Below are 72089 nucleotides of genomic sequence, written 5' to 3'. Positions count from 1 at the left end.
AGGTCTCTATGACTCTATATCCTTCTGAGGACACCCACAATAAATTTGGTCTTTCTGCATTTTCCACATCCCAAGAATGTTTTTAAAAATTAAATCAACAATTTACACCATATATCAGGGACTGTTGTCAATAGTGGTGAATATAGGAACCAGTTTACAAGCAATGAGGTTGCACATCTGAAATAATTACTGTTTTAAAGCTAATGTTGAATAGGGGAGAAATGGCATGTAGGAGAACTGACTGTTACTCTTTGAATAGCATGATTGGATCTTCTATGCCCAATGACACAAACAGATTGGGTCTTGTTACAGCATTTCACCTGTCAGGTGACATTTGTGACAATGAAACACTCCCTCAGCACTGCATCAAAATGCCAAACTGGTTAATATTCAGCATTGGAATTGCAACCATTGGTCAATGTAGCTCTTAAAATGTCATTACTTAAAATGAAAGGATCAGTTTTATTTGGCAAGATATGGAGTGATATCCACCATGTATCATGGTTTCAACTGATGGTGAATCGTCACAGATTAGTGCTTACAGGTGATGATGCAGTGCAATTGAAGATGTTAATGCTGAAAATGAGACCATATCAGTACAAACTGCAAATGGGTGTGACTATGGGAGGGGTTTTGTTGGCACTGCAAACTCTGATAAGGTGATATCGATGGTGGAGTCAGGTTAACACTGTAGATGATAACAGTTTGATATTGTGATATAGGTTGAGTTGACACCTAAGGTTTCATTGGATTACTGTCACTCAATTTCAGATGTACACAGCTATGTTATAAATGCTTCTGGTATAAAAACATGGGGATAGGAATAAATATGTCACAAGTTGTATTCTGACTCCTTGCTGTGAAAGGCTCTCACTTATTTGCCATGAGTGGCAGTGTGCTGGTTCGTTTAATGGAAGGAAGGCCAAAAATATGGTTTCCATTAGAAAGGTTTATCAACTAAGAGACAATGGCCCACATAACGTAATCACTCACTTTCACCATTCATAAAGCTCCTTTTGATGTGAAATGTATCCCACTGTGGAAAAGGCCTCATTGTTAGGATAAGGGTCCCAAAAACTCACCATTTACTGTCAATGGGCATGAAAACATATGGGGACATTTATTTCATATCTTTTTAAGTAACTACATTTAACTGACCAGTTGATAATTGATTATTTGATTCACATTTGCTGTTGTAGGTAAAGAGCCAAAAATATACAAAAAATGAGCCAAAGGTAGGAAAGTGAGCCTTCTTAAAGACCCCATGAAACACTTTATTCATGTGGAATACAACATGAGTAATCTCAAACCTTCAGATGTCAAAGTCAATCACTGAAACAAAAACAAAAACAACAAACTGGAGAAACTCAGTAGGTCTGGCAGCATCTGTGGAGGAAAAGCAGAATTAACTTTTCTAGTCCAGTGACCCTTGCTTAGAACTCGTAGTAGCTAGGAAAAGGTGGTATTTTTGCTGATGACAAGGGTGGGGTTGGGAAAGGACTGAATGGACAGGTGGAGATGAAGCCCTTAGTGAGAGAACGAATGTTGGGTGGACAAAGTGATGGCTGATAATAAGCCAAGTAAGGAGAAAAGCTGATAATGGAGACAATGATTAGATGAAAATAGTTTGTCTGTGTTGAAAGCAGCCCATAACATGACAAAGCTTGGGGTGGAGGGGTGGGCGAAGGACATAGAATGAAGAGTTTAGATGCTAAAATTACTGAACATGATATTGAGTCCTGAAGGCTGCAGGGTCCCCAAATGGAATATTAGATGATGTTCTTCCAGCTTGTGCTGAGTCTCACTAGAGCTCTGTAGTAAGCCTGAGACAGCGATGTTGGCCAGGGAATGCTGCGGTGTTCTGAAGTGGCAGGCACATCATCAACTATTGGTCAGTGGCCTTTATCAACAAAAAACAGGATATTGAAGATTCGCACTGAGATGGCAACTAAAAGTTAATTGACAGTCTGGCATCATCGAAGAGTAAAATGCTGTGGATGTTGGAGATCTAAAATAAAAACAGGAAGTGCTGGAGAGGCCTAGCAGGTCTGGCAGCATCTGTGATGAGAGCAGCAAAATTAGTGATGATTGAACTCAGAACATTAACCTTCTTTCTCTCTCTACAGAACCTGACAGAACTGCTGAGTTTCTCCAGCATTTTCCCTTTTCATTTCTGGCACCATTACTAAGCATAATTAAGGTTTTGATAACTTCCTAAATTTTCAGGTGATCAAGGGGGAATGGGGAATGGAAAGGAAAGTGAAGTTGAGTACGAAGATCTGCCCCAGTTGCATTGAATTATGAAACATGCTTGAGGGGACTTATGATCTACACCTGCTCCTATTTCTTATATTTATCTCAGGCTATAGTCATTTACTAGATGAAGCAGGTACTGGTGTTGGTTCACAAGGGCCTCCTTTGGACTGCAAGAGATTATGGGCTATAATCTTCGAGGAGAAAGTGAGGTCTGCAGATGCTGGAGATCAAAGTTGAAACTTTATTGCTGGAACAGCACAGCAGGTCAGGCAGCATCCAGATAAAACAGGAGATTCGACGTTTCGGGCACAGGCCCTTCTTCAGGAATGACTGAAGAAGGGCCTGAAGAAGGGCCTGTGCCCGAAACGTCGAATCTCCTGTTCCCTGGATGCTGCCTGACCTGCTGTGCTGTTCCAGCAATAAAGTTTCAATTATGGGCTATACTCAAGTTGCTTTTTACAAAGTGTGTTGCAGCAATATTGCCATTTATGGATGAGAAAATCTTGTGTTCAGATTTTGACCGGTGGTTTACATTCCCTAATTTCTCCTGCTATCGTGCTGTGGTCTATTCATGGCAGTGATGTCTGGAACTGTGGATCAATGTGTCTGCATGTCAAATGGCACACAGGGATCTCTGTATGGCTGCATAGCTTAGAGTGAACATTGTCACGATTAGCTATTCCCGTGAAGCAGACAGCATGTGTGTGTGTGTATTTGCGTGTCTCACTCATGATGGTTGAAGCAGAATTAGCTGAAATACCAGTACAAGCAAATGATTAATAGACTCACACTCAAACAATAACCAATTGCCAAGAAGAGCTAATATTTTCAGCAGTTCATATGAGATGGGGGCAAAATATTTGAATTAGTATTGTATCATCTGACAGAAGTAGCTAACCTCCTGATGGAGTTAATCTCATTTCTTTGATGTAAATGGGCCTCTCAGCTAATAACATTTACTCATTCTGCTGGCTGCCTTCCATCATTCTATTGGTTATTTTGTTAGTCAGTAGAATGTACTCAGTGATTCAATGTTCTCGGAATTCTTTGCTAACATTGTTCAAGATGCACGTTCCAAAATTTTGATGACTGTCCACTGAAATGAAAAAAGTTCACGACCTTTCTTATTTTGCCTTAGTGGTGATGAGTTATTGTTTCACCCAAATTATGTACCAGTGCAACACCCTTCCTCTTGATTTCCTGATTTCCTCTATGACTAGCTGACAATCTTAATTGAGTTGTGTTGAAAACATCAATTGTCAATTTACAGCACTGATCTCATGGTTAAAACTATTATTTCCTTTTGAATATTTTTCCTGGATTCATCCATTCTGATCTTGGAACCTCTGGTTCATCATCGCAGTGGTCATTCACCATGCAGGAATTTAGTTAGGGGAGCGCTGGCAGTAAGTGATAGTGTTCTGTGTTCAGCTTTACTGACAAGCTCATTCCTGATTCAACACACTTTCTAACAGGGACAGGAGCACATGCTTTATTACATCCGATTGGATCTGATGCTGCAAGGTGTTTTGGTTATTCTACTGAAATTAGTAATCGGGGAAACATTAGTTCAAATTCCCACATTAAATGTGATTGCAATTTAAAATCTGGAAATTAAAAGCTGGCATCAATTGATTTTTGTTTTGGGAAAGCTGTCAAGAGTCTTTGTCTTGTCTAGGCTAAAGGTGACTCCACACTGTGACTCTCTTAATGTCACTCTGAATTAGGCTTAGGTCTTTGGTGAGTCGCTGCAGACTCAATTGGGCCAAATGGTCTGCTTCCACACTGTAGGGATTTTATTGTTAAAGAAAAAAGAAGTGTTTCCCAATTTATTGGTAAGCACTTCTCCTTCAATCAACACTGCCTAAAACCTAATTAAGTAGTCTTTGCTTTTTCACACATTTTTGATGCATACATAATTGAAGCCACATTTTTCAAAATAGCAATCACCACTGAATTCAAAGCATTTCATTGTATTGCTAGGAGGTGTTTCATTTACTCTTTGAAGTACAGAGGATACCCAGCCCTCGGTTTTACCACAGGGTGCATTTACTTTACATCAGACATCAGACTGGGGAATGCAGAGATCATACAGGCTTGAAGGTCTGCTGTATGATTACAGCGTATAAGGAACTCTCTGTGGGCTCAAGTATGGAGGTCAGTCGGTAATGATGAGACAAACTAAACACATGGTTCTCCAGCCTGATCTGCTGAGATTTTTCAGCAATTTCAGTTTTTGTTTCTGGTTTACAGCATCCTCAGTTCTTTCAATTGCAATTTAACTAATCCTGATGAGCAAACTCTCTGAGATAAACAGAAACTGCCTGGTCAAACCAGCATCCATGGAGAGAGAATCAGAGTTCTTCATCTAGGTCTGTAACTTTCGGTCAAAACCTAAATCTCTACAGAGAGATGAGGGTAACTTCTTTAAGGTGATGATTTGGAGTTGCCGGTGTTGGACTGGGGTGTACAAAGTTAAAAATCACACAACACCAGGTTATAGTCCAACAGGTTTAATTGGAAGCACACTAGCTTTCGGAGCGACGCTCCTTCATCAGGTGATAGTGGACGGCTCGATCATAACACAGAATTTACAGCAATAATTTACAGTGTGACGTAACTGAAATTATGCATTGAAAAATTGATTGTCTGTTAAGCCTTTCATCTGTTAGAATACAGTGATAGTTTCACTTCTTTCATGTGTAAATCACAAAACCCTTTTTTTAAAAGTTGCATTCTCCGGGTAACTGTTAACAATGGTGATAGCTAGACAATATGTTGAAGGTGTTGGCCCCCTGTGTTCTCTGTCTATGCCATGATGTTTAGATTGATTCTAATCTAAAAAGTGAGATAACAGAGTTTTACATAAATTCATGCAGTTTTTGAGCAAAGTACAATGTAACCCTGCAAGTACAAATTCACCCCACAAAGTGTATGTGTGTGTGTGTAGTGAGTGCAGAGTGTCTTAAGTCTGTGAGTGGGTGCATGTGTGAGTGTGGGAGTGTGTGTGTCTATAAGGGTGTGTGTGGGTGTCTGTGTGCACGTCTGTGTGAACCTGTGTCCATGTGTATGTGAGAGTGTGTGTGTGTAGGAATATCTGTGTGTGTGTAGTGCAATGATGATCACCTGTAATGTGACGTGAACCCAAGGTCCCGGTTGAGGCCCTCCCTATGGGCACTGAACTTAGCTATCAACCTCTGCTCGGCCACTTTTCTCTGCTGCCTGTCCCGAAGTCCGCCTTGGAGGATGGTCACCCGAAGATCCAAGGCTGAATGTCCTGGACCACTGAAGTGTTCCCCAACTGGGAGGGAACCCTCCTGTCTGTTGATTGTTGTGCAGTGCCCATTCATCCGTTGTCGTAGCCTTTGCTCGGTTTCCCCAATGTACCATGCCTCCGGGCATCCTTGCCTGCAACATATAAGATAGATAATGGATGACACCTGGAAGTACTCAAGGATGCCCTCACAAGAACGGGGTACGATGCTCAACTCATCGACCACCAGTTCCGACGTGCCACAGCAAGGAACCGTAATGACTTCCTCAGGAGACAGACACATGCTGCAAATGACAGGGTACCCTTCGTTGTTCAGTACTTCCCAGGAGCTGAAAAATTATGCCATGTTCTTCGTGACCTGCAACACATAATCAATGAGGATGAGCACCTTACCAAGACCTTCCCCACACCTCCACTATTTGCCTTTAAACAACCGCCAAACCGCAAACAGATCATTGTTCGTAGCAAACTGCCCGGCTCTCAGGACAACTCCATACAACCCTGTCACGGTGGACGCTGCAAGATGTGTCAGATTGTGGACATAGATACCACTATTACGCGTGGGAACACCTCCCACCTTGTACATGGCAGGTACTCATGTGACTCAGCCAACGTTGTCTGTCTTATACGTTGCAGGCAAGGATGCCCGGAGGCATGGTACATTGGGGAAACCGAGCAAAGGCTACGACAACGGATGAATGGGTACCGCACAACAATCAACAGACAAGAGCGTTCTCTCCCAGTTGGGGAACACTTCAGTGGTCCAGGACATTCAGCCTCGGACCTTCAGGTGACCATCCTCCAAGGCGGACTTCGGGACAGGCAGCAGAGAAAAGTGGCTGAGCAGAGGCTGATAGCTACGTTCGGTACCCATAGGGAGGGCCTCAACCAGGACCTTGGGTTCATGTCACATTACAGGTGATCACCATTGCACTACACACACACACAGATACTCCTACACACACACACTCTCACATACACATGGACACAGGTACACACAGACATGCACACAGACATGCACACAGACACCCACACACACCCTTACAGACACACACACTCCCACACTCACACATGCACCCCCTCACAGACTTAAGACACTCTGCACTCACTACACACACACACTTTCTCACACTCACAACCCCCACCCGAGACAGACAGACAGACACACACACACACACAGATAGACAAAAACCCACATGCACACATATATTTTGTGTGGTGAATTTGTACTTGCAGAGTTACATTGTACTTTGCTCAAAAACTGCATGCATTCATGTAGAACTCTGAGCTCAAAAACTGCATGAATTTATGTAAAACTCTGTTATCTCACTTTTTAGATTAGAATCAATCAAAATATCATGGCATAGACAGAGAGCACAGGGGGCCAACATCTTCAACATATTGTCTAGCTATCACATTGTTAACAGCTAACCCGAGAATGCAACTTTTAGAAAAATGTTTTGTGATATACACATGGAAGAAGTGAAACTATCACTGTATTCTAACAGATGAAAGGCTTAACAGACAATCAATTTTTCAATGCATAATTTCAGTTACGTCACACTGTAAATTTTTGCTATAAATTCTGTGTTATGATCGAGCCTTCCACTATCACCTGATAAATGAGCGTCGCTCCGAAAGCTAGTGTGCTTCCAATTAAACCTGTTGGACTATAACCTGGTGTTGTGTGATTTTTAACTTCTTTAAGGTGGGCATTCATGGAAGAGAGGTGATTGTAAATTAAACATTAAATACAAAAGTAAAATGCTGCCAATACTGATAATCTGAAGTACGCCTGCTTGAATTCCCAGTTTATTCTGAAGCAGCTGGTAACAGATGGGTTGATTACCATTCAGAGCTTCAAGATGTAAGAAAGGTAAAAAAAAATGCCACTATCTAAGCTGCTCATCATAAGACAGACACCAGCAAGCAAAAACATGTTCATAGATTTCAAATGAGAATATGATCAAACTTAGCTGTGATGCTTTTGTTTGAATAGTTTGCCAACAACACAGGTGAAACAAGGCTCCTTGGGTGTTTGAGTGCAACCACGCCTCAACATGAGTCAGATCCTTAACAGCAGGAGAGAAGTCAGAAGCGAAATAGATAAGAAGTACATTCTCATTAACAGGGCTTGTTGGGTCATATTGTTGTAGGGAGGCATGTGATCCCACTAACTCCTCAATTTAAAATCCAGAAGTAATGAGTCCATTTCAACAAATTCACAAGGTAGTTTTCGATGAGGAAGGCCGTTTAACTTAGTTAAATACATCCCTTCAATTAAATTTTGAGCTTCCTGTCTTACAATATTCAATGGTTTCCTAAACATGACCAAGAGCTTTTACCTTATAAAAAAAAAACCGAAAGAACTTCGGATGCTGTAAATCAGAAACAAAATCAGAAATTGCTGGAAAAGCTCAGCAGATCTGGCATCATCTGTGGAGAGAAACCAGAGTTAACATTTTGGGTCAAGTGACCCTTCCTCAGAACTTGGGTACTCAGAAGGATCACCCGACCTGAAATGTTGACTCTGATTTCTCTCCACAGATGCTGCTGAGCTTTTCCAGGGATTTAATCCTCAACTACTCTGCTTGGGAATCCATTTTACATGTTAGTTAAAAGCTCAGTTTTATATTCTCTGTTTATTCATTTGGATCATGGTTCTCTTTTATCCTTTTGCAATGTCATTGTTTGCTAAATTCCTTGTTCTGGTCATCTGTCTTAATAGTCAGACATTTTAGCATCATGGATGATCAGCCCTATGACTCCTCTGTATTACCTGCAGAACATGACCTCAACACTTGTGACAAGAACTAGACATAGCACTCAAGTTATAGTTGGGTTATAGTACTGTTCAAATTATTTGAGAATTCCTTTGAATTATTTGAATATATGCCAAAGTCTACTTTCTGTAAAAGCATAAATCTGAGTTGTATATCTCTTTTAGGAAGATATTAATTTTTATTAGTGGCCAATTATGCCCAAGTATAATTGCTCAATTAGGGACTGATTGTGTTACAGGTCCACAAATGTTAAATCTCTTCACTGGCACAACTTTATCCAGTCTATATTTAGTTTTGAATTCCATTCCTATAACCTAACAGTATAGCGTTCTGCTGCATCAAGCACTCTCTGTAATTGGCTGGAAGAATGTAAAGGTTAAAGGCTACAAGGGGTATCTGTTTTTGGGAGCTCAGGTTTAAGTCTCAATTTGTATGGTTTCATTCGAACATCTATGATCTTAGTATAAACTGCTGATGAACAAGCCAAGAATAAATGGTGATAAGCATCAGACTGCACTGTCAATGCTGTAAATTATTTTTCATCTTTATCAGCTCAGGCAATAAGACACTTGTCAAATCTAATGTTTGAGCTATCCATTAAGACTCTAAGGCAATGATATTTAAACAGTCTCAGCCAGATTCAGTGCCAGTTGATTTTACCTGAACATAACTTCTAAAATTGACATTAGTGACTTGAAGTCATAAAGGAAATCATCAGCCACAATGATTGTTACCTTGCTTTTAGTTATGGTTCTCGTGTATGCTAATTTATTAACCATCCCCATTTGGCTTTGTGAACGCGGCTGTGGGCCTTCTGCAAGGACTGTAGTTGTCTTTAACTGTAATCCCAGAGTGCTGCTAAGGAGGTGAAAAGTGGAGATGAGTTTCAGATTGGTTATACTGCATCACCAGCAAAGTGATTTCTGGACACGACTCCTCCATGTGAAACTTGAAAGGGTTCAGAAAAAATTTACAAGGATGTTGCCGGGGTTGAAGGATTTGAGCTAGAGGAAGAGACTGAATAAACTAGGGCTGTTTTCTCTGGAGCGTCAGAAGCTGAGGGGTGACCTTATAGAGGTTTATAAAATCATGAGGGGCATGGATAGGATAAATAGACAAGGCCTTTTCCCTGGGGTGGGAGAGTCCAGAGCTAGAGGGCATAGGTTCAGGGTGAGAGGGAAAAGATTTAAAAGGGATCGAAGGGGTAATTGCTTCACAGAAAGGGTGTTGCATGTACAGAATGAGCTGCCAGAGGAAGTGGTGGGGGCAGGTACAATTACAGCATGTATAGAGTCATAGAGTCATAGAAATGTACAGCATGGAAACAGACCCTTCAGTCCAACCCATCCATGCCGACCAGATATCACAACACAATCTAGTCCCAACTGCAGCATCCGGCCCATATCCCTCCAAACCCTTCCTATTCATATACCCATCCAAATGCCTCTTAAATGTTGCAATTGTACTAGCCTCCACCACTTCCTCTGGCAGCTCATTCCATACACGTATCACCCTCTGTGTGAAAAAGTTGCCCCTTAGGTCTCTTTTATATCTTTCCCCTCTCACCCTAAACCTATGCCCTGTAGTTCTGGACTCCCCGACCCCAGGGAAAAGACTTTGTCTATTTATCCTATCCATGCCCCTCATAATTTTGTAAACCTCTATAAGGTCACCCCTCAGCCTCTGACTCTCCAGGGAAAACAGCTCCAGCCTATTCAGCCTCTCCCTATAGCTCAGATCCTCCAACCCTAGCAACATCCTTGTAAATCTTTTCTGAACCCTTTCAAGTTTCACAAAATCTTTCCGATAGGAAGGAGACCAGAATTGCATGCAATATTCCAACAGTGGCCTAACCAATGCCCTGTACAGCCGCAACATGACCTCCCAACTCCTGGAATCAATACTCTGACCAATAAAGGAAAGCATACCAAACGCCTTCTTCACTATCCTATCTACCTTTGACTCCACTTTCAAGAAGCTATGAACCTGCACTCCAAGATTAATTTGTTCAGCAACACTCCCTAGGACCTTACCATTAAGTGTATAAGTCCTGCTAAGATTTGCTTTCCCAAAATGCAGCACTTGGCATTTATCTGAATTAAACTCGATCTGTCACATCTCAGCCCATTGGCCCATCTGGTCCAGATCCTGTTGTAATCTGAGGTAACCCTCTTCGCTGTCCACTACACCTCCAATTTTGGTGTCATCTGCAAACTTACTAACTGCACCTTTTATGCTCACATCCAAATCATTTATGTAAATGACAAAACGTAGAGGGCCCAGGACCGATTCTGTGGCACTCCACTGGTCACAGGCCTGTGGTCTGAAAATCAACCATCCACCACCACCCTCTGTCTTCCACCTTTGAGCCAGTTCTGTATCCAAATGGCTAGTTCTCCCTATATTCTATGAGATCTAACCTTGCTAATCAGTCTCCCATGGGGAACTTTGTCGAACGCCTTTCTGAAGTCCATATAGATCACATCTACCGCTTTGCCCTCATCAATCTTCTTTGTTACTTCTTCAAAAACTCAATCAAGTTTGTAAGACATGATTTCCCACGCACAAAGCCATGTTGACTATCCCGAATCAGTCCTTGCCTTTCCAAATACATGCACGTCCTGTCCCTCAGGATTCCCTCCAACAACTTGCCCACCACCGAGGTCAGTCTCACCAGTCTGTAGTTCCCTGGCTTGTCTTTACCGCCCTTCTTACACAGTGGCACCACGTTAGCCAACCTCCAGTCTTCCGGCACCTCACCTGTGACTATTGATGATACAAATGTCTCAATTAATAGGCATCGGGATGGATTTTTGATTAGGAAGGGTTTAGAGGGATATGGGCCAAATGCTGGCAAATGGGACTAGGTTAGGTTAGGATATCTGGTCAGCATGGATGAGTTGCACCAAATGGTCTACTTCCATGCTGTACATCTCTATGATTCTATGACTCCAAGCAGAATAATTTTTTTTTGGATAAACAACTGTCATGCTACTGACATCCAATCAATTTTGTTGTCTCACCTATGTGTCAAGAAGTAATGGGTTCACATCTGGAGTGTTTGGAATGAGGTTCACCAGGTGGATCTTGTTGAGCATGAGGTGCCTGATTGGGCTTATTAATCTGGGCCCATCGGGGACTTTGGGCTGACAGCTACAAACAAGCATCTCAGAGATTCTACTCACTCTCGGGACTGGCTCTGAGCTGGGTGATCAGAGTCCATGTACAGGTAGTTCTGCTATAATGCGATAGTTGCTTTCCCGTGTGACACCATGTTATAGAAAATTGCGCAATATAAATTATGGTGTCTATGGGAAAAACATGATTTTGGGCAAACCATCAAAAATATCAGTAAAAACCGAAACAAAAATAATAATTAGTCTAACACAGTCAATAGCACAGTCTAAATATATCTTTAAATCATGTATTTTAAATGAAATAATACAGTAAATGTAGCACTTTAACACTAAAATCACTGTACCTTTTAGAAAGCTCTTCATCAGAAAGTATACAAGCCGACTGACCATGTGATGCCAACACAGAGTCCAGTCGACTCTCCCCCAGTTTGAAATAAAGATCCCCCTCAACGTAGACTATATTCCCAGTTGCAAGCTAAGTTTCAAGGCTTGCAAAGCTGATTGCAATTCTGTTTTAGCTGAACCCACTGAATTTTCATTTTGTAGACAAAGGATCCTGAGGCTGGGTTTTGCTGTTCAGGTAAGTGCAGGAGATGGAATCGCGTAACAGTGGACAAGGGTTCGCTTCATAAAAAAAGGTTCACAATTCACAAATCGCGTTATAATCCAATCACATTTCCTAAACACATGTTATAGGAGACCTACCTGTACGGTGCAGGTGTAAATAAAGGATGACTTGGTGATGAGATACTGGCCTTTGTGGAGTTATTTCAAAATCCCAAAACAAGAGGCATGTGCACGAAGACTTAGTTTTCGCTTCAGTCAAGGCTGAGGGAGTGCTGTTCTGGTACAGTCACTGATGTTTGAATGAGATGTCACTGGTGTGATCTTGTATTGCTATACAAAAATATTGTATAGCACTCTTTTGAGGAAGAACAGTGTACTGGCAACAACTTATCACTCAATCAACATCACTACAAGCAAACTATTTGTCATTATCCCATAACTGTTTGTAGGTGTTTGCTGTGTGCAAATTGTAATTTTGTTTTTTACTTTACAACAATGTCAGCACTTCATTGGCAGGAAAGCATTTGGGATTTTCTGAGGTTGTGAAAGGCACTATGAAGGGCTTTTGCCCGAAACGTCGATTTTGCCTGTCCTCAAATGCTGCCTGAATTGCTGTGCTCTTCCAGCACCACTGATCCAGAATCTGGTTTCCAGCATCTGCAGTCATTGTTTTTACCACTATACAAATGCCAGCCCATCCCTGCACTGCAGCCTGTTGTCACTTTTGCAACATAAGGATCCATTGTATTTTTTCATGATCTTCCCCTCAATTTTTTTCATGGGATGTGGGCATTGCTGCTCAAGCCAGCATTTTCTGCCCATCCCTAATTGTCTTTGAACTGATGCCAGAGGGCAGGTAGGAGTCAACCAAATTACTTGGATCTGGAGGCACATGTCGGCCATATTTTGTAGGTAAGGATGGGAGATTTCCTTCCTTAAAGGACTTTTGTGAGCTCGATAGTTTTTCACTATAATCAATGATAGTGTCATGGTTATCATTGCTATCTCTGGGTTTATGTTCCAAATTTTATTAATTGAATCTAAGTTCCCACCCAGCTACTGTGGTAGGATTTGAGCACATATTTCTGGGCATTAGCCTGGGCCTCTGGACAACTTAGTTCAATAATGTTAAGACAGTGTTATTATCTCTCCTCCCAGGTTTTGGCTGTAAGATAATCAGTCGGTTTACAGCAATTTGTAGAGTCGATCTGCTACTTTTAAAGGATAATGGGATAGGTTTCTATTGTGTGTATGGATAAAAAAACAATAAACCCTTTTCTAAAGAACAATTTTGAGATCATTTTATACATACCACATACTGGAGATTCCCCCACCCCCTGAGATTTTGATTCACAGGTCTTGTTAGATTAGCCAGGAAGTATTGAATTAATGTAAATTTCTGTGAGATACCCGTAAAAAACTATAATCCTTGCACTGAGTGCTGACACACTGATAAAAGCCTATCTAGAAGCATCATTGTTTGTGACTGTTCCAGTAACCCCCTGTTATTGCACAATCAGATTCAAGCTGAATTCAATGGAAACCGTTTTACTTCCTCTAAACCTCTAATGCAAACATTTGGTTAAGAATGGTTTAGTAATTTATTGTTCTTGACCACTTCCATATCCCTGTCAGTCAGGATTCAGATGTGCCTTTGATATGCTACTGTCTGTTAGACCAACATTTCTGCTATTTATGTTGCACACTGACTGACAGAGAAACTGAGAGCCCTGCTAAAAAATATAGTCCTTAAGAAAATGAATTCTGCTGTACGGTCCTTTTCATTAACTAGGACTTGCCCTATTATCAAGATCCATGTGAAAACTTGCTTTTCTCACTTTATCTCTCTTCTCTGTTCCTCTTCTTCTGAAAGCTTTGACCTCTTGCTGGGCTGTGGTTCCACAGGTAATAGGCCCCCTCCAACATCTTATACCAGTAACTATTCATCACGCGAGTGCCTTCGTAATGAGTGTCAAGCTGACAATTTCACCTCAGGGCCCATTGCAACTGATCTTATCCCCTTTTGACGTCACATTTTCAGAAGTGTGAGAATCTGGCCTAGTTTTCATTCTGTTAAAGTTAAGGCACACTAGCCTGATGTCTCTGTGGTCCATTCCAGATAATATACTGCACAGATTGGAGGTATAAACTCAGAGGTTCCTCATATAACAATATATCTGATAGGATTCATGCAGCAGAAGTGAATAATTGCTGGTCAGATGTAAGGAAAAAGCTACCCAGCTATGCTTTTCTGTGATATAAAAGCAAAACATTTTGAATGTAAATCTGAAATTAAAACTAGAATGCGCTGGAAATATTGTGCAGGTACAGATAACATCTGTGGATAGACAATAGAGTTAACATTTCGAATTGAACATGACTTCTCCCTTTTTGGGCCATGCTTTGGAGATGCTGGTGTTGGACTGGGATGTACAAAGTTAAAATTCATACAACACCAGGTTATAGTCCAACAGGTTTATTTGGAAGTACTAGCCTTCGGAGCGTCGCTTCTTCATCAGGTGGTTGTCAACCACCTGATGAAGGAGGGACGCTCCGAAAGCTAGTGTGCTTCCAATTAAACCTGTTGGACTATAACCTGGTGTTGTATGAATTTTAACTTTTTGGACCAGTCTGCATTAAGGGACCTTATCAAAAGCCAGACTGAGATCTACCTGGATCATATCAAGTGCATTCTCCTCATTCCTGGTTATGTCCTCAAAACATTCGATCAAATTTGCCAAGCATGACGTTCCTTTCATAAATCCACATTAACTATCTCTGATTAACCTGTGTTTCTCCAAGTATACATCTATTCAGTCCCTCAGAAAGGATGACTTCTTTTTAGAATTGGCTGATTAATAGCCAAGAGAGTGGGTTGTTATCCAGTTAAGGGCATTGAGTAAGCTTCCAAACTTTCAGGTCCACTCTGAGGTGAGTTAGACATAGGTGTCCCAGAATGAACACTCTATCTCGCAATTTCATAAGATCTAAAATTAAAAATAAAGCCCTTACTGGGGATGGTGCAGGGTGAAGGTCAGGCATGAATTCTGAAAATGGTGACCTGCAGCTAAGCTGAAGCCAGGCAGACACCGGTGGTCCCTCAGCCTGCCTGGAGTTGTGTTGCCTCGTCCTGCCATCTGCAGGCAGCTCACCTGTTCTCTGATGCCACCAGGGACCCAGAGGCAGACTGGAGGAAATTTCTCGCTGGCCTTCGTCAATGGGCCTCAAAAGACTATGAATGAACTAAATTGTCTACCCTGCTCACATTTTTGTTTTATTTTCATTCATGGTACATGGGCATCGCTGGCTGGTATTTATTGTCCATCCCTAGTTGACCTTGAGAAGGTGGTGGTGAGCTGCCTTCTTGAACTGCAGCAGTCCACCTGCTGTGGGTTGACCCTCAATGCCCTCAGGGACGGAATTCCCAGAGTTTGACCCAGCAGCAGTGAAAGAACTGCGATATGTTTCCAAGTCACGATGGTGAGTAGCTTGAAGAGGAATATTTAGCTGGCATTGTACCTGTGTATCTGCTGTCCTTATGCTTCCATGTGGAAGTGGTTGTACATTTGGAAGATACTTTCTAAGGAACTTTAGTGAAGTGATGAGTCGTGGTAGTGGGGTGATTTCCGGAAACTAGCATACTGACCAACGACGTGAATCTAGTCACCCACTGGCCTCCATTGGACCTAAGAATGCAACCTGGGTTTCTGAATACTTGCTCTGCTTGTACTGTAGCCTGGTAGATTTCACTAAAGATAAAGGATCATATCGAATATATTTATCTAAATTTCAGGTTCAGATACTGAATATCAGAATTTGTTGGTTATTTCTACTGCACTCAAATTTGGAGCCTAGATCTAGGTATTGGAATACATAAATTGCCCACCACCAAACATTAACCAACAATGAAACATTAATGTTGCAGCATTTCTCATTTTTAACAACCAACTACAAACAACAGAAATAGTGCAAGGCTTGTACAAATTCCTTTTGTTGCAGACAACAGGCCATGTGTATTGTTATAACCAGACCCTACGTAATGGACCCCAGCTCATTAGGATTCCAGATGGGATAACTTCAAATGATTATGCCTGTCCTGAATTTGTCCACCTTAATCAGGTTCCCTCCCAACCTTAAACAAAAAATACTGTGGATGTTGGAAATCAGAGACAAATTGCTGGGAAAACTCAGCAAGTCTGGCAGTATCTGCAGAGAGAAAGCAGAGTTAATGTTTTGGGTCCAGTGACCCAAAACACCTCTCAACCTTCTCTGCTCTAAGGAGAACAATCCCAGCCTACCTAGTCTCTCTGTTCATAGCTGACAGCGTCCAGCCCAGGCAACATGTCAAAACTCCTTTGGGCTAGTAAGAGTAAATGAGAAAAATTATGAACTTAATAAATTATTGCTAGCTCTCATTGTCAAGGCTCACACTTCAAAATTACAGGGGGCATGGTGGCACAGTGGTTAGCACTGCTGCCTCACAGCGCCAGAGACCCGGGTTCAATTCCCGCCTCAGGCAACTGTCTGTGTGGAATGTGCACATTCTCCCTGTGTCTGTGTGGGTTTCATCCGGGTGCTCCAGTTTTCTCCCACAGTCCAAAAATGTGCAGGTTAGGTGAATTGGCCATGCTAAATTGCCCGTAGTGTTAGGTGAAGGGATAAATGTAGGGGAATAGGTCTGGGTGGGTTGCTCTTGGAGGGTCAGTGTGGACTTGTTGGGCCGAAGGGTCTGTTTCCACACTGTAAGTAATCTAAATCTAAAAACTGATTACAACAGAAAAAGAAGCTTGTATGCCCTATAATGCATAGACTAAAGGGATGAAGAGAGAGGATTCCTCCATTGTACCCCAATAGTGTGTCATCCCAACTGCTGAGCCTCTAAAATCCACCAGACTGTTTTTGTTTCCCTAATTCTGATCTTCCCTGTGATTGCTAACTGAGGTTAGTAGTTAACAAAATACTATTAGGCATAGAACAGAATTAGGTAATTTGGCCCATTGGGTCTGCTCAATCATGGCGAATATGTTTTTCAATCCCATTCTCCTGTCTCCTCCCATAACCTTTGACCCTCCGACAAAAAAAAGCTATTTTTCTCCGTCGGCCCACTGATCATGCCTTTGCCTTCAGATTCCATAAGTTACAACCTGGAAATAAATTAGAGGGAACACTGATCATTGTGCAATGTATTACTTTGTCTGACTTCCAATGCCAATTATCTATCTATTTCATATATTTACTGTTGCATAAGGCAATGGTTTCGAAAGTTAATTAGACAAGTGACCAAAACTGTCGCAGTATTCTAGATGTGGTTAACTTGTGTCTTATATTATAAGTGTAAACTAATGAGTATCTTGTATTCTTTTTGCTTTTTGGGGTTTAGTTAGATGGACCCCTGGTTATAACATGGACTGACACCAATAGCGCAAGTTCAATTCACCATGAACATCCCACATTCTTGACCTTGACCCTTACCTGAGGCATGTGATGCTCAGGATAAACCACCAACAGTCATTTCTCTCTAATGAGACAGTGATCCTCTGGACCTATGTGACTTTATTTACATATTCTTTTAGCAAGCCTTCCTGGTTTTTGAAATAAAGGCTAACATTCTATCTTCCTTCCCAATATCTTGTATGTTAGCTTCTTGTCATTCATTCTTGAAGACACACAAATCCCTCTGTATTGCTTTTTCTTTTGCAGTTCTTCTTCATTTAAATAAGTGCCACTAACCTTCTTATCAAACTGCAAGATCTTGCATTCTCCGCATTATACTCTTTTTGCCAAGTTTTTCCAATGCATTTCACTTGATTGCATCCCTGCAGACTCTTTGTGTTCATCCTTGCCACTTGTCTTCCTATCTATTTTTGCAGGAGAAAGTGAGGTCTGCAGATGCTGGAGATCAAAGTTGAAACTTTATTGCTGGAACAGCATAGCAGGTCAGGCAGCATCCAGGGAACAGGAGATTCGACGTTTCGGGCACAGGCCCTTCTTCAGAATGAGCAGAGAGTGTTCAGCAGGAGAAGATAAAAGGTAGGGAGGAGGGACTTGGAGGAGGGGAGTTGGAAATGTGATAGGTGGAAAGAGGTCAAGGTGAGGGTGATAGGTCGGAGTAGGATGGAGGCGGAGAGGTCAAGAAGAAGACTGCAGGTCAGGAAGGCGGTGCCTGAAGAAGGGCCTGTGCCCGAAACGTCGAATCTCCTGTTCCCTGGATGCTGCCTGACCTGCTGTGCTGTTCCAGCAATAAAGTTTCAATCTTGTAGACAAGCCCAGGGGTTCTTATTAAGTATCTTACATGCAGTACCTTTTTTTATATTCAGTCACAGGATGAGTGTGTCCCTGGCTAGACCAGAATTTATTACCCATTCCTAATTGCTCAGAGGGCATATAAGAGTCAACCATATTGCTGCAGGTCTGGAGTCACATGTAGGCCAGATCAGGTAAGGATGCCAGGAGAAGGTGAGGACTGCAGATGCTGGAGATCAGAGTCAAGAGTGTGGTGCTGGAAAAGCACAGCAGGTCAGGCAGCATCTGAGGAGCAGGAGAATCGATGTTTTGGCCCTTCATCAGGAAGGATGCCAGTCTATTTCCCTAAAGAGCATTAGTGAACCAAATGGATTTTTCCAACAATTGGCAACAGATTTATGATCATCATTTGACTCGATTCCAGATTTTTTTTCATTGAATTCAAATTCCACCATCTGTTGTGGCAGGATTCGAACTGGGTCCTCAGAGCATTACCTGGGTTTGTGGAAGAACAGTCCACCAATAATACCATTAGGCCATCACCTATTAAATGTCTTTTGGAAATTCTAATATATAACATCCACTGGTTCCCCTTTATCTATTCTGGTTGTTACCTCCTCAAAGACTTCTAATAAATTTGTTCGGCAAGATTTTCTCTTCACAAAGCCATGCTGCAGTACCATGGTCTAAATGGCCTCTTTCTGTGTTATAAATTTTATGGGTGAGTTACATTTTGGAGGCACAATTTCACTTCAATAGGGTGGTACATTGACAGAAAATTGAACTAATAATTGCCTGGTAATAATTCATATTGTGTTGAAAATGAAGATCTTTTACACACACAAGCAAGCAGATGGACTTTGTGTTAACATCTCAGCTGAAATGCACCTATAGTCCTGCAATGTCAACCTTGATTTCTGTGGTCAAACTCTGAGGAAGCATTTGAAATGACCACCTTGTGACTCAGAGGCTGATAGTCACGTATCGAATTCTCTCAGTCACAGGATCATAGAGTCATACACCACTGAAACAGGCCCTTTGGCCCAACACTTCCATACTGGCTAGGTTTTCTAAATTGAATTAGTCCCACTTGCCTGTGTAAATCTTTTTTGCACCCTTTCCACTTTAATAACATCCTTCTTATAGCAGTCCAACCAGCATTGTATGCAGTATTCCAAACGGGGCCTGACCAATGTCTTGTACAGCTGTAACATGACGTCTCAAGTCCTGTACTCAATGCTCTGACCAGTGAAGGGAAGCGTGCTAAACAGCTTTTTCACCACCCTGTCTATCTGTCACGCCACTATGTACCTGCACCCCTAGGTCTCTCTGTTCAACAACACTCCCCATGGTCCTGCCATTAAGTGTGTAAGTCCTGCCCTTGTTTATCTTACCAAAATGCAACACCTTGCATTTATCTGCAATAAACCAGACCTGCCATTCGTTGGCCAGAGACAAAAAAAAAACTGCAGATGCTAGAATCCAAAGGAGACAGGCAGGAGGCTGGAAAAACACAGCAAGCCAGGCAGCATCAGATGGTGGAGGAGTCAACATCTTAGGTATACCCAGTTGATCAAGATCCCATTGTACTCTTAAATTAGATTCCCTTCTTTTTCAATTAGCATCCCTACAATATGGAAACAGGCCATTCAGCCCAACAAGTCCACACTGACCCTCTGAAGTGCAACCCACCCAGACCCACTCCCCTACATTTACCCCTGACTAATGTACTTCACACTTTGGGCAATTTAGCATGACCAATTCACCTGACCTGCATATTTTTGGGTTGTGGGAGAAAGTTGGAGCACCCAGAGGAAACCCACTCAGACACGGGGAGAATGTGCAAATTCCACACGGACAGTTGCCCAAGGCAGGAATCAAACCTGGGTTCCTGGCGCTGTGAGGCAGCAATGCAAACCACTGAGCCACCGTGCCGCCCAACTTCTTCACTGTTCACTACCAATTTTGGTGTCACCTGCAAATTTACTAACCATGCTTCCACTATTTTCATCCAAATCATTTATATAAATTACGAACAACAGTGGACCCAGCACCGAACCTTGCGACACTCTGTTGGTGGTGAGAAGACAGCCTTAAATTCATGGAAATCTTCAAATGTTTTGTAATCAGTTATAATTAGTCAGGGGTAAATGTAGGGGAGTGGGTCTGGGTGGGTTGCACTTCAGAGGGTCAAGAAACACAACAACTTGGCTTACTCCAGCTGCCTACACCAATAGAGCTAATAGAAATTCTCCTAGTTTTCATAAAAGCCTGATTTTTCAGAGAGTGCCAGGATTGCTTTTTATCAAATGTCTCGGAGCGCAAAGCTAATAAGAATGAAAACTTGGCAGAAAATATTGAAAATGAGACTAATGGGGATAAAATTCACTTTTTATATAAATCATCATAACTGGATAAATATATGAACAATTCAACTCTATCTAAAATTATCTTGAAAGCATGAGGCTTATACAATGCAATCTGCTGCTCACTTGCAACTACAGTCAGAAAAAGAATGGCTAGAATTGTTACAACTAAGGAAGGGATGAGGATTGGCTTTGTATTTTGTAATTTTGTGCTAAATTGTTACACAAGCTATGTGTTTTTTTGCTTTGTCTTTTCTTTTGTAGTGACTGTAAGAGCAGTGATTTCAAGAAACTCTGTACCATTACTCATATTTAGAATGAGGTTCTTCATAGATGCCCTCCTCTTTGACATTACAGTCTCTGGATTAGTGGTGCTGGAAGAGCACAGCAGTTCAGGCAGCATCCAAGATGCTGCCTGAACTGCTGTGCTCTTCCAGCACCACTAATCCAGAATCTGGTTTCCAGCATCTGCAGTCATTGTTTTTACCTCGTTGACATTACAGTCTCTGCCAGTCAATGCCTTTGACCACCCTTGAAGAGTGATGATGTATTGAAGGATATCAAACACCTGTTGGACTGTAATACAAAATGAGTAAGAGACAATCTGGCTTCTGAAGACCAAAGAGGCATGACCCCTTTTAAACTTTGATTTCTTCTTTGGTGTTTCTTCTATTTCCTGTGTAAATTTTGCAAGGTTTGGAAAGGGATGTTTTTGCAGCTTTGGTCTCATTGATAGGAAGTCATGAATGAGACACCAAACCAGATAATATCAAGAACAGGCTACTGTAAAACAATGGCACCATGGCTTCATCATTTCTACGTGGTCACAGAGGATTAATCATTGACACCAATGCAGTTGACAAAGAGTGGGACTACACTGCAGTAAGGGATTAATCTGGGTTATTTACATGCTAATGTATTTAGCAGCTCCTGATAAATGGACACCTCCACCCCGGAAGAGCTGTGAAAAGGGTGAGGCACATTTGCATTTTCAGTTCAGGTCTTTGTGGTTTTTCATGGGGTCGGTATCTAGAAAGTGTTATCAGATTGAATAGTTCCACTATGACATGAACAGGGAACATTACACTGAAATGAGTATCAACGATTTTGCATCCCGTCGAGAACACCAAATTGGAAATGCTCTGTATAACATAACTGTATAGAAACCTGTCAACCCAATAAATAGAAAGGTGGCCACTTGCCTTCATTTTCCCATTAAACATAAAGCAACATCAAATGTGAACACTGACCATGGCAGTCTGTAAACAAAACTTAAAGGCTGTTTTTCTTCTAAACTAGATTCCAAAAGCACTCCATCTGGCAATGGGATCCCAGAATTCATACTTGTGTTTGTTCAATATATCATTTCAGTTGCATGACACTGCAATCTTTTGCTATAAATTCTGTGTCATATATGGTCTTATTCTCCACAACCACCTGATGAAGGAACAGTGCTTCCAAGTAAACCAGTTGGACTATAATCTGGTGTTGTGTGATTTTTAACTTTATCCACCCCAGTCCAACACTGGCTCCTCCACTTCATGGTTTGCCTTTCTAGACTAACTCAGCAAGTGACAAGGCAACAGCGGTACAGCACAGGAAAAGGCCATTCAGCCCAGCAAGCCTACATCAAAACATGATGACTTTTCTACACTAAAAACTTTTTACCTCCATACAGTCTGTATCCCTCTATTCTCTGACTATTCATATATCTGTCAAGATGCCTCTTAAACATTGCTATTGTGTCTGTTTCTACTAAGTCCTCTGGCAGCACTTACCACTCTCTCTGTAAAAAACCTACCTCTTCCAACTCCTTTAAACTTTTCACCTTTTACCTTGAACCTATGTCCCCGAGTAATTGACATTTCTACATTTGAAAAAAGACTCTGATTTTCCATATAATCCATGCCTCATGATTTTGTAAACCTCTATCGGATCCCCTCTCATCCTCCGACATTGAGGTGAAAACTAACTGAGTTTGTCCAATCTCTCCTCATAACTAATACTCTCTAAACCAGGCAGCATCCCGGTAAACTGTTTCTGCATCTTCTCCAAAGCCTCAACATCCTTCTCACTGTGTGGTGACTAGAACTGTGCACAGTATTCCAAATGTGACCTAAAGTTCTACATAGTTGCAACATGACTTGTTCATTTTCATACTCTATGCCTAACTAATGAAAGCAAGCATGCCATATGCCTTCTTGACCAACTTATCCATTTGTGTTGTCATTTTCAAGGAACTGTGGAGCTGTACAACTGGATCCCTCTATATGTTAATGTTTCTAAGGGTTCTGTCATTTACTGTACACTTCCCTCCTGCATTTGACCTTCCAATTTGCATTACCTCACATTGTTTTATTATTCATTCATGGGATGTGGGCGTTGTTGACTAGGCCAGCATTTATTGCCCATTCCTAATTGCCCAGAGGGCAGTTAAGAGTCAACCATTTTGCTGTGGTTTGGAATTACATGTAGGACAGGTCAGGTAAGGATGGCAGTTTGCTTCCTTAAATGGCATTAGTGAACCAGATGGGTTCTTCCAGCAATTGACAATAGATAGACGGTCATTATTAGATTCTTAACTCCAGATTTTTTTATGACATTCAAATTCCACCGTCTGCCTTAGTGGGATTCAAACACACATCCCCAGAACGTTACCTGGGTCTCTGGATTAACAGTCCAGCAACAATACTATTAGGCCATTAAATTGAATTGAATTGAATTTACTGTCATGTGTACTGAGGCACAATTGCCTTCCCATTCAAGATTAAAATCCATCTACCATTTCTCCGTTCATATCTCCTTTCTATCTACATCTTGCTTTATCCTCGGGCTATCTTCCTCATTATCTGTAACTCCCCCAACCTTTACGTTGTTGATAAACCTATTGATCAGATCAAGTAGATTATCTTCCAAATCATTTCTATATACTCCAAACAACACAGGGTCCCAGCACTGATCTTTGAGGAACATTGCTGCTTACAGACCTCCAATCAGAAAAATACCCTTCCCCTGCTCATCTCTGTCTTTCATAAACAAGTCAACTCTATATCCTTCTTACCAGCTCACCACGGATCCCATGTGACTTCACCTTCTATATCAGCCGGCCTTGTCCAGGGCCTTGCTAAAATCCATGTCAACATTAGCCACTGCTCTCCCTCATCAATCATTTTTGTCACTTCCTGAAAGTACTCAATCAGGTTTGTGAGACACGATGAAGCCAATGTCTTTTTCCCAAGGTAAGGGAGTCCAAAACTGAGGACATAGGTTTAGGGTGAGAGGGGAAAGATTTAAAAAGGACCTGAGGGGCAATTTTTTCACGCAAAAGGTGGTGAGTGTATAGAACAAGCTGCCAGAGAAGGTGGTGGAGGTGGGTACAATAACAAGATTTAAAATTGTTTCTGGATGAGTAAATGAACAGGGAGGGTTTAGAGAGATATGGGCCAAATACTGGCAAATGGGATGAGTTCATTTTAGAATATCTGGTCAGCAGCAATGAGTTGGACCAAAAGGATTTTTCCTGTGCTGTATAACTCTATGAACCTATGATCTACCCCACATAAAGCTGTACTGCTTGTTGCTAATAGGTCTATTTTTTCAAAGGTGCCTTTCCAACCGATTCTTTCAAATGTAGAAATGTCAACCAATCAATGCAGTCTGACAGGATCCACAATTAGATACACTTCTGGCAGAAGTAGTCATCAGAGACACTTAAACTGTCTCTCATTTCTCACATATTGCAGGAGAAGCAAACTACCCTGCAGACTGCCATTTTCACCCTCCAGCAACCAACTGACGAGATTTACCATCTCCTTTTGCCTCGGGCATGGTTTCCTGGGTTCTGTGGGGGCCATTTCCTCTTTGAACCTCTCTTCCCCCACTACATGAGATTTCATCCTGAGAAAGGTGCTACCCAAATGCGGGTTGTTTTTGAGATTCAGAGCAATTTGGAGTTGTGTAATTTCAAATCATGAGACATTTTATTCAACTGCTTTGTGAAGCGCACCCAACACAACTGAAGAAAGGGCTGAGGTTGGGGTGTGGGTTGGAGTGGGATGGTGATATAGGAACATTGGATGGTGTTTCTGCTGGTGATTCACAGATTTGTCATTTCTCTACCAAAAGCGTGCCACTGGACTGGGTACCACAAGATGCATTTGTTTTTGTTCATGGAGGTGGGGTCTTGTGCATTGACTCCAGTGACTAATTAACTTATTTCCATTTACATAGTATTGTGAACTTGCTTGAACTTTGATAAGACAAGTGTTCTTCTCAGGAATTTAGGAATCTGACCATTGCTTAAACTAGGAGATACAGATTCACAGGCCAGTGTGCAGTTGCTGAATAACTCTTTCAAACTTGAGGCCCAGGCATGTGTAGCATTTTGTTTAATCAGCTGAGGAATCCATGGTGAATGAGAGGGTGTTGCATCTCTCAACCATCTGCCTTCCTTATACTATGTTTTAATGGTTTGTGTTGAGTTTACTTGTCTGACCATCACAAGATTTGGACAATTGTACAAGAGAGCATGAGTCTGACTGGGAGCAATGGGAAAATTCTGGATCAGTGGTGCTGGAAGAGCACAGCAATTCAGGCAGCATCCGAGGACAGGCAAAATCGACGTTTCGGGCAAAAGCCCTTCATCAGGAATAAAGGCAGAGAGCCTGAAGCGTGGAGAGATAAGATAGGCACCTCGCAATGGGAAAATTGTCATGCGTTAAGAGAACGGCAGTAAGGGACCAACGCAGGAAAGCACACCTATTTGAAGGCCATTAGATTCATCAGATCCAATGCTCCCAAATCCTAACTGGATTTTACAATGGCTCAGGGTTTACATAAAACTCTCACTGTCTCCCATGTCTCCCAAAAAGCTGGTCAGTAACCCAGCAGTGTGTTTTTTGTTTAACAGGCACCCAGTGCCTTGATGAAGGAACCCAGCATCAGGAAGGCGGAGAGACCCACTGAAAGCCATTCCATTACTCTTGTATCTGATCCCCAACTTTGTTCTCAAGAGTTACACTCTCACCAAGACCCCTATTTTGCCTCATCTTCCCTCCTCTGAGGATCCAGCAATGGTCCCTGATGATAGTTCATGTGTGTTTGTGGTTACAGCCATCACTCCCCAGTGGTGCAGCCAGTAGTAGGGAGCTGCTGGCCTCTGATGAATTGACAGCTTTCAAGGGTGGGATTTCCACTCTGCTGGGGGGCTTCAGCTGACAGGAAGCCATTGCATTGTACTTTCGGTTGCAAGCAACTCAGGGTTCCAACTAGTGGGCAGGGTCACAACTAAGTTCCATCTTTGGCTGCTGTTTCTTTGTTTTAAAAAGTGGACAATTGGCCAGGATTCATACTTCTGATCATTACCCAACCCAAAAAGCTGATATATTGTAATAACAGACAGAAGAACTCAAGACAGGGAGAAGGGGAGATATCTTTCATTGAGTGAGTTCCTTCCTGGAACATACAGCCCGAAATGGTGGCGGAAGTGGATTCAACAATGACTTGTAAAAGAAAATTGAGTACATGCCTGATAAGGAAAGACAACTTGCAGAGCAATTTGAGAAGGGCAGGGGAGTGGGACTACTTGATGTGTTTTTCATCTGCAGTGTGGGCTGAATGACCTCCTTTGCTACTATTCTGTGAAAGTCATATTCAGTATCATGAAGTCATTCAATTTAAATTCAGATCAAGCATTGGAGATTGAATGAATGATGATAAATTTTATAAACTGGCATCTCAAAGAAACTTTGACACCATGCAGCTGTCTTGTTGGAGGAATCAGGAGTCCATCACAATTCACCTCACAGTTGTAGTTTTCAATCAGGTCGGTTTGAAAGAATTTCACTGCATTCGCCTGTCAAGCATACAGAAGTTACAGAGACTATAAAGGCTTTGAAAAGCCACCTCTTTCTTCCTTATGCACTGAATATTTCAAGACACTGATGTGGTTAGCCTGCCAACCCAAGAAAATTATTTTGAAATCAGCTTCTCTTCATATTCGAGAAGGGAAGCACACATTCTGGTCTGTTAGCTTGATGTCAATCGGTTGCTTATCTGACAAATTTTTTGTGTTTCGATTCCTTAAGGCTAGGCTGAAGATACTAAGTGATTAATGTGGCTTTTTCTGCATGCACAATAAACTCATTTAGAAGTTAATTTAAATTTGCAACTATGGTCTCGATGCAGCATACATACATTGGTCAGTGTTAAAACCTTGACCCAGAAGTGTTTCGGTATCAGTCAGGAAGACGGTGTAGAGATCAAAGTCAGAGTGAAATTGTTGGTTCCTGTAAAAAGTTCTGATAACATCGATGCTTTTTTTGTACTCCGAGATGGATTTTGTATTTCGCAGTTTGTTTACATTATCTTTGCTGTTTGCATCAAGATGACGAATGAACTTGTTGAGAGGCAACAACAACTTGGATCTTCAGTACGCTTTTGCGATAGAGTAAAACCCAAACCATCACAGTCTATTCAAACAAAGATGATATAAAGTAAAGGAGGAGATATTAGGAAGAGTGAAATAAGATCAAGACCCATACAGTTGAACTGAAGGTAGACTACCAGATGTGGATACCCTAGACAACGATCAAAAACTATGAGGATTGTCATAATAAAAGGATGTGGAGATGTTGGTGTCCATCTGGAGTGGTGTAAATGTGTTGCTGGAAAAGCGCAGCAGGTCAGGCAGCATCCAAGGAACAGGAGAATCGACTTTTCGGGCATAAGCCCTTCTTCAGGAAGTGCTTCATTTACCGTAAACAATCCAATCCCTACATTGACAATGATCCCAGAAAGTGCTGAGACAGGCTTGATTCCTGATGAAGGGCTCCTGCCCGAAACGTCGATTTTCCTGCTCCCCAGATGCTGCCTGACCTGCTGTGCTTTTCCAGCACCACTCTAATCTTGACTCTGATATCTAGCATCTGCAGTACCCACTTTCGCCTCCAGCCTTGTTAATGTTGATCTTGCTTCACACACCTCCTGTGCAGTGTAACTTGTATGCCTCACTCTGTCTGAGAACTCTATGCTTGCAATGATCTGCCTGTGTTGCTTACATAGCTTTTCGCTGTACTCAGGTATACTTGACTACAATAAATCAAATTAAATCAAATTAGTCCAGAACATTACAAGACCAGAAAAACCTTTTCCTATTTTGATTAATTTCCAGAGTGATTAAACACACCCAGAAACATTCAGGGTGACACAGTGGCTCAGTGTTTAGCATTTCTGCCTCACAGTGCCAGGGACCCAGGTTTGATTCCAGCCTTGGGTGACTCTGTGGAGTTTGCACCTGCTCCCTGTATCTGCGTGGGTTTCCCCTCACAATCCATAAGATGTGCAGGTCAGGTGAATTGGGTATGCTAAATTTCCCATAGTACATTAGTCAGAGGGAAATGGGTCTGGGTGGGTTACTCTTTAGCCTGATTATTGACCATAGACTGTCACCCTTGTGATCTTTCGCCATTTTATTGCAGATGTAGGGTTTTTTTCAGACCAGCACCAAAAATGATAAATATAAATAAAGTCTCTGTTCATGTCTTCTCTTTATTGATCGGTCCCGACAGTCAGCAGTTCATGGCAAATTTCATCCAGCCTTTTGGAGTGGGACAGGGAATTTTGTTGTTATTTTGTAGAAAATCCAGGACAGGAGAGAGGATAGGAATCATATTAAGAAGCGAAGGACCATTGGCAGGATGTCTCAACAACTGATATAAGTGAAACAATGCTTTACACATTAATCTGAAATATAGCTTTCCATCACTTTATTTTGGGAAATCAATTCATTAATGTGCTCACTAAAATAATGAGAAGACTTTTGGATTAAATTCACTGTGCAACTTCAGGCCCTAAATGTTTGATTCAAAGTTTCAAAGCTTTTTTTATCCATCTGAGTCATGTTGGGTGTTGTTCTTTGGCTGCCATTCTTCATGTGTGAACAAATCCAGAGTGATTAGATCTCACTTAGTGTTGTGGTAGGGTGTGATAATTGACTTCAGTGCCTCTGGGGTAAATAAAGAGGAAGAAAAATAGCCATGAATGGTCTTGTTATTCTTAACTCAGTGAAAAGCCCTGGGGGTATGGTATCCTTTAATTGGACAGCTACAAGAATTAGTTTCATGGCAGAATCTACTGCTCCCACGGCGGGCAAACTTGGAGGCAGAAAGGAACTTCATGAGGTAGAGTGCTGGCAGACCCTAAACCCTCTATCTTCCTCAGGATTAAGTTCTTGGTAAGAAGATCCATGGATAATTTACCCAGCCCACTGTCAATTAAGGCTCTGAAGTGGTAATTTAAGAATTACTTTATGGCCTTAACATAGGGATTTGCCCAGCTGCCAGCACACAGATGGTCAAAACCAACTGGTTGTTTTTCACCTCAGGGTCACCTTCCAAACAGCTCCCACATTCAACACATCACTCCATTGATAAAACTCCACGGGAAAATTCTGGAAAACGTCAACTGTTTTTTCATAACTTAGGAGTTTCTGAAGCCAAATGTAGATAATGACATTCATCACTGTACCCAGTGTGCCAGTTTAGGCTTTGGCTGGCCTAGGAAAAAAGTAATTAAGGGTGAGGATCTCAGACCTGAAACTAAGGTCAAGGCGTACTGGATCACAGTGATTCCTGTGCTTCCATATGCTTTGGAGACTTGGACACACTACAGCAACAACCTTAACATACCGGAGAAGTTCCAAATGTAACAAATGGGGTCACCCATTAAGCACCATATGGTCTGCTCCACCATTTGATTATGGCTGTGTTTCTCAACTTCATTCTCGTGCCTTCTCCCCATAATCCTTGATCCCCGTACTAATCCAGAATCTACCTACAAAAAAAACCCGATGAACTGCGGATGCTGGAAATTAGAAACAAAATCTGAAATTGCTGGAACAACTCAACAGGTCTGGCAGCATCTGTGGAGAGAAAGCAGAGCTAATGTTTCAGGTGCAGTTATCCTACTTCAGAACCGACCCATCTCTGTATTAAATACACTTAATGACTTGGCCTGCACAGCCCTCTGCAGCAATGAATAACACAGATTAACACCCTCTGGCTGAAGAAATTCCTCCTCAGCTCAGACCATCTGCAGTCTCTCTGCTTCCTTGCCAGTACTTGCCCTTCCACCTGTCTGCAAATTTAGAAACAATGCCCTCAGTTGCATCATCCAGATTGTCAATAGAACAGAGATAAGGAAGCATTTTTTTCCTTCAGAAGACTGTGATTTTTTAGCATTCCCTTCCTCAAAAGACAATGGATGCAGAATCTTTTTATTTCTTTTAAGACAGCAGTGGATAGATTCTTGATTGCCAAGGGGAATTTGTCAGGAAAGTGCAATAATATTCAGCTTTGGGGCAGCATGGTGGCTCAGTGGTTAGCACTACAGCCTTACAGCGCCAGGGACCTGGGTTTGATTCCAGCCTCGGGCGACTGTCTGTGTGGAGTTTGCACATTCTCCCTGTGTCTGTGTGGGTTTCCTCCTGGTGCTCCGGTTTCCTCCCACAAACTAAAGATGTGCGGGTCAGGTGAATTGGCCATGCTAAATTGCCCATAGTGTTAGGTGCATTAGTCAGAGGGAAATGGGTCTGGGTGGGTTACTCTTCGGAGGGTCGGTGTGGATTTGTTGGGCCGAAGGGCCTGTTTCCACACTGAAGGGAATCTAATGTAAAATCAGATTAGCTATGATCTTATTGAATGATGAAATAGAATCGAAGAGCTGAGTAGCCAAATTTTATTCCTTGTTCATTTGTTCATGATTGCTTTTCAAGATCCCCCAATTGCAGTGTGATAATAAGCAGTCTAACAACAGCTGTCCTCTCCCAAGCCAATGTGCCAGGCATTGAATCATTGAGCTTTACAGTATGGAAATAGGCCCTTTGGCCCAACCTTTTCATCCTGCCCAGTTTTCACAATCTAATAGTTAGCACTGCTGCCTCACAGTGCCTGGGACCTGGGTTTGATTACAGCCTTGGATGATAATCTGTGTGGAGTTTGCACACTCTCCCCGTGTCTGTGTGGTTTTCCTCTGGGTGCTCCGGTTTCCTCCCACAATCCAAAGATGCGCAGGTTAGGCGAATTGGCCACGCTAAATTACCCATAGTGTTCAGGGATGTGTAGGTTAGGTGCATTAGTCAGGGGTAAATGTAAAGTTATGGGGAATGGGTTTGGGATATTCTTCGGAGGGTTGGTGTGGACTTTTTGGGCTGAAGGGCCTGTTTCCACAGTGTAGAGGTTCTAAGATTCTAAGATTTTCCTGCATTTGGTCCATGCCTTTCATACCTATCCCATACATGTACCTGTCCAAATTTTGCTTAAATGACAAAAAATGTGTTTGACTCCACCACTACCCTGATAGCCCATTCCAGACAGTTACCATCCTCTTTGCGAAAAAATTGTTCCTGTGGACCCTTTTGTATCTTTCCCCTCTTACATTAAACTTATACACTCTCGTTTTAGACTGCCCTACCATGAGGAAAAGCTGTTGGCTATGTACCTAATCTATGATTTTATGGCTGTGCTAATTAATAAAAATCAGCTCAATTAGGTACGGCATATCTCATGGAGTTTAGAAGAATGAGGGGACATCTGATTGAAACTTACAAAATACTGAACGGCCTGGATAGAGTGGACGTTGGGAAGATGTTTTCATTGGCAGGAGAGATGAGGACCCAAGGGCACAGCCTTAGACTAAAGGGCAGACTAAAGGGAGATAAGGAGGAACTTCAGCCAGAGAGTAGTGAATCTGTGGAATTCACTGCCACAGAAGGCTGTGGAAGCCAGGTCATTGAGTATATTTAAAACAGAGATAGATAAGTTCTTGATTGCCAAAGGGATTAAGGTTACGGGGAGAAAGTAGGAAAATTGGGTTGAAAAACATATCAGCCATGATCGATTGGTGGAGCAGACCCAGTGGGCTGACTGGCCTAATTTCTGCTTGTATGTCTTATGGTCTTATGGTCTTATGATCTCATGCCACCCATATACCCGTCACCAGACTCCCACAGCTCACTGCTCAGTCATGGCAGTTGACCTCTGGCAAGACAGTAGAAATGTTTTAGGACTGTCTTTAAAACTTTCCTAAAGAGGTCAAGAATATCTGCCAACACATGGGAGACACGGGTTTGTAACCTGTCAAACTGAAGGTTCATTTAAGATTAAGGCACCACATAGATAGAGAGACTTTGTTAAAACATGCAGAGGAAAAGGTGTTGCAAGAAATGCACAAGCAACTCATATCCTTGCCACTTCAGGCACCACCCTCCCCCCAGTTGTCCCTGCAAGTGGCAGCGTCCATAGATCATGTACTGGACTTACCATACAATTCAGAACCAACCAAACTACAGCGAAAGCAAGTCATCTTGAATCCAAAGGACAAACACATTACAACAATGTTCAATTATTATCAGTTATAACCCAGCCTTTTGACTAAGCTGTTGGTCATTTGTGCTAACATGTGACTCAAAGTAAATGTTTGATAACAATCTTGTGAAGCATCTTCTTACATATTATTAATGATAGAAGTAAATGTTATATAAACATTAGCTGTTGCTATGTATTGGCCATGAAGCTCTTTGGAACATAAAGATGACATGGAATGTGCCATAAAAGTGCAATTACAACTCTGAGAAATTGGTATCTCAACCACATGCTCCATAAAAAAAAATCCTCCATAAACATTTCTATGAAGGTTTCCTTGTTATAATGTTTTGTACTCTGTGATGCCAGTAGGTTGCACTCCATTACAACTGACAGAATTAATCCGTTAATTGACTTGTAGCAGAACTATTGTTGGATAAAAGGCTTCAAAGTTTTGGCAGACAAAGGTAGGCGTTTTACCTCTGGGGCACTGATGCCTCTTCCATTCTGTTATTTAGATCATCACCTCTGTTGGCTACACAAGCCTCTAGTGATCATAACATACTTAACAATTATGCTTGGAAGTGATATTAATTATAACTGTCCATAAGACCATAAGATATTTGAGCTATTCGGCCCATCGAGTCTATTCCGCCATTCGACTATGGCTCCCAATTTTAAATCTTTTGGTTTTGACATTTAGGTGTTGGATGCAAATCTGTTTTGGTTAGTGCTTGTACTTGGGCTAAATTAAAACAACAGGTACATTAGAATTTCTTAAAAAGGAGTCAATTCTGATCGGATGAAATCAAAATGTTTCAGTTACTTGAATTCAGTGGCAATTTGTGCATATTATCTTCTGAATTTCATTTCTGCACATGCCCACTCTTGACCCAAAAAGTAATGGAGAAAACACTCTGCAAGCTCCCTCATGATAAGTTCATTCAGTCTGCAGAAGTCTTTTGCAGCAGCTGTTACAATCACAGGAGTTTTTGGATTAAGATGCCAAATGATGTCCCACCCCTGCATCAATCTTCCATTACGCACTCACCAAGAACCGTGAAAGAACCAGTACTAACGCAGGTTGGAGGCCTGTAGGGGCCTGTTTCTGACATGTCGATAATAGGTGGGGCAAGGCTCTTGCATTTTTCCAGCAGTTATGGGCTTAAATTATTTGTGTTTCCTTTCTCCTATTGTCAGTGCAGTGCAGAAAACAACTGGTCTTATTTGAATAGTTATTAGTAATCTCTTAATTTGTTTTGATTCACTTTTGCAAAATGGAAAATCTCTTCAGAGTATATTGTTTGTCAAAAAAAGCCTAAAGCCAAGAAGTGCATGTAACATTAGTGAAGGTAGCTTTGGCACTATTTCTGATCTGACAAATGTATTAATCCATTTAAGTTAGCAACATAAGAATGCCAAATGAGTTCATGAAATGGTAATATTCTGATACTGCAATGTCAATTGTTTCCACATTCAAGTATTTTCTTGGTAGAGGAGTGAATGAAGGTCAGGGAATGCTACTTGAAAAGAAACATCAGTCAACATTCCTGCTGCCCTTGACCCCGATGCGAGTATGATATCAGGTGAAGGTAGCATCAATGTTGGTTGTGATAGCCCTCATGGTTAAATAGCTGTCAATGTTCAGTGATGTACAATCAATTGTGGAAGGTAAGAGGGGCTGCTGTTGGCTGTTGAGTGCTATTAGTTATAGCTTACAAGGAAAATTAAAAGAAAATTGAATTGAATTGAATTGAATGATCCAATGCCACTTGTATTTAACAAATAAATAGTGAAAAGTGTAATATGTCGCCACGCCCCAGCGTCATTTTGAATTACTGAAAATGTTAAGATATAACTAAAATGATAAAAATGTAATTGCTGTTTGTCCTATTTTCCTGCTCCTGCTGCTCTTGTTTTGGAACTATTGAGTCTCTTGATGAAGTTTGGTTCCAAGTATAGCAGTCATAATGAGATTTGGGGACCAACCACTGGTTGCTCAAGATTAGGTTAGTTTTGCTGGTAACAATCTTCAGTTTCTATTCTTTTAAACAAAACTACAAGTTAGACAGCCTTCATTTCTACTCTTTTAAACTGACAGTGATTGAAATGGGGTTAAACAGAAACTTATTAAATCAAAATAACATCTGGGTGATGATGCACCCAAGATCCTGTGCTGTCCACCGGTTTCTAAAGGCCTCTAACATGCCAGTGCCAGTGCCAGTGCCTGGTCCCTCTCCATGGCCACGCGAGCATAGACAGGCAAGAACAATAAATCCCCCTGTCCACAGCCTGCTACCCGGACTTGATAAAGGCTATTTTGGCTAAGTCCAGGAGCAGACCCATGAGAAGGCTGTCAGCCCCTCTCTGCCCAGGGTGCCTATGGGTCAGCAATGTGGCGCTGAAGTGCAACCCAACATTGAGGAGCAGCCCATTTAAACAAACTGAAAAACAGGCTTCCAATTAGATTTAAGAGTCTGCCTAATTCTCAACAGTGAGAATAAACCATGATGGTGCCTTATGTAACAAGATGTAATTAATTTATTGAGTTGAGCTTAAAATTAATGGACTATCCAATGATATCTGCAAGTTTTATGAACTCGAATCAGTTGATATCTTTGCCAGTGGTGATTGTTCCACTGCCTTGAGCACTTTATGTGTGTACCCTCCATCACTATTTGCTGCTGTGAAACTGTGTCCCATTTCGATACATTTCCTGGAGGTGACCTACAGTTTTACAGGTGTAGCATTTTTTTATCATGGCTTGGTAACTAACTGTATACACATGCACGTGGCCCTTGTTCTTTGGTGCATTTGGATATCACAAGTCAATTTTATCGATATAGATCACTCTTTCAGAAAGGGTCATTCCATAACAAACACATGAAGAGTGTCTGGCTGATTTCATGCTCTGCAACCAATACTGTGATCAATTTCCATGCTAAGAACAAAGCCCTACAAAAGATTAGGCAATTCCTTACAGGCCAAGAGTAAGCCTGAAGCCTTCCTACTCTGTAATGCCTCTGACACTGTATCATTGACCTAGATATTCAAGAGTCTCCATTTTTACATTTTCTGCAAGTTTGGCTTCCCTGAGTGCATCCAATAACAGGATAAGCCAATTTTGCAGGAAAGCTTTCTCCAAATTGGGCGGACGAATTGGACCAGAGTTGTTTCCATACTGTATGACACTATGATGCTATCTTCAAGACTTCTCTTAACCAGTATGGTGGGTGGCATCCTGCTGGTCAGAAATGCTCTTCCTTCTGCCACGTGGAACAATTTGGAGGCTGTGCTGTGCTTGAAAAGTAGACCCTACACAGTCCAATTTTAATGTCATTATCTGTAAATAATTCGAGTGGGGGGCATTGAAACTCTAATGAAAGTCTATTATGATTTCCAGAGCCTGCATCCCAATCCCAGTATTCCAAATGCTAATCCAGTTATTGTTTATTTGCATACCAGAGTCTAGCCAGTTTAAATACCTTTGTTTGACATATTTAAACATTCCCAATCAGCACTGTTATTAACTGTAAATACAAACACAGTTGTTATAAATACTTCTTTGTGTCTCTTACATGCTACTGGAAAAAGTATATAATAGATGTATAAAATATCACCTCAGGGTTTTCAACAGCTTGAAGAGTCCTTATAATTCTATATAAGGTATTTTATACCATGGCACTGATTTGGATAATGGAATTCTATCCTTTGGTTCAACTTTAGGATTTAATCAGCATTTCATGACACATCAAGCCATTTTCAGAGGAGGTCAACCAAGGGTGAGTGACAGGACCCTGGCATTTTTCCCGGGGAACATAGAGTCATAGAGTCATCGAGTTTGAAAGCATTCTCTCCACCTCTCATTTTGGAAGGAACTAGATATCACATACCTATTCAAATCCCTCAGTATTGGCTCTATTCCAGGGAACTGGTGACTGTAAAAACTGTAATGTTCTGAATTGTTTTGGAAATTGAAGTCTGCTAAAAATTGGTTCTCCCACCATGCCTGTTAATCCACTCACAAAGTAAATCCCTTCAGGGCATATTTCATGCCCTAACTGATTTGGACACAATGCGATGTCTAGCTGACAGACAGCTTAGCCTGGAATGAACCTTGCCCCATTCTGACACTCAGCGCTTATGCTAACCCATCCCACATACACCGTGATGATGCTGGGTGCATGTATTGTCTGCTTGTTTATACACATGGAAACACACACAAACACAAAATACATGAAAGGCATCGCCACAGTGTCTTGCTGAATCAGCAATTGTGGATTTGAACAATGAGCCTGGATTAACAAACTGACATTCTAAAATAAACAATGTACAGAGACAAAAGGCTGATCTCAGTCAGACCAGACTACAGTACGTCTGGCTAGAGCTGATCCAAAAACAACGTAAGCAACTTTTGAATGTTGATTGAAGGCTAAAGATTATTGAGTCATCGAGATATACAGCACAGAAAGTTACCCTTTGGTCCAACTCATCCAGATATCCTAAATAAATCTAGTGCCATTTGTCAGCATTTGGCCCATATCCCTCAAATCCCTTCTTGTTCATATACCCATCCAGATACCTTTTAAATGTTGTAATTGTACTAGCCTCTATCACTTCCTCTGGCAGCTCGTTCCATACACGCACCATTGATCAGGCAGCCCAGGGATGAGGGGTAAAAGCAGCTCCAGGAACTGAACAGAGGAACAATCTTGGAAAGAAGTGGTGTAGCAACCCAGCAACAATGATGAAAAATTGTACCAGAATGAGAGAGTAGGCTCAGGGGTAGAGGATGAAGTGGCCAATAAATGACAAAAGAAGACCCAATCCAGGAAAAGGAGAGAAAAGTACAGAGTAAGAGGAGAAATAGTAACTGAGGAGAGAGAAATGGTGCTGACTGAAGGAAAAGAGTGAAAAAAAAATTAGAAAGATAAAGAAAAACTAATTTCTCTCTCCATATTGTTTGAATGGATAAAGATATTGGCTAGGTTCCTTATGGAACCACATGGATCAGAAAAGCCTCATGTTGTTGAGTGATTATTGTCATGATAGTGATAAAACTTTCTGACCATCATCTTATTTAAATGCATGAGCCTTTTATGGTGTGAAATGGCTTTAAGGAAGGACAAAAGCTAATTTAAGATGGTTGCAGTGGTCACCTGATCAGGGGTAAGCCAAATCCATGATATCATCAATAAACAAGAAACGCTCTGAGCTGAAATGAACATTGCTATGAAGCGCATTTAAATTCAGATCTATGACTCCTACTTGATTCACACCTTTCTGGAAGTTTCACACATTGGAGTGAAAGCCACTTGCAGATTTTTCCGGATGAAGAAATCAATGAAACCGGGCACGTGAATACAAGTGAAATATAGTGAACTATATTTCAGGCAGTGAAAGAGGAGGGAAAATGAATTGGCCGCATAGACACCCTCTGTCTCCCCGTATTTTCTCGCAGTCTCATTACACAGTGTCTGATGATTAAGTAAATTGGTGGAACACCCATTTACCAATAACTGAAAGATATTTGCAAATTTCATAACTACTGAGCATAGAGGTAATCAATTAAACAACCATAGTCTCAGGTTAAAACTTAACAAATCAAGTACTCTAAGAACTTTTTGAACTGCCTCTTCTGATCTCCCATTTAGAATGAGATGCTCTCCCTTTAGAAAATTTAAAGCTATATTTATGTGTGTGCTTGATGTCACCTCTTACTTGGCAGGTAATAAAATTCCTCTTTCTCTCACTCAAGAAAACCTTTCAGTTAGGTCCTTAATTTTGGTTAATCCTAAGCAAAGTGACATAGTAGTGTGCTAATGGAATTTAAAATCTTGTTTGCAACCAACAGAGGGGGTTGAAAAGAGAGGGGTCAAGTCACCCCTCCTCACTTGATTGTAATGTTACACTGAAATGTGTCACAATCAGTGTAACATTTTTATTTATATTATGCTTTTCATGACCTGGGACATTTCAGAGTGTTTTGCAGCCAACAAAATACTTCTGAAATGTAATCATTGTTGGATAGCAGGAAACGTGATAACTAACTTGCATACAACAAATTCACCCAAACAGCAATGTGATGATTGTCAGATAACTTTTTTTTGTGAAATTGAAAAGGAATAAATATTAGCCAGAAAACCAAAGATAATTTCCCTACACTTTAAAATATTGCAATATTTAATGCACCATGTCTATCCAAGAAGGCAGATGAAACCTTCATTTAATGTTTCATGTTCAGGACAGCACCTCATACAGTGCAGCAACCCCTTAGTACTGCACTGGACATTCAGCATGGAGTTTTGGATTCAAATTCTAGAATGGGACTCGCACTGAGAAAGTTGTGATTCTGAAAGAGAAGCCTAGCAACAGAGCCATGAGTGACTATCTACAGTTTTACGGCCTTCAGGATGAGAAAGGAAAAACTTAGCTTGAAGGGAAAAACTGGTCAACACAATACCTGCATGCTGCTGACAATCACAATCTATGTTCCATGTGAGTATAGTACCAGAAGACAACATGCTGTTCTGCATGGCTGGTTTATTAAAGACAGAGAAGACATCGGAGCAGAAATTAGGCCATTTGGCCCATCAAGTCTGCTCCGCCATTCAATCAATACTGATAGGTTTTTCAAATCCACTTTCCCGCTTTCTCCCCACAACCTTTGATCCCCTCAGCAATCATGAACATATCTGTCTCAGTTTTAAATATACTCAATGACCTGGCCTCCATAACCTTCCCTTTACTCGAAGACTGTGTCCTTGGGTCCTCGTCTCTCCTGCAATTGGAAACATTTTCCCAACAACCACTCTATCCAAACCATTCAGTATTCTATAAGTTTCAGCTAGATCCCTCCCATCTTTCTAAATTCCATCGGGTATAGTCCCAGAGTCCTCACGTGTTCCTCATATGTTAAGTCTTTCATTCCTGGAATCATTCTCCTGAACCTCTTCTGGACCCGCTCTAGGGCCAATACATCCTTCCTGAGGTGTGGGATGCAAAATTGCTCAAAATAGTCAAAAGCAATACTCAAATTGCTCAAAAGAGTGAGCTTTAACAAATAATAGATTAGCTCCTTGGTGTCATGACCCATAGGTAAATACAATGCATCGTGTTTTGCTGAGTTACACCAATCAGAAAAGTCCAATCTTTGGAAAGTGCTTCTCACACTGGACTCGAAATGTTAACTCTGTTTCTCTCTCCACTGTGTTGCAGAATCTGCCGAGTTTTTCCAGCATTCTCAGTTTTGTTTCAGATTTCCAGCGTCTGGAGTATATTGCCTTTAATTGTTATGGTGAGTGCTAAGTTGGCTGACCCAATAAGGTAAATGGTGGATAAACTACAAATGGTGAGTGTCAAAGTCTCATATTCATAAAGTAAACCTTTGGTGGAATGCCTGTGCAATCCAGGTGAAGGCAGGATGAGTTTCACTGTTGAAGAAACTCAATGGGTCCAGCAGCATCTGCAGAGAGAAAGCAAAGTAAACATTTTGAGAACAGTGACCCTTTGTCTGCATGTTAAGTGTGAACTTTGTTTTTCTCTCTGCAGATGCTGTCAGATATGCTGAGTTTCTCCAGCACTTTCAGTTTTTGTTTCAGATTTCCAGCATTGACAGCTTTTTGTTTTAATTTTGGGTTCTTCTGTAATGTCCTCAATGTTTGCTGTCCAGGCTTACACCTGAAGAAAGGTCACTTATGTGAGACACTGAGGGCACCTGTACTCAAAGAGAATCTTTAGCATGTTTTGAGCACTATGAGTATCATATCTCCGTCTATTTTGCTATGCGTACTGTTCAAGTAAAAACACATACACGAAAGTGTATTAAAAAAACCACAACGCCAAAATTCACAGAATAGCAGACACAGCACGTGTGACACTGAGAATTTCCACACAGACAGCTAGAATGGCAGTTATTGATCGGAGTTTTCAGAGCTTATAGTTCCCCGAACTGAATCTACCTGAAAACTCCCCTGCTGTTGGGCATCACCCCTTTAGACATCCATTGTTACAGTTGAGAATAAGTGGTTTCTGACAAGTTTAAAGGAGCTGTATGTTTGCTGTATGTTGCAGACAAATGCATTCATTACCAATCAGTGACTCAATTATGCGACATTACACCGACTTGATTCACATGGGAAACATGATTTTACACATATATGGGTAAGAAAAAGGTTTATCATTATAATTTAAACTACTTGGTGCCTACTAAGATACAGCACTGATGAACATAGTCCACTAAAATTAACTTAGCAACACATAAAATGCTTTTATTCCAGTTATTTTCCCAACTGAATTGAACTCAGAGAAATGAACTGACAGCAGGACACCATTTGACCCATTGTACCTATGCTAGCTCATTGGAACAGAGGCCATAATTGGTTCCAGATCCCCACATTTTTGCCCATAAGACTGAGTGACTCATTTCCATAGAATCAGATAATCCCTACATGTGGAAGCAGGCCATTTGGCCCATCAAGTTCACACTGACCCTCCAAAGAGCATCCTACCCAGAACCATTCCCTACCCTGTCCCTGTAAGCCTGCATTTCCATGGTTAATCCATCTGGCCTGCACATTCTTGGACACTGGGCAACTTAGCATAGCCAATTCTCCTAACCTGCACAACTTTGAACTGTGGGAAGAAACCGGGGCACCTGAAGGAAACCCATGTAGACATGGGGAGAATGTGCAAACTCTCCACAGGCAGTTGCCTGAGGCAGGAATCAAACCCGGGTCCCTGGCGCTGTGAGACACCAGTGCTCACCACTGAGCCACTGTGCCGCCCCATGGTAGATTTCACCCAAGAACCATTTAAAATTATTCATCAGATCAACTTTCCCAATTTTTCTTGCAGGGTGGACCATTCAGAAACATAGAAACAGAGAAAACAGGAGATTTAAGCCAATTCTTCCATCCAGCATAGTCACAGTTGATCCTCCAACTCAGTGCCCTGTTCCCAATATTATCCTTATGACCTTTGATCCTTTTCACGTTAAGAACTATATCTAACTGCTTCTTGAAAACATTCAAAGTTTTGGCCTCAACCACTTCCTGTGGCAGAGAATTCCACTCTCTGAGTGAAGATATTTCTTCTTATCTCAGTCCTGTGCTGTTCTCTTAAATTATGATCCCTGGTTCTGAATTCCCCAGACATAAGCAACATCCTCCCTGAATTTACCATGTCAAGTTCCGTTAGAATTTTATAGGTTTTATAGATCCTAGCAACTGTCTGAGCGGAGAACATTTCTCCTCATTTCAGCTCCAGATTCTTTGCTGATGATTTTGAATCTTCGATGTCCAGTTATTGACCCACAAGCCTGAGGGGATATGTTCTCTATCTATTCTGTCAAAGGCTCCCTTTATCTTGAAAATCTTTAATAGGCTACCCTCTTAACCTTTCTTGTTTCGAGGTGAACAGCTCAAACTTTACCAAACCCTTCCTCTGAAATGAAGTCCCTCATCCTTAGTAACATCCTAGTAATCATATCATAGCAAATTGTCATTTTCTTTATTCATTCAGGGGAGAGGCTAGGCCAGAATTTATTGCGCATCTCAGAAAGCAGTTAAGGGTCAATCACATTGCTATGCATCTGAAGTCACATGCAGGCCAGACCTGATGGAATTTTCTTTCCTTAAAGAACATGCATAAACCAGATTTTTTCCCAAGGATTGACAAAGGACGTTGTTTCATGGTCATCACAAGACTCTTAATTCCAGATTTTTATTGAATTCAAATTCTACCATTTGCCTTGATGGGATTCGAATCCTGGTCCCTGGAACGTTACCTGGGTCTCTGAATTAATAGTCCAATGGTAATGCCACTAGGCTATTGCCTCCCTCTAATAACGGCTATAAACTGGTTTTTGGATTAATTTAATAAGTCTAGAATTTAAATCTCAGTAAAGGTGACCATGAATCTATCAGTAATTGCAAAACCCACCTGATTCACTAATGTCCTTTAGGGAAGGAAACCTGCTGTCCTTGTTCCATCTGGCCTGACTCATCTGTGAATCGAGTGTTTGATTCTTAACTGTCAACTCAAGGTCAATTAGGAATGGGCCTTGCTAGTGATTCCCACACCTCTTGAAAGAATAAATATAAATAAACCTCCTGTACAACTATGAATCTTATGTAAGAACCAGCTCTCTGTTGGCTTTTGCCAGTGCCACTCAGGTTCTTATCAGATATTGGCAAAAACAACTGAATTCAGATGGTAATAGGCATATTCTAAGCTACCTTCACTTATCTGGATATTCTGCTGCCTTGGCTAATATCAGACAATACTCCAATTCCCATGTCTCTCAGATTCAATAGAACAACATGCAGTATATTTCCCTACTAACTGGGAAATATCTGTTGTGTTCTGTCTCACAGAGGATGTGTGGCATACCATTAAGGCACATGATCATGCTGTCAATGCTGTTTTGTTGTTTGCAACCTGTTTGTATAAAGGTCTCAGTCTCCATCTTACTGAGTTCTGTCCTCTTGCAGAATGACATGCTAGTACATCTGAACTGCTAAGCTTGAGTCCAGATACGCAAGTGCCTGTGATTGTAGTTTACACATGTGGATGCTAGGTGCTGTAATAAAGGGTCATTGAAGTATTCAGTGCTACATGACCAATATCTCATCCTTATGGGAGCTAACACATGTATCAAGTATATTGCTAGCATTTCATCAGTATATTTCTCCATGTCTCATCATGTGGCATCCTATGTCACATCTGTGATTAATTTCACCACAACCAAATATAAATAACATTTCAGAATATTAAAACACAAAATATATATTTCATTTATTACTGCAGCATCATGAATGTTGCATAATCTGAAATATTGCTCTACTTTTATTTCCAAATAATAATTCCCATAGAAATGAGGTAGGGCCTCTTGCTTTTGTCCTTGAACCAAAGGAGATTGAGGACAGATTTGACAGAGGTGTACAAGGTAATGTTTGGTTTGGACTAGGCAGACAAGATAAAAATGTTCCCATTAGCTGATTCTACACAGATTGGGGAACAGATTTAAAACCTTGGGTGAGATATGGAGGGTAAAAATAACTTTTATTAACAGTTTTGGCCTGAAACTCATGGCTCGAGAGAATGCTGGTAACAGAGGTGATTCATTATCTCAAAGAAAATTGGTTTGCATTGCCTGGAAATGCATTGGAGGCATATCCAGTTGAAGCATTCAGGATGTCATTGGATCATTACTTGAACAGAAATAGCGTGCAAGGATATGGGGAAAAAGGCAGAGATTGTTACTAGGTAATAGAACCAGGGTAGTCACGATGGGCCAAATGACCTCCGTCTACAGGTCTGTGAATCTGTGATTCTGGCTGGATGCTTGGAACAACCAGAGGTTCAGGACTACTAGAATATAAAGAGGCAATGGCACTGATTGGATTGCTTGACATGGGGCTGGAATAGACAGGATAAACTGAATGGTGTCTCTCTGTGTCATAAATTACTTTCTGACTCCTTTTTACTGCTGTCATTTCAGGATATGTGTGTTTTGATAGCTGTACCTGTCTTTAAATATCAAGGCCACCATCTAGATTTTAACTGAGTTGCCATGGCAAAAGAGACAGCAACAAATACAAGTTTTGGTGCAGGATATCCTGACTTTGTGATTAAGCTATTTATTCTGAATTATTATTTAACTCTGAAATGAACTTCAACATCCCCTTTCGTCTGGCAGATGGTCAGCTGCTAGAAGCATCACTCATTGGCCAAATTACTGACAAGCAAGCCAGTTAAACTTTGGCTGAGTGATTAAAAGAAGTGAAAAGAAAGAAGTATTTGCATTTCTATGGCATCTTTCACAATCTCTGCACCTTCCAATGCACTTTACATCCAATTTAACACTTTTGAATTGTTCCAATAAAGGAATTGTGGCAACCAATTTGTGAACAGAAACTCTGCTGCAGACCAACGTGATACTGATTGAATAATCTATTCTAATGTAATAATCTGATTTGTGACATTGGATTCATATGTTCAAGAGACTAGTCGTAACTCCCCCATTCTTCTTCAAAATATTATCATGAGTTTTTTTTTATGTTCACCTGGGCAGGCAAACAGGTCTCAATTTAACATTTCCACAAAACAATGGCATCTCCAAAGCACAATACTCCTTTGGAAAGTGTATGTGTACCAACTGAGCCATGGTTACATTCCAAAATGTGCAACAGCAAACCATGTCTTAAATTCTCACTTCAGTGCCTTGAGCACATAACCTAGGCAGACACAGCTGAAGGAGTGCTGTGATGTCAGAAGTACTGTCTTTCAGATGAGACCTGTACCTGGCCTCTTAAGTGGATGTAAATATATACACAACATTATTGTGAAGAAAAACTAATGAGTTCTTCTGTTGTCTTAGTCAACATTTATACCTCGACCTACATGTAAAACAAATGATCTGCCCACTTATTTCTTTCACTTTGGGGGAACTTGCTTTGTCGAATTGAGCTGTTGTGTTTCCTGTACTAAACAGAAGTAACTACTTCCAGATGACTTCATTATGAAGCATTTTGGGAGGTCATATGTGACAGTGTGTAAATGGAAGACCTTTTCACCTATTGCTGTATTTGTGTGATGTTTCACTTTGCTTGTTTCCATCTGTCCTCTCTGCTTCAATGTTGTTGTCATTCTGAAAGACTGATATAAGAAGATATGAACTAGGAGCAGAAGTAGACAATTCGGCCCCTGAGCCTGCTCTGCCAATCAATGGTGGATCTCATCTTGGCCTCAACTCCAGTTTTCTGTCTCCTCTCCATAACTCTTCTCCTTAAATTTACTCAATGCCCCAGCAGTCACTGCATGCTAGAGGAGTGGAGTCCACAGGTTCATTAACCTTTGAGAGAAGGAAATCCTCCTCCTTGTGGTTTTAAATTTACTAAAACCTAAGCTTAACATTGTGACCTCTCCAAGTAGATTGTCCAATGTGAGGAAATATCTCTTTGTCTACTTTGACTTGGAAATGCCGGTGTTGACTGGGGTGGACAAAGTTAAAAATCACACAACACCAGGTTACACTCCAACAGATTTACTTGGAAGCATTATCTTCCAAATAAGCCTGTTAGATTACAACCAAGAGTTGTGTGATTTTTAACTTTGTCTACCTTGTCAATCCACTTTAGTATGCTATGTGCCTCAATTAGATCTCCTCTCATCCTTCAAAACTCCAGATGGTATAGGCCTAAACTGCTCAATCTACCTTCATAAGACAAGTCTTTCACATCTGGAAGTAACCTGGTGAACCTTCTCAGAACTGCCTCCAATGCAACTACATCCTCTCTCATGGAAGGGGATCAAAACTGTACACAATAATCTAGATGCAGTCTCATTAATGCTGTATACCATTGCAACAACTCTTCCCTAATTTGATACTCCATTCCTTTAGCAATTAATGTGAAAATCCCATTTTCCCTCCTTATTACCTGCTGTACCTGTAATACAGCTTTCTGTGCTTCATGCAGGAGGACACCCACAGGTATTTGGAAGTTTCTCTCCATCTCATCTTTTTATTCTTCTGACTAAAATGGAAACCTCATACTTATCCACGTTACTTATCTCCATCTGTTAAATTTTGGCCCATTCACCTGAACTATCTATATCCATTTGTAAATTTCTTTTTCTTTATTGCAATTTACTTTCTCACCTATTTTAGTGTAATCTGCGAATATGGCTATTCCTCCAATCCCTGCTTCCTAGTCATCAATATTGTCACAAAGCGAGTCCCTTTTTTTCTAAAAGCTGTTCCTTGGTTCAAGGATACTGTGTCCTTGATTTTTTTCAGAGGGGTAATACAATGGGCCGGGCTCCGATCAGTTTGGTTTGGTATAGATGTGAAAAGGATTTTGAGAGGCCTTTTGTTTATGAACAGATGAGACTTCAGGCTAAAGTAGTTCATGTTTTAGAAGTGACCTATATAATGAAAGGGGAATGGTCAGATCTTTAGCTCTTCAGCTGGGCTGACCAGTTTTAGTTTAGTCTTGAGCTGGTTGGAAGTTCAACAGGGAGTTGTTTGGAAACTCTCTTTTCAACTTCAACTTCAACCTGTAAGCATGTGTTCCATTTAAACTGGTTTTTAAAGAAAGCTTGCTTATTGGGACTGTTGTGTAAGTTTGGAACAGCATAAAGTTGATACCCAAGGTGTTAAAGATGTAACAAGCAAAATGGATAATGTGGGTCCTGTAGGTGCACTATATCTGGGCTTCCAGAAGGCATTTGATAAGGTGCCAGATTAGGTTAGTGCACTAGGTCAGATCACATGGGCTTTGGGGTAATAAATTAGCTTGGATAAAGGATTGACAAACCACCAGACAGTCGGTATAACTAAGTCTTTTCTGGTTGGCAAGCTATAACTAGTGTACTGCCACAAGGTATGGACCATGAGCTCCAACTATTTACAATCTATACTGTTACGGACTAAGCCAGACAACTCAAAACATTATTAAGCAGGCAGCCCCAGACCATAACTTTGCAATTTGTTTCGGTAAGTGTACAGAGAAAATTACCCGGATTAAGTTAACTAGGTTGGCTACTAGATTTTAAAACAGACAAAATATTATTCACAAAATTTTACAATGAAACACAAAGAACAGAATAAAGAACCCCGACAGAACTCAATCTATCTTTAACACCTTTATGAAGGAAGATCATGTTGGTTTCCTTAATGTTTCTTGCTGAAATGATTAGTTTTTCTGCTAAACATATATTCATGATCAATTACCCTTCAGCATACTTCCCATGAAGGAAATTATGGATAAAAATGGTAGTGTTGAGAAAACATGATGTATTAATGCTAACTATCTTCTTTTTAACAGCAATATTCTGGTTGAAAACAAACAAGTATTTTTCTCAGGTCAAGTGAGTTTATTTCTACTCACTCTACCACTTTGTTTATGTAAAATTATAGCCCTTTGTTAGTACAGGTACAGAATGGTAGACATAAAGTTTGATTTTATGTATATCACAGTACATCCATAGACTTCACAGGACTGGAAAGATGGCACAACTATAAGGGATGTGACCAAGACATTTCAAGTGCTTAACTCCCTCAAAAGCACATGAACAGCACAGGCTGGAGGAAGTAAAGCCAGTCTCATGACTAATATCAATGTATTTTCTTTTAACAACCTCAGTCAGAGAGCCCATGACATAATCACGTAGAGGGCGCAGTAATTTCACCTACTCCGTGCAATTCTGGTCTCCTTCCTATCAGAAAGATGTTGTGAAACTTGAAAGGGTTCAGAAAAGAGTTACAATGATGTTGCCAGGGTTGGAGGATTTGAGCTATCGGGAAAGGCTGAATAGGCTGGGGTTGCTTTCCTTGGAGCTTCAGAGGCTAAGGGGTGACCTTATAGATGTTCATAAAATCATGAGGGGCATGGATAGGACAAATAGACAAAGTCTTTTCCCTAGGGTGGGAGCATCCAGAACTAGAGGGCATAGGTTTAGGGTGAGAGGGGAAAGATATAAAAGGGACCTAAGGGGAAATCTTTTCAAGCAGAGGGTGGTACGTGTATAGAATGAGCTGCCAAAGGAAGTGGTGGAGGCTGGTACAATTACAGCATTTAAATGGCATCTGGATGGGTACATGAATAGGAAGAGTTTGGAGGGATTGGGTTGGAATATCTGGTCGGCATGCACGAGTTGGACTGAAGGGTCTGTTTCTGTGCTGTTCATCTCGATGACTCTATGACTGTGTGAATGCAACCTAGAAGAACATCCCAGAGATCCCAAGCAAGTCATGATATTGTGTGAGTGTCACCAACACTCAGAAGCACACCATAGCTGTGCAGGTAGATTGATACTTCAACTGACCACTATGCTGACACAGAGGAGGTTGAGACTATCTAGAGGAGGAGGATGTGGCTTTGATTTCACCTATTGACTGTGAGTGCTGATTCTTGCTAGACCTCAGCTACAGCTCTGCAACTGACTTTGCACTGTGGAGGCAAGTTTTCCTCGGCCATTAACAAGCATTGCTCAACCTGCAGATAGAGCTGGCAACACAATGGAAGATACTGGCATTCTGCGTCTGGTGCCAACTGATCTCCTTGGTATGTTATTTGAGTTGCCTCATTCTCTTGAATGTATTACTTTGAAAGCAATCTTCATATATACAATGGAATGAAGAGTAGGAAAACAGCATGAGAGGCTGAATTTTTGCAAAAATTGGATGAGCCAATTTCAGGGAGTATCATGGTTTCCCTCTGTGAGCCTTAGTGAGCTTTCTTGCACAATGCTACACTGTGATGAGGAGGAATTTCTTCTTTTGAGAGTGTAGTCAGTCTGTGGAATTCTTTACCATAGAGGGATGTTGAAGTTAGGTCATTATATTCAAGGCCAAGGTAGACAGACTCTTCGTCAGTGAAGAAATCAAGGTGAAAAAGTAGAAAAGTGGTATTGAGAATTATCGAATTAGCCAGAATCTCATTGAATGGTGGAGCAGACTCGATGGGCTGAATGGCCTATTTCTGCTCCTATGTCTTCTGGTCTACTACACTGCTCATCTCATTCTCCACATCCATAGTGCTGCTCTCATGCTGTCTTACACTCGGCAGCAGTGAAACAATCTCGCTAGTATTGACACATTCTGGCGTTCATTTTATGGGCGCCATCGTTAAACACCAGGTGCCTCCCTGGTCTGAAATAGCCAGTTGGTCAATGTGGAGTCTACAGTCTGGAAGAAAGCACTGTAGTGCTGCAAGAAGGTTAATAGCCCTCTGTGCTTTGCAAATATTACTTGCCACCATCTTCTCTCTGACACCTCACACTAAGTTCCCCCATTGCACCCAGCACCCAACAAGACTCATGGTCTACCACTCTCAATATTGCATGTAACAACTTCCCTCAATGGCTTTCACCAACACACCAACAACCCCGCCACCCCCCAAAAGAAATTGTCAATGTTTCCTGCCCTCTGCACTTCCTACTTACTCACTCAGGACACCTCATCACCTCTCCTGATGAAGGACCAACCTTATGACTGACCATATACCCCTGTATACCCTTTGTTCATTACAGTCCAACATGACAAACTGCCTTGCTCTTTGACAGCACTAAAATGTAAGGCAGAGTAGAGATGCAGTGTGCATCGATGTAAATGCAAAGTGAGTGAGTGATGAGAAAGCAAACAGAAAGTCTGAGATACAGAGTTGAGAGTTTGATTCTGGAAAAGCACAGCAGGTCAGGCAGTATCCGAGGAGCAGGAGAATCAACGTTTTGTAAGACTGTTTAGGGCAGGGAGAACTGTCTTTACTCCGCCATGGAGAGTAAGGGGCTGATCTTTCATATTCCCTGATGAACTGCACTTCAAAGGGAGTGTGGGACATAGGATCGAGGGAGGAGCACCAGTGTGTGACCATACTTGCTGCTATGCCCTTTACCCAACCCATCAGTGCTTATTGTTGACACAGGAAGATTAATTTTATTCACTCCTGTGGCTTCTTGTCACTGCAAGCAGGATACTACAGAAATTCAGCCATGTCAACATGCTGGGTAACTGCACTTCACAAAGTCTACCGTTGGTAATGATAGAGTTTGGAGATTCAGAAGACATGAAAGATGATACATAAATGGAAGTTCCTTGTCACTGAAGATTCAGCAGGTAGCTTCCTCACCCAGAGTCAAAAGGTTGTGAGTTCCAGCCCCACACTAAGTGCACAAGTCTTGGTCTTAAATCTAGGTTGACATTTCAGTGCAGTACTGAATGAGTGCTACCCTGCTGATTTTGTTTCGTTTCTGTGAGATGTTTCATCTGCCCTCTCAAGAGGATGTAAAAGCTCCCATGACTTTTTTTGAATAACAGGTTGGGTAGATCGCCATAGTATCCCAGCCAATATTTATCCCTAAACAACACTAAGATAAAAGAGATGACTTTGTTGTGTGCAGATTGCCTGTTGCATTTTCTGCACTAAGGGCGTGGAGCTTACTGGATCGTTCGGCTGAAAAAAGTAACTCAGTCTCAAATGGTCTCCTCCTATGTTGTACTGTTCTGAAATGAAAACAGTGACTATCAGCCATCCCCCACCATAAAAAAAGCACTCAGATAATTGTAAAGTTCTTTGGAATCTCAGGAGGGGGACAAAAGGTACTTCATGAATGAAAATCTATTCCTTTTAGTATATTTTTACCCCTTGCTTGCAAGATATAACGATTCTCAAAGTTCTCATTGCTAAATGCAAAATAATAAAAAAAAAACACTTAATGGAAATGATGGTTAACCCATCAAAAACAGAATATAGTTAAAACGAGTCTTCAGAAGCTTTAATAAGAGCTTCAGGTCATGAAAGTAGAGAAGATGGAGTCATTTATGTAACGGGGCCATTGACCAGCTGTTGGTTAAAATAATATTTGCAACTGGTTAAATATTACCACATGTGCATTCAGCATACTCATTTACTGAGAAACAGCATTAAAATGACGTTAAGAGTGTTCACAGCACGAATTAGTCATTTCTGACTAAATGCCTTGTTTGCCGATCTAACAGGAGACAGTTAACTTCAGGCTCACTTGCTGCATATGAATTACATTCAGAAATTTTAATTTTAATGTGGTATATGAGGGAAAATTTGGGTCACTTTCTTGATGCTTTTCCAATGTTTCACCTGAGCAGAGCAGGTAAAAACCTGCATTTTAGTTACATCAGGTGAAGACAGGATCAAGCTGCAGTCTGGCTGCTTCTGAACTGGTTTTGTGACATGTTCAAACCTATAGAGTTAGGGAGAGGCAGGACCATGAATGGGTTTAATCAAGAAAGTAACTAATTTCAAATCTGAGGCATCCACTGAAAGTCAGCAGACAGTGGTAGCTAAGTGGGATTTGCGGCATGGGTAGCAGTAGTCTTTTCCCTGGGGTGTGGGAGTCCAGAACTAGAGGGCGTAGATTTAGGGTGAAAAGGGAAAGATTTAAAATGGACCTAAGGAGCAACTTTTTTACACAGAGGATGGTGCATGTATGGAATGAGCTACCAGAGGAGGTGGTGGAGGCTGGTACAATTACAACACTTAAAAGGCATTCTGGATGGGTATATGAATGGGAAGGGTTTAGAAGTGTATGGGCCAAGTGCTGGCAAATGGGACTTGATTAGGTTAGAATATCTGGTCAGCATAGACGAATTGGACCAACAGGTCTGTTTCCGTGCTGTACATCGCTATGACTCTATAAGTTTGGAGTGGTTAAAGATATTCAAACAACATTGAGTGTTGGAGAATGGGAAGTTAAATATACAATTGCACTTTGCAGCATTTTATCCTGCTCTCTTAGGACTTCCCAATGTACTTCACTGATAGACAAACACATCAGCCAATTTGCACAGAGCAAGGCCCTAAAAACATCAAATAAGATGATTTGATATGATTTATTATTGTCACACATTACAACGTATCATGAAAAGTTTTGTTTTGCGTGCAGTACAGGCAAATTGTACCATACAAAGTGCATTAGGGTAATAGAACAGAGAGAGGAATGCATTGCTATGGCTGCAGACAGGGTGCACAAAGACCAAGATTGCCATTAAATTTAAAATTTGAAGAATATTAAAAGCAGGGAAGAAGCTGTTCTTGAATCTGTTGGTATGTGTGTTTTAGCTTTTGTATTTTATGCCTGACCGAAGAGATTGGAAGAGAGTATAACCGGGGGAGGGAGGGATCTTTATGATGTTGGCTGCTTTCCCAAGGCAGCTAAAACGTATGGAGTCAACGGATGGAAGGTTTGTGTGCATGGTGGATTGGGCAACACTCACAACTCTCTGTCGTTTCTCATGGTCCTGGGCAGAGCAGTTGCCATACCAAGCCGTGATGTATCTGGACAGAATACTTTCTATGGTGCATCTGCAAAAATTGGTAAGAGTCTTTATGCCAAATATGCTGTGCGTGGCATGGTGGCTCAGTGGATAGCGCTGCTGCCCCACAGCGCCAGGGACCTGGGTTTGATTCCCACCTTGGGTGACTGTCTGTGTGGAGTTTGCACATTCTCCCTGTGTCTGTGTGGGTTCCCTCCCACAATCACAAAGATGTGCAGGTCAGGTGAATTGGCCATGCTAAATTACTCATTGTGTAAAGTACATTAGTCAGGGGTAAACGTAGGGGAACGGGTCTGGGTGGGTTACTCTTTGGAGGGTTGGTGTGGACTTGTTGGGTTGAAGGGCCAGTTTCCATACTGTAGGGAATCTAATCTAAGCGGAAGTGTTGTTATGCATTCTTGACCTCCGCATCAATGTGGGTGGACAAGGACAGGTTGTTGGTGATCATCACCCCTCGGAACTTGACAGTCTCCATCAGCTCCATTAATATCGACAGGACCATGCCTTCCAAGTTGCTTCCTGGAGTCAGTAGTCAGGTGGTTGTATTGAAGTAGAAATGTTGAACAGTGAACTGGAAGATCTTTCTGCTCAGTATTGAATATTCCTATGGTTTAGCTCATTTGGCTGGCTTATAATGTAGAGTGAAGCTAAAAGCATGGGCTCTGTTCCCACAGGCATATCATAAAGGACTCAGCTTCTCCCCAGGTTAAACTGCCACCAGTTGTCTCTCTTTCTAATGAGAGAGTAGTTGAATTTTTTTATGTCTATGGCAACTTTATTTTCTGAAAACCGTTTGCCCATTCAGGGATGTCTGGAGCAGGTGGGACTTGAACTAAGCTCAAAGGTAGGTACACTGCCACTACATGGCCTATTCCAATAGGTGTTTTCTAATCAACCTGTTCAGGAATGTTATTGCACATCTGGGGCTTCTGGCTCAACTATTTCCACATGATGAGTGGAATTTTGGAGTATCATACTTGCAAGTTGAATAAACATCTTCCAACAAATGTAAGTCAGTTGAAAAAGCAGAGGTTAAGAGACCATTGAGGTAGGGTCTTGAACCGTAGGCCTCAGATTCAAAGTCTGATAGCCTACTGACTAAGCCAGGCGAAAGTGAGGATGCAGATTCTAGAGATCAGAGTCAAGCTTAAAATGGTGCTGGAGAAACACAACAGGTCAGGCAGCATCCTGCTCCTCGGATACTGACTAAGCCACACAAGCCTGATCCTATTTGCATGTGATCGTGATAAATTTAAATGAGAATACGTGAGTACCTGGTTTTCACTTAATACGTATAAGCTGAGAAACTCTTGTGGCACAGGAGTAGTGTCCTTGCTCCTTAGACAAGAGACCTGGGTTGAAGTCCCAAGTGCTCCAGAGATTTTTAATCAGAATGATTAGAAAATAATAAAATACCTATAGGCTGCTGTAGCAATGATGGTCTTCTGAAATAAGCACAGATCTCATCTCGAAGTTGAAGAACATTTCAGGACTTGCTCAGAAAAGTGGTTGACACCATTTTCATACGTTTATAGTAGCCTAACCACTTCCTAATTGGTCTGGTTTAACGTAGGGCTGGGAGGAGCAGAATTGCATCCATGTTGAGATGATGACTGTTGCTTGACAGATGCTCACCAGGCTGCATCAAGCTACCTAATCGACATTTGTAGCCTGCTGATGTTATGATAATGAAGCCCAGAGATGAATTTAGGATAGACTGGACACATTTTATTTCTTTCAGGGTGTGAGTGCTCACAGATTTCTCCATTCTCCTCACTGTGAACTGAAATACTAAAGAAGAACTTGAATTCACACCTTTCTGATTAAGAATTGGCAGCACCGATGAATGAAATCACTCACAATCATAAAGAACATACATCTTCATCACCAAAGCAACCTGCTTCAGCAGTAATCTGTACAACTCCCAGCCCTAAACAGGAGAATAGAAGCTTACTTTTCAAATTCTAAACAGACAAACAATTTTCAGATAATATTAGACATGACAAGAATTGGCCAGATAACACAGTCCAACCTTAATGCTTCTCTTCTGAATGCCATTTAGATTAACCCTCAATTAAAAGCTCCATATCTTCTCCATCACAAACACTGCCCAATTCCTCCTCCATACCCAACTCTTCTCACACTCTGCAGACCAACTTCCTTTTGCTCAATGAACTTCAATTCATCTGCAGCCTGTATCCTCACACTACGCCAATTCATATTCACCTGTGGCTGCTGCCATTGCTTGATCTAGATTGACTCTCAGTACACCTGGAACACCTATTTGAAATGTTATCTCTCATGTTTCGATCCCACAAGGGTGTACTGATTGTCACAACATCAGCCAGGTGAATCTCATAGAATGAGTTCCCTGACTGGGGCTATTAATCTGCTCCAATCAGGGAGCCCTGGGCTGACAGATATAAACAGGAGTGTCAGAGGCTCTGCTCACTCTGAGAGCTGGCTCTGAGGATGCTGGACCAAAGTCACGTACTATGTATGTTAAATAAAGGGTGACTTGGTGACAGGATAGTGGCCTCTGTGGAATTGTGTCAAGTATTACTTCTCCTAACCCTCCAACTCCACTTCAAGCGCTCTCTGTCATATGATCTTCGTTATATGCATACCAGCTCCATTCATTGTCAACCCCCACGGGACATTTGTCTATTTTCTGCTTGTGGAACCTGATATTGGACAAGCGATTGTTGCCTACACTTCAAAAGCAATTAATTGGCTATGAAAAGTTTTGGGACTTATTGAGGCTGTGTACCTTATAACTATGAATTCTTTCTGAGTGAAACCTTTTGCTTAGATCTAAAGTCAAGGGTTAAAATGCATTCATTAGAATCTTGGGACTTTGAGGGCAATGCACCTTGAATGAAGTTAAAAATCACACAACACCAGGTTATAGTCCAACAGGTTTATTTGGAAGAACTAGCTTTCGGAGCGCTGCTCCTTCATCGGGTGGTTGTAGAGTATAAGATCGTAAGACACTGAATTTGTAGCAAAAGTCTACAGTGTGATGTAACTGAAATTATATATCGAAAAAGACCGGGATTGTTTGTTAAGTCTCCCATCTTTTAGAATGACCATGTTGGTTTCAGTTCTTTCATATGTAAATCCCAGATATGTTTTTAAAAGTTACATTTGCAAGTGAACTTTAACAATCGGTGCCATACCAGCCCAGATGCCTCAATGTTCAGACTGATTCTAATCTAAGAAAGGGATTTACAGAATCTTACATGGGTTCATGCTGTTTTTGAGCAAAATAAAATGTAATTCTGCAAGTACAAATTCACCCCACGAACTTATATGTATGTGTGTGTGCGTGTGCATGTATGTGGGTGTGCGCGCAGGGTCGGGGGGTGGTGGTGCTGGGGGAGTATGAGTGTCTGTGAGAGAGTGTGTGTGTATGTGTATGAGTGTGACTGTAAAGGGGTATAAGCCTGTGAGAGGGTGCGTGCATGGATGTGAGTGTGGGAGTGTATGTGTGAGCATATGAGAGAGAGCTTGTGTATGAGTGAAGGTCTGCGTGAGTGTATAGGTCTGTAGGAGTGTGTGTCTCTGTGTATGTGTGTGTGCTTGTGTGTGAGAGAGAGAGCGAGAGAGATAGTGTAGGTAGTGCAGCGACGTCACCTGTGAACCCAAGGTCCCAGTTGAGGCCATCCCCATGGGTACTGAACCTGGCTATCAGCCTCTTCTCAGCCACTTTGAAAGCACTCAGCTAATGCTTCCAATTAAACCTGCTGGACTATAACCTGGTGCTGTATGATTTTTAACATTGTACACCCCAGTCCTACACCAGTACCTCCAAATCATGACCTTGAATGAGATAATATCTAAAACTGATCGCAATTCACGTTGTTTCATAATCACAACTCTAAAGGACCTGGAGAGTTTTACTTCCTTGAAGTATGCAAATTGTTGTTATTGAGCAAAGCACTTAGATGAGAACAAGACAAGGCATGAGAATAGACATCAGCAGCAGATGTACGGGATTTCCTTGCAAAATCAGAGAGACTGATTAGTTCAGGGATATTATGTATGGTAAAACTTTGGCATACCACATGAACAACACCCAACCTAGGTCATTCTGAGAAATTATGTTACAAAATTACCAGCCATTACATAGCATGGCAAGCAATTAAGGTTGAGATGCATGTTATCGGAGTATTGATGGAGGAAATCCTCATTTACCAGACAGGGTAAGCCCAATATTAAAAAAAAGTTTCCATTCTTGCAGCATTCCTGATTGACTGGGCAGGGTGCAGGGGGATACAGGTTCCACTTTGAGCATAATGAGAACTCTGAGTAGATTGAAATTCATGAGAAAGTATATGATATTTTACAGCTTACATTAAATGGTATTTTACAATTTACAACTGCTGAAGCAATGTTTTTAAAGCCACAAAGTCTAATTGCTATAATTTATGAGGTTAATTAGAAATTGATTGCTGTTGGTGGATACTGAATGCAAATCCATGGATGATTATAAATTTTCAACACTGAGTCAGGACACACTTCCAGTATGGTCAACTGAGCCAGATGCAAGGCTACAGCAATGTGCAGTGAGATTGGGATTAGTTAGGTCTGGGTCAACCTCAAGCATAATCCTTGACTGAAATGTTGTTAGAGAGTTACCAGAAAATGTAGATTTAATTAAGATCTTCTTTTACAATTATATATTCATTCTTATGACCATGTGAGGACGTTAATTGACTCAGTTTTTAAAAAATCCTCTATCGTTGGTTGCAACCAATTTTTTTATACCTTTCTATTTTTTAGCATGCAGCTATCACACTTCAATTAAACTTTGTTAATCAGACCAAGAATGAGGAAGAGCCAATTCCAATGTTTTTGCAGTGAGAGTGGAGCTTTATTATCTAATAATCCAGAGAAAAGTAAGGAAATGCAAACTCCCTAAAACCTACGTAAAGCACTTGTAAGAGGCTTAAAAATAAAGGTTGAGGGAGCTGGTGGAGAGGGTTTATATGGACAGGAAGTTGTATTTTGAAGAGTTTTTAGAGTCCTTGAGTTGCAAGCGTAACCTGAGTCCCAATGGTTTAATTGTCATCATGTTTCCTCAGATATGACAAAACATGAGGATAATTTGACCTCTCAGTGAATAATAACTTTCCAAAGTTGACATTGATTTTTGAGATTGAGAGAAAGAAAAACAAAGAGAGAAAGAGAGAGGGGGAAGGTTTCAGTATCTTTGCTGTTTTCAGTCCATTTTGCTTTCTCTCACCTTATTGCTCAAAGCAAGCTGCTGAAAAATGGTTTGTTCATTCATTCTAAGTCTATCTCCATTGTCTTTTTCGAGCTGAATACTGAATATATCAAATATCTTGGTTATCCCCATGCAAGTGAGAATAAAGCAAGTTTCTTGGTGTCTCGGTGCATTTCAGAGCTTCTTGACTGGGATTATCAGGCAATCACAGCAGCCATTTTAGGTTATGAATGTCCTTTCTAAAATCATTTCAGACCATAGACGTTTCAGGTGTTAAAGTCAAATGGTAGAAATTGAATATTGATTTCTCTGTAATCATAATTTCAATTATTTCCAGTTCAGTTGGTATGCATAATCAGAGAATTGTCTACATACACCCTCCCAGCACAGGTGACAATGCAATGCCTCCACTCGAAAATGTAGCAACTCTGCAAGTCAAGGTTAGATAGGGAGATAATGGTGTAAGTGGGAGAGAGTGAGGTCTGCAGATGCTGGAGATCCGAATTGGAAAAGCACAGCACATCAGGCAGCAGCCAAGGAGCAGGAAAATCGACCTTTCGGGCCGGAGCCCTTCAGATAATGGGATAATCCTAACTTTATATTGGAAAATGCGGGAATGCTGACACATGTGAGATTTTTGATATTTTGCTTCCCAAAATGTTGCTATAATGTGGCATCAAGATCAAGAATGATCTTCGGATCAAATAAGGTGGTACTGTGAACACAATGAGTGATGATCAAAGGTGGACTGAAGCAAGGAGAAGTGGTAGATTGTGAAGAAGGCAGATAAGGCATAGGGGTGAGTACGATGAAGAAGAGAGAAAAGGAAAGGAAGTGTATATGAAGAGGAGCCAATGCCTCCTTATAATGCCTTTTACTTCATTCAAACAATTGCTATTTACAACAACCGTGTAAGGTTAAAGATGAGCTAAAAATGCTGATCTTGCTAGTAATTGCTAGAAATTCTCACCTTCCAAAAGTGGATGCAGTAAAATATTCTGATCCATGACCAAAACATTTAGATTAGCATCATTTAGTAGGAATTATTATGTAGGACTTCCCTCCTGTTTTGTAATGCACAAGTCTGTGGGAGAACTGTAGGATTCTGGTGGCCAGCTTATGCAATCAGGGAAAAACATTTATGTAGATAAAACCCACAATTAATGTGGACGTAGAGATTTGGAATATGTTAACAATTTTAACAATGTGACAAAAGAACAGTAGGGAAGCTGGTTGAACAGATGCACACATATATATCATGTATCTACATATATGTAGCTCACAGATGTATAGAAATATATTACACGACTTATTTAAACAACAGATAATAAGGTGAGGAATTCCTGTAAAATATACATAAAATATCTGAAGAATTTATGATCTTAATACAGGAAGATACAGCAATCTCATCCACTTTAACCATCCAGACTGCCAGAATTCTTTTCTTGCTGATGTCTTTAAACTTTCCCTTGGCGAGTTACAAAAACCAGGAGTGAAGGCACTTTGTAATTTTGTCAAGAGATGATAAACTGTATGCCTGTATAGCTTGTGCAACAGTCTTCCTTGTTTTTTGACCTTTTCCTCACTGCATTCTTTATTGAGATCCAGTCACCTACAATTCTTATCCAGATGTTTGTGACTCACTAGACTGTATTTTTTGCTGTTGTCCACTCAATCGAGGAGTCTTACATTTGCTGTTAATTGCATAAAAAGCAATCACTGTCGAGAAGTGTGATCGTAATGTAAATAGACACCTGGCACTTTTGTATTGCTGTTTAGTTTGAGGTTGCAATGTTGGGAAACACAACCTGTTAATGCAAAGCAAGATCCTGCAACAGCAATGAGATAGTGGCCAGATAACTTGGTGCAGTCGATCTGGATCAAAATTCATACTTTTGACCCCAAACAGATTAAATATTCCCTATATACCTTTGGGGTAGTATTTTGGGCTAACTGTCGACCAAAAGCAATGCAGAAATGTCCAGAAATTCTTGAAGGCAGGAGTGGAGAGAAACAGCGCTGAATACACACTGCAATTTTCGGTGGTAGATATTGCATTCTTGTTGCTTGAAGATACCAAAGCTACTTTGACAGCTACTGTGAGAGCTCAGCCTGTAAGGTAATTGAGGAGAAAGGGAGATGGATTGTTGGAATTAGGGTGGCAAATGGGACAGAGGGTAGTGTGCCAGGTGGGGAGTAGGATGCCAGATATGGATTTAAGATAGATTTGAGGTGCTGGAGCTTTGAGCCAGCCTGGAGGTGAGAGGGGGGCATGGGGAGTCCAGGAGGATTTTCGGGGACACCCCGTGGGGCCTGGGTGGATTCTTGAGTCAGAGGGGTGATTATGTTGGGCCTGGGAAGACATTGTGGCAGGAATTCGATAGGAGACGAGTCGGGGGTGGATGTTAAGTTCTGAAAAGCATGTCTCTAAGGATTTGGGATGGTGGGGGTTCTTTATAGATAGCCAGCTCTTAGACCAGGTTCTAATTCCTGTAACCTTTCCTGGCTAACTACATAGGAAAGTGAGTTTGAACCATGTGAAGTCTGTTATCTAACTATGGGTAGCAGACTTTATAGAAAGCTTCTAGATGCTGAGTAATTGGAGGTTTATGCTTCCTGGCCAATTCCCATGGAATCAACATTAGGCATGTCCCTACGATACCAACGTGCAACTCTCAGTCTACACTTTAGAAATGATGAACAGGATACCAGGGTGAATCTCCATGTTAATCTTCAAAAGCGTGGCAAGAAATCTTTTATGTTCACCTGAGAGTGCAGATTGAGTTCTTGTTTGACACCACCATCAATACAGCTCTCCCTTACTGGCACTGAAGCACTTTAAAAAATCTCGAAGCTGAGGAAGTTGTATTTCTTCATTTATTGGCTGGTTTCTGAGCATGGTAGTGGTGGTTAAAGTAGCTGCTCAATACCTTACCTTCTGGTCCAAGGTAAGCAATTGGCTTTTAGTTATATCAACAAAATGCATGGTCACTTGGTTATATCTATTGCTGAGGTACAGATTGAACCATCATCAGTGTAGAATGTTCAGCCCTATGCTCCTAACCACCTGATGAAGAAGCAGCGCTTCAAAAGCTGGTGCTTCCAAAGAAACCTGTTGGACTATAACCTGATGTTGTGAGATTTTTAACTTTGTCCACCCCTGTCCAACACCAGCTCCTACAAATCACCACTCCCAACCATGGGCACCCTGTGCAGGGAGGGGCAGGCACATAAGAGGATCTGCATCGGGATCTGGCCAAAATGGACATTAATATGTCCAGGCCATAGGCTGCGGAGGAAATCATAGTGCCTGACTACCTGTCCTTGTTACATGGTTATGTCTGAGCTTGAGTGTCTATTGAGAGGGAGCATGCAGTGTCCATTGGCACGATAGAGGCCTTTAAAGACCAGTGGGCATTGCCGGGGCTGGGGTACATTGTCACACTGATTAATGATATTTTGGTTTAATAAGTTTCCATTCATTGTTTATAAGTTTCCATTACTCGCTTGATTCTTGTCCAACAGGTGTGTTTGGAAGTACTAGCTTTTGGAGCTCTGCAAGCTGTTGGACTATAACCGGGTGTTGCATGATTTTTAACTTTGTATGCCCCAGTCCAACACCGGCACCTCCAAATCATTTGATTCTTTTTTTGTTACAGTGCCCCATTAGAGGCAGTCTTATCAGTTATTGTTTTAAAAGTGTAGAATGTCCTGTGCAAAGGCTGCGATTTATTTTTTATTCTGAGCACATTTAATGTGAAACAGGGGCAGTTTCCATGATAAAGAAACCATCAGGCAATGCAGTAGATCTGTTTATTCAAGTCTATTTCACCATATGATTATGCCATGTGAACTGTTTGTTAGCGCAGGCAGACCTCCGCAGAGCAGGTTTCCTTTCAAATGCTCAGTGAGTTTTTAAAGGACGATGGGAGACCATTTCAAGACCATTTTCATGCAATCAGCAAAGGAAAGGAATTGAAGCCCCTTGGCAGCATCAAAAACGCTCATTCAGCTTAGATAAGGTTTGGGTATCTGGTCGGTATGGACGAGATGGACCCAAAGGTCTATTTCCGCACTGCACACCTCTATGACTCTAAGTGTAAAATGTTGAAAGGCTTGAGGGTCTTTGTCTACTGTCACGAATTGGAGAGAAACTTCAGTATTGCTAATGATGAAGTTGATTTCTTTGACTATTCGAATGAGGTTCATCATTCAGGTGTACTGAAACTTCTGGAAATAAAAACCCTTGCATTGCTCACCAGTGAAGCTTTAGTGTGATCTTGTGCTGAGTTTAGATCATGAATGACCAGTTCCCTAAATTTTATGCTGATAAATTTTTCAGTGCTCTACATTGCTGTAGCTAGGATAACAAAGCTGAATTTAGCATTGTGACTTCAGGAGGACAGTGAAGAGAGAGATCAGTAATACAAATAAATATCTATGAATAAATCTGTGTATATGTAAATTTGATTTCATCATCTGAAGTGCAAACTTTTATATACTTGTTATTTTTCATTCCATGATGACGTGTATGTTACTTTTATGTTTCCTTACTTTATCAGTTTCCCCATCATTCTGGTCCTCATATTTGCAGGAGAATTTTCAGGAGCTGTGATTTCAAGAAGATATAATTAAAATTTGGACGCATGATATTCCAAACGTTAAAGTCAATGATTAAAACAACCAAACAAGTCACATAGCAGAGTAAAAATGACTCACATCAAACACTTTGTCCAGTTAATTTGTATTGTTGTACATCAGACAGTGTTCAGTCAGCTATGACAGACAGAGGAAGAGTGGATGACACATTAGAGACAGTGAAAGAGTTGAGAGAATTGGTGGAGAGGTAGAGCCTAACATAGTCATCGTACAAGTAGAAACTGACATTGTGCTTTTGGATGATGTTACCCAGGGGCAACATTAGATGAGTATAAGAAATCAGATGGAAAACACACTAGTTCCTGATTTGGAACTGTATCACTGCTCCTGCCTGCAACCAGGTCAAAATCTGACAACTTCCCCTCTTGCCTGCAGGGTAGGCTTACCTACACCAGATGAACAACTGCAGGTAAAGAAGACAGTTCACCAACACCTTCAAACCAAAGAGGAATGGGCAACAAATGTTGGCCTACCAGCAATACCAGCAATTCTTTCAAAGCCCATGAAAGAATTTTTAAAAATAAGGAGCTGCCAGAAATAGATTCTGGTGTAATTGAATGTAACTGCAGGAATAGGAAGATCGACCATTGCAGATGATTTTTGGCAATGATTAGACAGTTATAAATGAAATCAGGTGAGTACAATCCCATTTTGACAGTGATTGTGGGGAGTTGGTGGAGCATAGAGTGATTTGACTGTGTCGGAGTTTGCAGACAGGTTGAGAAAGATCAGTAGAGATAGTTTACCTTTGTCACCTTCACACCGGATGCAATTTGTGACTTTGTTCAGAGCTATTTCAATACTGTGGCAGGGATTAGAGGAATATGGAGATCTGTGAATGATGATTGAAAGGCAATACAATTGTTGAGGAGTTTGCAGAGGGAAGGTTGTTTTTGAGATTAGTTAGTATGTTACAAGAATGGACGGGTCATGTGTTGTTTGTGAGTACAGGGACAATGCTAGTTGACCTGATGGAGAGAAGGATACTACCTGAGGAGAGAGAAGACCATTAGCAATACCAGTTAGCAAGGGAATTGGAAAGCAAAGCCATGTGGTTAGCTGTTCAATAAAATAGAAAGTGGACATCATGAATACAGTGAGCTCAGAGTGGAGGCATAATTGGAGATTGGAAAGTGATGAAAGAAAAATTCAGGTTCAAGATGAGGGTGGGAGTGTTGGGGGAACCATTGAAGAGTAAGCTGGTATAAGAGAGGGAGATGACAGGGGCAGCTGATTTGAAGGTCTCAATCTTTGTAACAAGTACATCCATGAGTTTCTTGTACTTGTTGTTGGAGGTGAGAATGGAGGAGAAGCATCTAAACTGACAGTTGTCTGAAGATAAAAGAGTTCTGAGGTCATCATTGTGGTGAGCCAGTTTAATGAGCAGTTTTGGAGATGAGAATAGGATGTGATAGTGCTTCACATAGTTCACTCTGATCTGGCATAAAGGTACTAGCAGATGAAAAGAATCCCTTGTGATAAAGTCACAATTTTGTTGCTCACTATACTCAAGTCTCCTTTTCATTCAGCGATTGATGAAATACAGTCTGTGCATGTGTAGCAAAAATATTTCTAAGTCTGTCACAGCTTTCATCCTTCACTAAAAGGGACACAGAGACCGAGGGTTGATATTGCATCCTCTGTGTCAGTGGGCTGGGCTATTTTGGAGGTTTGACTCTAGGCAATGGAATTTAAGAAAAGAAGCAGGAGTAGGCCATGGCCCCTTGAGCCTGTTATGTCCTACATTTAGATCCTGGCTGATCCTTTACTTTAACACCATTGTCATGTACTGTTCCCATATCCCTTGATGTCTGTAACACTGTCTTGAACCAGTTCAATGACTGAGCCTCCACAGTGCTCTGGGGAAGAGAATTACAAAGATTCATCATCATTTTCGTGAAAAACTTCCTCCTTATCTCAGTCCTAGACAGCCTGTCTTGTAATTCTCAACTCCAAAACTAGGAGAAATATCTTCCTGCCTCCACCCCATTGAGGCTATAAGAGTTTGTATATTTTAGTGCTCCTTATTCTTCACTGGGGAGAATATTGACCCAATCTCCTCAATTAGGGCAGCACGGTGGCTCAGTGGTTAGTACTGCTGCCTTGCAGCGCCAGAGACCCGGGTTCAATTCCCGCCTCAGGAAACTGTCTGTGTGGAGTTTGCACATTCTCCCCGTGTCTGTGTGGGTTTCCTCCGGGTGCTCCGGTTTCCTCCCACAGTCCAAAAATGTGCTGTTTAGGTGAATTGGCCACGCTAAATTGCTTGTAATGTAAGGTGAAGGGGTAAAGGTAGGGGAATGGTTCTGGGTGGGTTGCTCTTCGGAAGGTCGGTGTGGAATTGTTGGGCCGAAGGGCCTATTTCCACGCTGTAAGTAATCTAATCTAATCATATCTCAGAAATCAATCTGGTGAACCTTTGTTGTACCCTCTCGATAACAAATATATTGTTCTGTCATTAAAGAGACCAAAACTGTACAAAAGAGTCCTGTACTCCTCGATTACGTTTTTCACTGTCGTATCTTACAAACATTAAAAAACAGATCTATGAATAATGGAGGGTGGGTTTCACCCTATGGTGGCTATGTGGCTGGTAAGGGTTGAGGCAGTTTCATCACACTTTATCAGCATTGGAGTGTGTGTCACTGTTGGATGGATAAGTGAGGCTGTGATGAAACTGATTGCAAGTAGAAGCTGAATACTACTGAACATTTAGGAGGTGTGAAGTGTGATGTAATGGAAAGTAACTAAAAGGACAGCATAAAAGGAGTAAAGTTCAAAGCTCACCTCCTCAGTTACTTCTAAGGTCACCGCTTGGTGACAATAGAAGATTTCTTGTGCCTATTCCTGCGGAAAGGGATATTCCATCTCAGCCAAATTGTGCAAAATATAAATCCGACGTCATTCAGTCTAGATGCTACTCTTTTTCTGTGTCTTCTAACTCCCACTTGTGCACTGTCTCTTTAAGAACAGCTGAGATTAAATCATGTCGTGATGCACCATATGCAGCATGGAGACACAAATATCGGATGTCAAAATTAATTTGTGCAATTGAGTTTAAATTATGAATTCTGGTGCGTGGAGTTAACTTCCACCAATTTCTCCACCCCATGCAATTCTAAATGCCCCCACCCTTCATTCAGAAACCTCTGACATACCTCTATCGGTGTCAGAGTTTTATTGCATTAGAAGAAATGTAAAAAGGCATTTTGTACATTCATGGTTTTAATCCTCCTGCTATTGGTGAATGTGATTTCAGCTGCCAAGACTCCAAACTCTGGAATTTCCATCCTAACATTTTGCATTTTCTGCATATCTCTTCTCCTTGATGATGCTTATTAAAAACTACCTCTTTGACTAAACTTTTAGGTCACCTGAAACAATATCTGCTTTTATTGTGCCTCTGTCTCAAATTCTATTTGATAAGACACATGTGAAGCTCCTTGGAACTTTTTTGCTAAGTTCAAAGTGGTTTATTAATGTCGATCATTGTTGTTTGATTCATTTGGTTCTTTAGAAAGTTTTGTATTGCTTCTCATTTCATTCCCTCTTAAGGTGACTTGTGTCATTGTGCTAAATGGATAAAGGTTCCTGTCACAATATGACAGATTTCTTCCTGACACTTAATGTCAACATTAAGCTGTTACCGAAGGAAGGTGTTCCTTGGATCCTGAAATGATGCCATGAGAAGCAGTCGATGTTCTTAACAGTTAAACTGTTAACTCATCCCCCTCAAATATTTTTAAAATTGGCTTTTATTTTAGCATAACAAGGAGAGCAATTTCAAAAACACTTGCATATAAACATTTCACAATGTGCTTTTGAGACAATAATATTTAGAAATATTTTTGGTGCAAACTAAAGGGTGATTGTTTTTATATGGTTCTGCTGTCTGGATTTCCTTATTAATGGCACCTCTTGTGTGTTAGCTTGACTCAATGGTAGCAACACTTGTCAATCTGAACCAGACAGCAGTGGGTTCAAGCACAGTGGGTTCGACTGAATGAATAATACTTTTGCACAGTACTAAGGAGGTGCTGGTTTGTTGGACATGCTATCTTTCAGGTACAACTTCAAACCAAACCCATGTTATCCCATTGAGATGGGTGTAAATGAACCTGTAGTGCTCTTTGTCAAAGTGGAAAAATGATCTTTTGTTGTCATGCTTGATATTTATCTTTCAACAACATCCCATAAAGATAACCTGATCACTTATCTTATTTGCTTTTCATTTGATTTTGCTGTGCACAGGTTGCCTGGCTCCTTTTACTACAGGGCAGTGGTTAACGTTATAACTCCCTTGCTTTGGAATGCAGTCTGGATGAAAACAGAGCCTCACAAGCACAAGTGTAAAACAATTGTCGAACCCTGTGGACTGCAGCTGCCCAGTTTTAGTTTCCTTTAATTTCTAATCCTTAAGCTGCCAGGACCTTGCATGCCCTAGGTCAGGTGAGGAATCCCTTGCTTGAAAGAGAAGCATTTCTGACAACATATGGCAGTACCTGGGTTTTGGAGGAAGTAGGTGGAGGAATCTGAATTCTGATCAGAGGAAGTTAATTTGCTGTTCTGCAATGGCGCATTTGTCCTTGTAACAGCTGTAAACATGGATCAAATCATAATTCACAGCTGTGGTCTAAAAGGGGGTTTGAGTTTTGTACCACATGCTCACACATGTTGGCTGTAGGGTTATGGATAGGAAATAGGCTATTACCATGAGAAGCTGAAATTTGATAAGAATTAATTTTACAAATTTGGAAATCGTGTTCCTAATTTTTTTAGGGATTTATTGAAACTATCATACGATAACAGTAGAGATGGAAGGTGATAAAACTTGTACAATTCTCCAAGTGACACAATGTGAATTAATTCCCAAATAAAGGGAGTGGAATTTTCCTTTGAATCAAAATGGGTTAGTTAGGCCCACCAACTGAGAAACTTCAGTCTGACATTGCACTGGATGTTCTTTGTGCAAAAGACTCAACAGGACTTGCTGTATCTCCAACCCGATGTATGTAGATCAGGTGGGACTGTCCAATCTCGACAACCTGCCGCAAATTAATAGTATCAGATATACTCAAGCAGTGGTCATCAATCTCAGGTGCAGTTCAACCCATGACCTCTGGCCAAAAAAACTTTTATTTGTCACATACCACAGGTATAGTTCCTGAACCTTTAGTTAAAAAAAAATCAAAAGTCTTTGTATTTAACACCCATTTGCAGCTGAAATTAATCTCAACTTGGTGAAAACCTATTCGACGGAATCACAAATCATACACTTTGAAAGAGGCTAATCAGCCCCATGTGTCTGCACATGGAATTTTGGCTCCTTTAGGGAGAAGGTTTTGCGAGAATAGTCTCTGACCTGCCAACACTGCAATAACGTGGTGATGGGAAAGGCTGGATTGCAATTTTTCCAAAATGTTACTTGCATAAAAGTTGAGCCCTGACTTTTTGACGAAAAGGTCTTAGAAACTTGGCTTTTTCAAAAATATGTACAGCAAGCTATCCCAATGCAGGTACTAGTGGAGGAAAACAGCTTGAAGCATGGCATTACTTTCTCAGCTCTGTTAGAAATTGTGGTCATTACGTCAGGACCTCTTGCTGCTATTTTACTTTCTTAAAGGAAATACAACTTTGTCTGGGAGACACTACCTCACCATTGCTGGTGTAATGCAGTGTGACATGATTACAAAGGTAGTTTTCATTCTAAAAAGTGAAAGTCTAATGCAAAAATTTGATTCAAATGGCATAAACGATAATTGGAATAAAGTCCTGCGTGCAGGAAGGATCTGCAAATGTAAGATTTAATACAGAGTTAATCTGACATTGCAAGGTATCTTTGTAGCAAAAATTTGTAGTAATTTATAATAAGATCAAGGCACCCTTTATTTAATAAATAACTATGGCAAGTGATTCACAGAGCAGGACATCTTATAACACATCCTATACTCTAGTGGTAGCATTTTACCACTGGGTCCACTGCTTGTGGGTTTGTTTACCATCCAGAGTCTCGACCAGAGACTAAAAATCCGTACGAACAGTGGTAGGCCATTCAGCACAACAAGCTTGCTGTACCATTTAATATGATCATGGTTGATTAAACACTTCAACGTCTTTCACCCACACTATCCGCATAATGCTTTAGACAATAGACAATAGACAATAGGTGCAGGAGTAGGCCATTCTGCCCTTCGAGCCTGCACCACCATTCAATATGATCATTGCTGATCATCCTTAATCAGTATCCTGTTCCTGTCTTAACTCCATAACCCTTGATTCCACAATCCTTGAGAGCTCTATCCAACTCTTTCTTAAATGGATCCAGAGACTGGGTCTCCACTGCCCTCTGGGGCAGACCATTCCACACAGCCACCACTCTCTGGGTGAAGAAGCTTCTCCTCATCTCTGTCCTAAATGGTCTACCCCGTATTTTTAAGCTGTGTCCTCTGGTTCGGCACTCACCCATCAGCGGAAACATGTTTCCTGCCTCCAGAGTGTCCAATCCTTTAATAATCTTATATGTCTCAATCATATTCCCTCTCAGTCTTCTAAACTCAAAGGTATACAAGCCCAGTCGCTCCAGTCTTTCAGTGTAAGATAATCCCGCCATTCCAGGAATTGACCTTGTGAAGCTACACTGCACTCCCTCAATAGCCAGAATGTCTTTCCTCAAATTTGGAGACCAGAACTGCACACAGTACTCCAGGTATGGTCTCACCAGGGCCCTGTACAGCTGCAGAACCTCTTTGTTTCTATAGTCAATCCCTCTTGTTATGAAGGCCAGCATGCTATTAGCCTTCTTCACTACCTGCTGCACCTGCATGCTTACCTTCATTGACTGGTGTACAAGAACACCCAGATCTCTCTGTACTGCCTCTTTACCTAAATTGATTCCATTTAGGTAGTAATCTGCCTTCCTGTTCTTGCCACCAAAGTGGATAACCATATATTTATCCACATTAAACTGCATCTGCCATGCATCTGACCACTCACCTAACTTGTCCAGGTCACCCTGAAATCTCCTAACATCCTCATCACATTTCACCCTGCCACCCAGCTTAGTATCATCAGCAAATTTGCTAATGTTATTACTAATACCATCTTCTATATCATTAACATATATTGTAAAAAGCTGCGGTCCCAGTACTGATCCCTGCGGTACCCCACTGGTCACTGCCTGCCATTCCAAAATGGAGCCGTTTATCACTACTCTGTTTCCTATCAGCCAACCAACTTTCAATCCAAGTCAGTACTTTGCCCCCAATACCATGCGCCCTAATTTTGCTCACTAACTTCCTATGTGGGACTTTATCAAAAGCTTTCTGAAAGTCCAGGTACACTACATCTATTGGATCTCCCTCGTCCATCTTCAGGGTTACATCCTCAAAGAATTCCAGAAGATTAATCAAGCATGATTTCCCCTTCATAAATCCATGCTGACTCTGACCTATCCTGTTACTACTATCCAGATGTGTCATAATTTCATCCTTTATAATAGACTCCAGCATTTTCCCACCACTGAGGTCAAAGTAACTGGTCTATAATTTCCTGCTTTCTCTCTTCCACCTTTCTTAAAAAGTGGTATAACATTAGCCACCATCCAATCCACAGGAACTGATCCCGAATCTATCAAACTCTGGAAAATAATCACCAACGCATCCACGATTTCTCGAGCCACCTCCTTCAGTACCCTGGGATGTAGACCATCAGGCGCCAGGGACTTATCAACCTTCAGACCTAACAGTCTCTCCCACACCAATTCCTGGCAAATATAAATCCCCTTCAGTTCAGGTCCTTCAGCTACTGTTACCTCAGGGAGATTGTTTGTGTCTTCCCCAGTGAACTTAGATCTGAAGTACCAATTCAATTCTTCTGCCATTTCTTTGTTCCCCATAATATATTCCCTGTTTCTGTCTTCAAGGGCCCAATTTTAGTCTTAACCATTTTTTTGCCTTTCACATACCTAAAAAAACTTTTACTATCCTCCTTTATATTATTGGCCAGTTTATCTTCGTACCTCATTTTCTCTGCATATTTCCTTCTTAGTAATCCTCTGTTGTTCTTTAAAAGCTTCCCAGTCCTCCGTTTTCCCACTTATCTTTGCAAAGTTATACTTTTTCTCTTCTAACTTTATATGTTTCTTAACTTCCCTCGTCAGTCACGGCCACCCATGCCTCCTCCTAGGATCTTTCTTCCTTTTTGGAATGAACTGATCCTGCAACTTCTGCATTATACACAGAAATATCCGCCATTTTTCCTCCACTGTCATCCCTGCTAAGGTATTGCACCATTGAACTTTGGCCAGCTCCTCCCTCATAGCTCCATAGTTCCCTTTATTCAACTGAAAAATTGTCACTTCCGATTGTACCCTCTCCCTCTCAAATTGCAGATTGAAGCTGATTGTATTATGGTCACTACTTCCCAATGGCTCCTTCACTTCGAGGTCCCTGACCAATTCTGGTTCGTTGCGCAATACCAGATCCAGAATTGCCTTCTCCCTGGTAGGCTCCAGCACCAGCTGCTCTAAGAATCCATCTCTGAGGCACTTCACAAAGTCTCTTCCTTGAGGTCCAATACCATCCTGATTCTCCCAGTCTACCTGCATGTTGAAATCCCCCATAACAACTGTAGTAACATCTTTGCGACAGGCCAATTTCAGCTCCTGATTTAACTTACATCCAACTTCCAGACTACTGTTTGGGGGCCTGTAGATAACTCCCAAGAGGGTCTTTTTACCCTTAGAATTTCTCAGCTCTATCCACACTGACTCGACATCCCCTGATTCTAGGTCCCCATGCGCAAAGGACTGAATATCATCCCTTACCAACATGGCCACCCCACCCCCTCTGCCCGTCAGTCTGTCCTTATGATAGCACATGTAGCCTTGAATATTCATTTCCCAGGCCCTGCCCACTTGAAGCCACGTCTCAGTTATCCCCACAATATCGTATCTGCCAATTTCCAAAAGAGCCTCAAGCTCATCCATCTTATTTCTAATGCTTCGTGCATTCATGTATAGTATTTTTAATTTGTTACTGCCCTCACCCTTCCCATCAACTCCTATTTCACTCAACCTTACAGCATGATCCCTTTCTGAGTTTTCTGCCTCATTGATACAGTTGTCTTCCTTGACTTCCCTTGTTCTAACTTTCCCTCTAATTTCCTTCTTAAACATCCAGTTTGTCCCCTGGCCCCCGCTACTTAGTTTAAACGTAGCTGTGTTGCAGTAGCAAACCTGCCTGCCAGAATGCTGGTCCCTAACCTATTAAGGTGCAAACCGTTTCTCTTGTAGAACTTATGCTTACCACAAAACATACCCCAGTGATCCAAGAATTTAAATCCTTGCTTCCTGCACCAGTTCCCCTGCCACACGTTCAAGTCCATTGTCTCCCTGTTTCTGGCCTCACCAGCCCGAGGAACTGGAAGCAAACCGGAGATAACCACTCTGGACGTCCTGCTTTTCAGCCTTCTTCCTAGTTCTCTGAAGTCCCGCTGTAGTATGTTCCTCCTCTCCTTCCCGACATCATTTGTACCGACATGTACCACCACCTCTGGCTCTTCACCTTCATCCTTGAGGATTTCCTGCACTCTGTCTGTGATGTCTTTAACCCTGGCACCAGGAAGGCAACACACCATCCTTAAGTCCCGTCTGCTGCCACAAAAACCCCGGTCAGTTCCTCTCACTATGGAGACCCCTATTACCACGGCTCTGTGCACACCCACTCAAATAACAATCACTTATCTTCCCGACCGGCTTTGTGCTCTGCCTTCACTTCCGCCCAGCTCCCGCTGCTCTCTGATGCGGTCTTTATGTCACTAAAAAGCAAACAAATTGTCAACTTTCACTCAAATACACTCAAAGACTGAACTTTACTGAGGGAAATGCCATCTTTTTCTATGAGATACCAATCTGACAAATATATTGCTGATGGATATTTATTCCTCAAGCAATATCACTGTAATAGATTATTTGGTCATTTTCATACTACTATTTGTGGGACAGTACTGCATGCAAGTTAGCAGCTGCATTTTGTCCATTAAAGCAACAATTACTCTTCCAAATTTCATGCCATTTGCAAATTTCGAAATAGTGCCATGTTCATACAATTTCCCCACTCCTTTTTGCTTTGCATGAACATTCCTTTTGCTATTTAATCACTTCTTGCTTTCATTCTGTCTCAGCGGTAGAGGTTACACCAACATTTGTCCTGATTGCCCCTGCCTTTTTTCCCTCTGGCTCTACTTTTTTAAACTCCTTGAAACTTCTGCCAGTTTGGACAAAAGGTTATCAACCTGAAACATTTACTGTGTTTCTCTAAATTATTGAGAATTTTCAGCAGTTTCAGTTCTAGTTAAAGATTATCTGTAAGCATCTCATGTAGATGCTTTCTTTAAAGGCAA

The 72089-nt window shown here is 41.3% G+C and overlaps 1 long non-coding RNA gene across 1 annotated transcript; it reads right to left on the bottom strand.

The window, feature by feature from the left end:
* Positions 1-28324: 28324 nt before the first annotated feature.
* On the bottom strand, positions 28325-64537 carry LOC122565361 (uncharacterized). Its single transcript, XR_015751902.1, has 3 exons — positions 64476-64537; positions 61587-61641; positions 28325-28631 (listed from the first exon to the last, which is right to left on the bottom strand). It is a non-coding gene; the product is annotated as an uncharacterized LOC122565361 (long non-coding RNA).
* Between the last annotated feature and the right edge of the window lie 7552 nt (positions 64538-72089).

This window comes from Chiloscyllium plagiosum, unplaced genomic scaffold, assembly GCF_037043375.1.
Source record: "Chiloscyllium plagiosum isolate Xiang-an unplaced genomic scaffold, Cpla_swu_hap1 HiC_scaffold_28, whole genome shotgun sequence".
In the NCBI taxonomy this organism is placed as follows: Eukaryota; Metazoa; Chordata; class Chondrichthyes; order Orectolobiformes; family Hemiscylliidae; genus Chiloscyllium; species Chiloscyllium plagiosum.
This window is presented reverse-complemented; position numbering and strand designations above follow the sequence as displayed.